General features: G+C 43.9%; 1 protein-coding gene across 2 annotated transcripts; it reads right to left on the bottom strand.

The window, feature by feature from the left end:
• Nucleotides 1-29135: 29135 nt before the first annotated feature.
• On the bottom strand, nucleotides 29136-56603 carry LOC132898097 (cytosolic phospholipase A2 gamma-like). 2 transcript variants are annotated; one of them, XM_060939486.1, is made up of 14 exons: nucleotides 56550-56603; nucleotides 56096-56121; nucleotides 53622-53733; nucleotides 53147-53289; nucleotides 52608-52809; nucleotides 52108-52213; nucleotides 51849-51989; nucleotides 50324-50389; nucleotides 49977-50108; nucleotides 49634-49795; nucleotides 48008-48100; nucleotides 47716-47870; nucleotides 30069-30234; nucleotides 29136-29831 (listed from the first exon to the last, which is right to left on the bottom strand). In XM_060939486.1, exons 2-14 carry the CDS (start codon nucleotides 56119-56121, stop codon nucleotides 29665-29667), a joined length of 1671 nt encoding a protein of 556 aa, XP_060795469.1. In that variant the 5' UTR covers nucleotides 56550-56603; the 3' UTR covers nucleotides 29136-29664. The 2 variants fall into 2 exon arrangements, with proteins under 2 accessions (XP_060795469.1, XP_060795470.1); XM_060939487.1 differs by lacking the exon at nucleotides 56096-56121 and having other exon boundaries at nucleotides 56550-56571.
• Between the last annotated feature and the right edge of the window lie 15486 nt (nucleotides 56604-72089).

Genomic DNA, 72089 nt, shown 5'->3' with positions numbered 1-72089 from the left:
TTGATCGCCTCGTACGAGACCGTCAGTAAGAGACCTGTAAGGTAAGAAATCCTGATTTCTTTGCTTTACATTCCACTAATTCGTTACCTGCATGGTACGGGTAACTTGTGTCCCCGAGGATTGTTGTGGTTTGTGTATTTCTGAGCTACGTGCTTAGCTTAATTTGCCAGTAAGCTTGTTTTTTCAGGTATCCTTTTTGTTTGACATTATATGCGCTAGATTTCCGGGTGATCTGAGTTTGTTACCAATGTGTGCCTAAACCGCTGTTCGCAGCCATGGGCTTAGTGCGAGCCCACTAAGTGCGTTCGCGCGCTGGTGTGGGCAGCTGTAATACCTATGTTCTGTGTTTTTTACTGCTGTTGTCACAGCTGGAAATTGTGTGAGCCTATCAGACTGCTGTTACAGGCCACCTAGCGCTATACTTGTTTGAATTGTTATCATAATGCATTGATTTGTTTGGATTTGTAATATACTCTTACTATTGCGTTGTGCCTTTTTTTGTTGTTGTTGTTCACTGGTGTAGCCTGCTAGGCGCGTTTGCACGCTGTGCAGGCCTTGGCAGTGTTCCCGTGCCACACCCTATACCCCTGTCTGCAGCTGGTGGGGCTAGCATGCGCCCGCTAAGTGCATTCGTGTGCTGGTGCAGGCCATCATAATACTGTGCGCTGTGTTTTTCCTGTTTCCATCAGGTGCATTCAGGTGCAGGCCGCGACAGTGCTCCTCTGCAACGCCCTCCTCTGCCACGCCCTATATCCCTGTTCGCAGCTGGTGGGGCTAGTGTATGCCGGCTAAGTGCATTCGTGTGCTGGTGCGGGCCACCATCGTGATCCTGTGGCATAACCTATACCGCTGTTCGCAGCCGGTGGGGCTAGTGTGTGCCCGCTAAGTGCATTCGTGCGCTGGTGTGGGCCATCATAATACTGTGCGCTGTGCTTTTCCTATTTCCATCAGGTGCATTCAGGTGCAGACTGCGACAGTGCTCCTCTGTGACACCCTCCTCTGCCACGCCCTATACCCCTGTTCACAGCTGGAAATTGTGTGAGCCTATCAGACTGCTGTTACAGGCCACCTAGCACTATACTTGTTTGAATTGTTATCATAATGCATTGATTTGTTTGGATTTGTAATATACTCTTACTATTGTGTTGTGCCTTTTTTTGTTGTTGTTGTTCACTGGTGTAGCCTGCTAGGTGCATTTGCATGCTGTGCAGGCCTCGGCAGTGTTCCTGTACCACACCCTATACCCCTGTCTGCAGCTGGTGGGGCTAGCGTGCGCCCGCTAAGTGCATTTGTGTGCTGGTGCAGGCCATCATAATACTGTGCGCTGTGCTTTTTCTATTTCCATCAGGTGCATTCAGGTGCAGACTGCAACAGTGCTCCTCTGCGACGCCCTCCTTTGCCATGCCCTATACCCCTGTTCACAGCTGGTGGGGCTAGTGTGCGCCCACTAAGTGCATTCATGTGCTGGTGCGGGCCACCATCATGATCCTGTGGCATACCCGATACCGCTGTTCGCAGCTGGTGGGGCTAGTGTGCGCCCACTAAGTGCGTTCATGCGCTGGTAAGGGCCACCATAATACCTTGCTGGACTACTCAAGGAGGACTCCAGACTTCAGACTGCCTAGGCCTCTGTGTGGCTACAATGGCTTCCCACTACTGCAGGATTTGCAGGGCCTCAGTGAGTTCCAGAGATGAGCACAGGGAGTGTCCAATGTGCCTTGGAGCTGCCCACATGCTGGCGGACGTGGACAACCCCTGCAGCACGGCCTGCGACCTCTCCAGGGGGGAAAGACAGCGCCAGGCCAGCCAGGTGGGCGGCCATGTGCACGAGAGCCGGAGAGAGAGGCAATGCTCCCCCGACCAGCCGTCCCTCTCCAGTAAGCATGGGCATAAGCACAAACGCAAGCATTCACATGATCGGCAGCGGGAGTCCCCCCAAAGGCCTGCCCAAAGAGAGGCGCCCAGACCTGCTAAGCGCCCTGCCTCAGCTACGGTGATGGAGAGTGGTAATGCGGAGTCGCTCCAGATCCTCTTGGTTCTCCAGGCTCTGTCACAGAGGATGGACAGGCTGGATGGTCACCAGGGCTCGTCATCTACTTCCCTGCCCCTGGGCCAGGGGGGTACCCTCTCATCCAGGCCTGAGAGCTATGGTGAGGAGGATGGGTGGGGCGATGTGGATGTGCTATCCTTCTACGCTCCCTACACAGCGATGGACAACAAAAAAGGCAGGGACGGTCTCGGGGTAGACCTGCATTCTGGCTCTGCAGAGCCGGCTGACGGCTCCATGGGGACGGAAGAGGCCCCTGCCAGCTCCCTGGTGTCATGGGTGCTAAGCGCTGCCAAGGTCCTGGGCCTGCACCTGCCCCGGCTCCTTTGGGAGGAGTTTGGAAGGGTGTCTCTTGTGCTACCCCACCACCTCCTATACCTGTGGCGGATGATTATGCAGCAATGCTCAAGTCAACATGGGGTAAGTTGTCGCAATGCCCCCGGTTTCATGCAGGCTGCCACCAGCTGGCAACAGCTGGTTACCTGGTTGAGACTGGACTGGGGGACATGCCACCAGTTGAGCCATCAGTGGCCGCATTGACATCCCTGGGCCTTGCCCGCATATCCCCCAATCCACGTTGCCCTTGTAAGGATTGCGCCAAGACGGACCGCCTGGCCACTCACTCTTTTAATGCATTGGCACGAGCGGCCTGAATGGGTAATGCTCTAGCCATCACCCTGGCAGCTCTATGGAAGACACTGAGCCCAGACGATCAGCACACTAGGGCCCTGGTGGATGCAGCTCTTTCTTCCCACTCCCAGCTGACACAAGATGTGGGGGATGCTATGGCCTCTGCGGTGCTGTGCAACAGACAGGTTTGGCTGGTGCAAACCTCCCTGCCGGATGCCATCAAGCAGGAACTGCTGAGCCTCCCCATGGCGCCTGGGCACGTCTTTCACCCAGGATCCCAGGAGGTGCTTGATTGCGCTGAGTGCACTGCAGCATCTAGGGAAGCTGTCCAGCGTGTGTGCCATAAGTCACCAGGCACCTATGGGTAGGTATAAGCTGCAGCAGCCCACCCGGCCTCCACCGGCAGGCAACGACCTGGTGGCCCCACAGGACTGGCGATTTCATGCACCCGACCGAAGTACAGCCCCAAATCCCCAACCCAGGGGAAGAAGAGGACTGCAGCGGGTCACAGGCTGGGGTGCAGGCTGTGGCAGCAGTCCTGCATAGGAGTCTTGGGTCGCCCGTCGAGTGTCCTTCCCAGCTGTCACGGACCTCCTGGAAGGGGATTGCACCAGACCCTTGGGTCGTGGCTACGGTGGCTCGCGGCTACTGATTGCAATTTCAACAGCGAACCCCCTACGTTTTCAGGGGTCAGGGTAACATCCATAAAAGACCCGGCTTTGATGTCCATACTCATCAAGGAGGTTCAAGAGTTACTTCTAAAAGGGGCCATCTCAGAAGTACTGCCCACTGCACAGCTCACTGGGTTCTACTCCAAGTATTTTATTGTTCCCAAAAAAGATGGCGGTCATCGGCCTGTTCTCGACCTCAGGCCCTTGAACCGATATCTCAAGGTGCTGCCTTTCAAGATGGTCCACACAAGAGTGGTGATGCAGTCCATCTGGCAGGGAGAGTGGTTCACATCTCTGGACCGAAAGGATGCGCATTTCCACATCCCAATCTGCCCAGAACACAGGCCCTTCCTGCACTTTGCCTTCCAGGGCAGGGTGTTCCAGTTCCAGGTCCTTCCTTTTGGCCTCTCCCTGGCCCCAAGGGTTTTTACTCGCATGGTGTCAGCCGCGCTGTCCCCCCTCCAGGCTCGAGGTCTGAAAACCCTACCCTACCTGGACGATTGGCTTATCTGCGCACCCTCCCGAGAGCAGGTACTGCACGACACAGATGCAGTTCTGGTCCACATCCAATCCTTGGGCTTCACTGTCAACCACAAGAAGAGCAACCTGCAACCCCGCCAACAGGTGGAATTCCTTGGCATCTTCCTCAACTCAGTCGGCATGACGGCGTCTCTCACTCCACGGAGAGTGGACAGCTTGATTAAAATGCTGAAGTATTTCCACTTGGGCAGTCTTGTTACAGTTCACAGAGTCCAGAAGCTGCTGGGTTTGATGGCCGCGGCAGCAGCAGTAATTCCTCTTGGCCTGCTGAGGGCACACCCCCTGCAGTGCTGGTTCAATGCTTTCCATCTCCATCTGAAAGACGACAGGCAGGTGAGGCTGCGTGTGTCTCAGGCTTGCATCCAAGCTCTACATCCTTGTAGGGACCAGGAGTTCCTGCTCCGAGGTGTCCCACTGGGGGGCCTTCCCCACAGGAGACAGATCATCATGACGGACACGTCCCTGACAGGCTGGGGAGCTGTCTGGGAAGGACGGTCGGTGAGGGGCATGTGGCAACCCCCATGGATGTTGGAGCACATAAACATCCTCGAACTGAAGGCCATCCATCTCACTCTTCGAAGATTCCTGCCGGTGTTGCAATACCAACATGTTCTTGCACGAACAGATAGCACCTTGGCAGTGTATCATGTGAATCACCAAGGGGGCATGAGGTTCCGGCGGTGCCTCCAGGTGGCGGAGGAGTTGCTGACATGGGCATGGCCACGACTCTCTTCACTGAGGGCAGTGCACATCCCGAGTGTGGAGAACAGAGCGGCCGACATTCTCTCCAGGACGGGGCCACTCCCGGGAGAATGGAGACTGAACACAAACATCATCAGCCAGATCTGGATGCGGTATGGTGTTGCACAAGTGGATCTCTTTGCGTCAGCAGAGACAACACACTGCCCGGAATGGTACTCCCTCACGGGGCAGGGGGGCAGTCTGGGCCTGGATGCTCTGTCACAAGAATGGCCAACAAGCTTGTTGTATGCTTTTCCTCCACTCCCTCTCATAGCTCATGTCCTCCGGAGGATCGGAGAGGGCCAACACTCAGTCCTGCTGGTTGCTACATGGTGGCCGTCGAGGCCTTGGTTCCCGGACCTGCTCTGGCTGCTGCAGGGTCAGCCATGGCAGTTGCCATGCAGAGCGGATATTCTGTCACAGGCGGACGTGCGGATCTGGTATCCGAACCCAGGTGCCCTACGTCTATGGGTTTGGCCCCTGCAGAGTCCATCACTGAGCAGCTAGATGAGTCTGTTCAAGAGACACTCGATAACACCAGGGCTCCATCTACTAGAGCTTGCTATGCACTCAGATGGAGGATCTTTTCAGATTGGTGTGCCGGCATGGGTCTTGAGCCAGCAGTGTGCCCTGTGTCATATGTTTTACGCTTCTTGCAGTCCCATTTGGATCAAGGTAAGGCAGTCAGTACAATAAATGTCTATGCTTTGGCCATTTCAACCTTTCACCAGGGTGCAGACAACAGACCCTTGGGTAGGCATCCTTTGATTGGCCAGTTCTTGAAGCGAGCCTGCTGGTTGCATCCAGGTCGCACCTTGCGGGCGCCGAGCTGGGATCTGCCCACAGTCTTAACATCGCTCACTGAAGGTCTGTATGAGCCTATTTCAGATGCAGATTTGTGATCTTTGTCCTTTAAGACTGCTTTTCTCTTGGCACTCTCGTCAGCAAAGCGGGTCGGAGGGCTGGGTGCTCTCTCCATTAGTGACAACTGTCTAAGGTGGCAGGCAGGAGGCACTGGCATGTCGCTTTGGCCAAATCCAGCTTTTCTGCCAAAGGTCCTTAATCAGCAGTCCATCAGCCAGGTTCTGGAAGTGTCCCAATTCCAGCCTTCCTCTGCCTCGCAGGCAGAGCAGGACAAGTTGCTCACTTTGTGCCCAGTCAGGGCCTTGAGAGCTTATCTGGCCTGTACACCGTCCTTGAGGAGAACGCACTCTCAACTTTTTATCTGTTATGGGGCGGCGAAGCGCGGGCTGCCGCTTTCCAAACAGAGGCTGTCTCATTGGCTGGTGGAGGTTATTTCCCACGCTTACAAGGCTCAGGGGATACCGGTCCCTTTGGGTATGAGGGCTCACTCTACCAGAAGTGTAGCTATGTCTTGGGCTGCCCTTAGGGGTGTGGCAGCAGGCGATATCTGTGCAGCGGCTTCATGGGCTACGCCATGCACTTTTACCAGATTTTACAGGGTGGACGTAACTCGCCCAGCTCCAGTCTGCGATGCTGCCCTCATGTCCATGACGGAGCGAGGTTCTAATGATTAATTCTGGGTTCCTCGCGACTCTTTTGGTATGTGTCATCCCTTTTTTAGACCGTACTGATGGTCAGAGCGAGGTCGAAACAGATCGTAAGTTATGAAGGTATCTATGGATCTGTGAGACCGAGGGATGACCATCACTATCCTTGTCACTTGGACCATCCTGAGGTGCTCAAGGTAGGAGACTGAACCGGGAGCAATCTCTGCTATTTATAACACAAGTCGTTCTGCTTCCAGAGGTCATGGACATGACTTTGTTGACATATGGTCTCGGTGATAGGCGGAATGAAGGTGATCATTCCTTTTTTAGACTGTAGTGACGGTCATCCCTCGGTCTCACAGATCCATAGTTACCTTCGTAACTTACGTTTTAGTCCATTGAAATACATGGACAATTAATGGGATAATATATAAGAATAAGTGCAGCACTTTGGAGAGTTAAAACTCATAAAATGTGATCTGTCAAAGTTTTCATAAATCAGTATGGGTTTAAAATGTTTTGAGAAATTCTTGACACTGCTTAAAAAGTGTCTTTTCCACTTTTGGTTTCATAGATTTGTAAGCAAATGACAGACATGCAGTCCTTTGTGAAAATCTTCACAAATTATCTTGGTTAATTAGGGATGGATTTTGAGTCATGGGGAAATCCAATGTTGACAGTAGTGGTGTTTTTTTTTTTCTTTTTTTTTTGTCAGTGTACAGCATTTTTGTAGATTGCAGAATTCTGAAAATCTAACTGCAAACTAACTTTACCAAGCTTACAAAAAGGATATTACACCATAAGTAGCTGTGTAATAAGTGTGATAATATACAGCTACTTACAGCTTTTCTCTCACTCATATATATCCTGTCTCCTGCTGGTTATAATCTGATGTCGTCAGATGCTTTTTTTTCCACAGAAGTTGTCTTTGGAAACTGGCATAAAAAAAAAAAACCTCACAGATGGTGGGATGAACCATCTACTTGTCACCATCTGTCTCGGGCTAACTTTAACCAGGTTCCCCCAAAGGACACCGATTGGTCTGTGGTTCAGCCACAAGCACATAGCGCATCATTGCAAATGGAAAGCATGAAATCCAAACAGAAAAAAAAAGTGTACACTTACCACACTGGGAGTTGGGGGGTGCAACGGCATATTAGGGCCATTATAGGCTAAAAAAAAAAAGCTAAGGGAAAGGGTAATATTCTGACAAAAATACTTATTAAGATTCAGGTAGTACATTTATGAGGAAAAAAATTTGGATATTCTCTGAAATTATGTCATAAATTTGTGAGGGAACCCCCCCCCCCAAGAAATTCCAAGATTAAGAACACACAAATTTATGAGAAAAAACAACAACAACAGAAATTCTGAGATGAAAAAGTCATAAATTTATGAGAGAAAAAAACTTGGAAAAATAGTGTTTTTGTCAAGGAACCAGATTGCTGCACTTTGCAAGGTTGGCTCAACATCACATAAGAGATGCCACGGCTGAGCTGAGAGTTATGTGCACTAGCCACTTTATTAGGTACACCCATGCACCTGCTGTTTTTCTGCAGTTATCAAATCAGCCAATCCACTGACAGCAGCACAATGCATAAAATCATGCAGATACAAATCAAGAGCTTCAGTCAATGTTCACTTCAAACATCAAAATGGGAAAAATTGTGATCCCTCTGGCTTTCACTGTGGCATGGGTGATGGTGCCAGATGGACTGGATTGAGCATTTCAGAAACTGCTGATCTCCTGGTGTTTTCACACACAACAGTCCCAAGAGTTTACACAGAATGTTGGGGGAGGGGGGGACAAAAACAAACAAAACAAACATTGAGTAAGTGACAGTTCTGTGGGTGGAAACATCTTGTTGATGAGAGGTCAGAGGAAAATGGCCAGATTGGTTCCAGCTGGCAGGAAGGATATAGCAACCCATAGCAACTCTTTACAACCATGGTGAGCAGAAAAGCATCTCAGCATGCAACAACAGAAGACCACATTGGGTTCCACTCTTTCCAGCCAAGAACAGGAATCTTAGAACAAATTCTAAATCAAGAACAAATTCCTATTAAAGTTGCCAGTGAGTGAAAGTCCCAGGAACATTTTTTTTTAATAAGATCACTGAGTGTCAAGCATGAAGATTATTTAATTAACCAAAAAGGGTTGTCATCGAGTAATCAAATTAACTAACTTTTGGAAAACCTGGGTGAAGGAAAGCTCCCACAAGTTCCCACAAATAAGGCAATAATCGTGTTTGGGCTTGCCAAATTTTTATTTCTGGCACTGTTGGCACTCACCAAAAGAAACGCAGGAAAAATAGACTCTTGAAGCTGGAGAATGAACAGCACAGGTGAACTGGCAAATTGCATGTGTAGGGGGTCTAGATTAGGGTTGGTTCTGTACCAAAATTTTAGTTTTGGTATGGTATTTGGCAGGGTAGAATGGTAATGGTTTGCCCATGGGAGCACCACTCTTCTCCTCTTCATGTGTCTAATTAATTTGCTCTTCTCACTGAAATGCCCAATCCAGAGCCAAGGCCATGGAACAGAGAAACAGGCTAAACCGATTGTCTGCTAGCTGCCTTGAGTAGTCACTCAGGTTCCATTATATTGTGTCTGTTCTAGGGTTGGTTCGATACCAAAATATTGAGTCCGTTATGGTACCTGTCACGGTTGAATGGTAACAGTACTAGTTTGGTATTAATCGATCAATCAATAGTCATACAAACTGATGAAATGAATAGACAATATGTTGTATTGTTTGGTAAATGAGTGAAAACAGTGACTTCCTACAACCCCAATTCCCAAAAAGTTGGGACGTTGTGTAAACTGTAAATAAAAACAGAATGTGATAATTTGCAAATCATGGAAACCAGATATTTCATTGAAAATAGTACAAAGACAATATATCAAATGTTGAAACTGAGAAATTTGATTGTTTTTTTGTGATTAACATTTTATTCTTTTAACAGCATAACAGAGCATGGTATTACAGTACAGAATGAAAGACTCACAGCATATTTCCACCACAAACGAGCCCCTGTAAACCATCACCACCAAATGCTGATCCTTCTTTGGTTGTTATTTAACATCGCGCTCCTTCATGCATAGCAGACCTGTCTCTAGTAACTACAGCCACACTAGCTGTACCATTAATGAAAATGAAAAAAAAAATTAAATAAATGCAGAGCATAACCCATAATTATATAAATCAGATACCTCTATCAGATACCTCTATCAATACACCTTCATGTACAAATACACATATGCTTGTATACACACACATGTACATACCTAGATGAAATCTATAAGCACAGCATTAAGAGATAATTTACAAAAAAAAGAAAAAAACACACACACAAAAAGAGCATCAGCAGCACAGATATGCAATCCTCCACCCAGAAACTCAGAACTTGCGTCTCTCCCCTGTATTAACCCTTTCAGGAGCCCTTTAAGAAATTTAAGTATTTCCTCCCTTTTCCTTCATATACATCCAGTCTACCCAGTTGTTTATATAACATTTTTTCAAATGCTGCAACTCGTGCCATTTCTGCAGCCCATTCTTGCAAAGAGGGCACCCCCTCTGTCTTCCAACCCCTAATAAGTATCTGTCTACCTATCATAATACTGGTTTGACCCAGCTTTTAATATGTTTATCCTGTCCTGTCAAAACTGAATGATCACCCAAAACAAATAGTCTTGGGTTAAATGGGATTTGTGTCTCTGTAATCTCACACAAATTATCATAAATATTGGTCCAGAATTGTTGGACTTTGCCACAGGACCATAAAACATGAACTAAATGACCTTCCTCAGATTTGCATCACCAACAACTTGATGTGGGTAATAATCCTAGTCTGAACAATCTGGAAGGAGTCCAATAAAACCGATGTATAATCTTGAATTGAATGAGGCGTACCCTTGCATCTCTTGATACTACTTTAACATTTTTACAAATTCTATCCCAACCCTCATCAGTGATTGTCAGGTTCAGATCCCTTTCCCATATATTCTTCAGAGCTAAAATGGGCCCATTACCAAGAGTCTGAATCATCATAGAATAATAGACAGATGCCTCATGTCCTTTTCCATAACTCATTAGAATCTTATCTAGGAATTCTGCATTTTGGGGAACTGATGTACTGGATCCAAAAATCCCTACCAACATATGGCGGAGTTGCAGGTACCTAAAAAAAATGAGACCTAGGAATATTGAATTGTTGCATTAAATCCTCAAACGATTTTAGGGAACTATCACAATACAGATCCCCTAATATGCCCATACCATTCTCCAGCCATACCTTCCAATAAATGGGGAATTTACCAATTTGTAATTTTGGCTTTAACCAGATACTTGAAGAAATATTTAGAAAGGGATCAAATTTAAATATTCGAGCAACCTTAGTCCAAATTAATTTAAGATGAGAGATTATTGGATGCATTTTTGCTTCTTTACTTAATTTAGTAGACAAGATTTGCATGGGTGACAGAGGGGCCACTACAGCTTGTTCCATGCAGTACCACGGAGGGGGCCCTTTCGGGAGGGAGAGACCAATGGGCTAGGTGTCTTAAATTAAAAGCATAGTAGTAAAACAACATCTTTGGCAGCCCCCAGCCTCCTCTATCAGCTGGTCTTTGTAACTTGCTGTGGTGCAGCCGGGGGCATTTATTATTCCAAATAAATATCTTGGATATCCTGTCAAACCTTTTAAAACAATAATGGGGAATTTCTAAAGGGAGGGAGTGAATAAGATAATTAAGTTTGGGGACGCAGTTCATTTTCAGAACGTTAACTTTACCTGCCATAGACAAATTAAGAGTTGACCATCTCTCCACATCGCAGGAAATTTTTTGTAATAATGGGTCAAAATTGACTTTGATCAAATCTTTCAACTGTCTAGGAAACCGGATACCCAGATACATGATACCTTGCTCAGGCCACTGAAAAGCACCTGGATGGAATGCAGTGCAGGGACAATAAGCTGTTAAGGGAAGTGCCTCAGATTTGGACCAGTTGACGCTGTAATCGGAGAATTTTGAGAATGAGTTTATGATTCCAAGAAGACATGGTACAGATTTGCTGGGGTCAGACACCAGTAATAAAATATCATTGCAGCAACTGGGGACTGGACATCAACCACAGACCACATGACATCAACAAGGCGTCTAATATTTTCCGAAGAGCTACGACCACGAATGAACCCTACTTGGTCAGTATGGATCAATGACGCAATTACACTGTCTAATCGGTTTGCTAGAATTTTCGAGATTATTTTCACATCTATCTGCATTAATGAAATAGGACGGTAATTCTTGCATTTATCCAAATCTTTACCTTTCTTAGGAACTAGACTAATAAGGGTCTGTCTTAGAGTTGGTGGCAGTACACCCCTCTCTAGTGCTTCCTTATACACTTCTAGTAAAGGTGAAGCTAACTCTGTTGCAAAGCTCTTAAAAAATTCCCCAGTAAAACCATCTGGCCCAGGTGCTTTGCTTGATGGTAAAGCCTGAATTACCCCTTTAATCTCCTCAATAGTAATATCTGAGTTTAAAAAATCGCTCTGTTCATCTGTCAATTTGGGGAGTTCTAGTGGTTCTATAAACTTATGAATTTCTTCTTCATTAAAGGTAGATATTGAACTATAGAGATTACCATAAAATTATTTAAAAGCCTTATTAATATCTACAGTCGCAGTGAGGAGGTCGCCACCCGGTGACCTAACCGCCGGAATAGTGGAAGCCAACTCCCTCTGTTTTATATAACTGGCAAGTAACTTTCCTGCTTTGTCCCCCGACTCGAAATATGTTTGTCTAGTCTTAAATAAATTAAATTCAACCTTTTGGGATAATATGTTATAATACTGGTATTTTAACTTTGTCAGTTTTCTCATGCCGTGTTGTAACATTTGTTGCTTCAACTCTGTTTCAGCTTGTTTAATTTTATTTTCCAATTCTAGCAACTCTTGTGTTTTAATTTTTTTACAATATGAAATGTGTTGGATAAGACGTCCCCTAATCACAGCCTTTAGGGCCTCCCACACCACGCCCACCGATGATACTGACTGCCAATTAATCTCTAGATAATTCTTTATTTCTGTCCTTAGCCACTCTACATTTACTGGGTCCTGTAAAAGGGATGAGTTAAGACGCCACCTGTAAGACTTTCTTCTCTCACTTTGGGGTAATAGGTCCAAACCAACCCAGGCATGGTCAGAAATGAGAATATTCCCTATTTCACCACCCACAGCAGAAGAAGTGAGTGCTTTAGATATAAAAAAAAAAATCTATTCGGCTATAAATCTTGTGTACTGGTGAAAAATGTGTGTAATCCCTACCAGAAGGGTTCATGATCCTCCAAATGTCTATTAATCCTAAAGATTTGCAAATTCTCTGCAATGTCATAGTGGCCTTCGTCACCTTATGCAACCCTGCCCCATTGTGGTCAAGAGCTGGATCCATTAAAAGATTAAAATCCCCTCCCAGAACAACAGCATATTTCCCAGCAGCTTGAAGCTTCCTTTCAAGATCAATAAAAAAAATTTGATCATCCAAATTAGCTGCGTAAATGTTAGCCAAGATTAATTTTTGAGATTGTATTTCAGCCAGCAAAATAATCATCCTTCCCGAATTATCCTTAATTTTCTTGAGACATTTAAACATGTTTACTTACTAAAATTATGACACCCTTGCTTTTACTAGAGCCTATACTGTAAAATACATGTCCAACCCATCCTACACAGAGCTTCTCAGACTCCTCTGTTGACATGGGTGTTTCTTGGAGAAACACCACATCATACTTTTTACTCTTGAGCATGGTCATGACCTTTTTTCTCTTAACGGGGTTCCCCAATCCATTTACATTCCAGGTGGAGAGACGCATTAAACCTATTTGAGAGGACATGCCTGCCTACACAATGACACACAACCATATATCAAAAACAGTACAGTTAAGCAGTGGTGATGACTAAACACAAACATACCCCTAAAACCAACAAAATAAAGAGTGTGCAACTGAACCTGAACTTTGCACATTACAACCCCTGCGAAAGTCCCCCCAATGGAAATCCGACGGTCAGTGTCTGGTCCGCGAGGCTCCACTCATCGTGACTCCTCCTGCACCGCTACCGTGAAGATAAGTCTACATCAGTGTCTTTAGTTTAACATTCATGTGCATAAGAAGAGGATGGGAACACATCAGGGTACCTTTGACTCGCAGCTGAACCCAGTAAAAAAACACAAAGCATCCTTACTCACTGCATAGCGTCTATGAAAGCCATGGCCCTCCGGGGACAGTCAAAAGCCTTTTCACCCTCGCAGGTCTCAATTCTCAGTTTAGCCGGGTACAGCAACCTGAAGCTCACCCCCCGTTCATGCAGTTTTTTCTTGCACTCCTTGAATTTGTCGTGCTTCATCTGGGTGGCTCTGGAGTAGTCTGGGAAGAGCATTATAATAGTGTTTTCCCAGCTCAGCTTGCCTTTGTTCCTCGGTGCCCGCAACACCGCATCCCGATCTGATGATCTCAAAAAGTTGGCCAGTATTGGTCTGGGTCTGTCTCCAGGTGTGGATCGCTGGCTAGCGACTCTGTGTGCCCGCTCAATCTCTCGTCTCCCCTCGATGTTCAGCAAATTTGGCATCAACTCCTCCAGAAATTTCACCACGTCTCCTCCCTCCTTGCCCTCCAGAAAGCCGACGAATCGAACATTGTTGCGCCGCGAGCGATTCTCCATGTCTTCTAATTTTTCCCAGATCTGTCCGACGTCTGTCTTGCTAGCTGGTGGGTTAGCTTGCCATTCCTTCTCGGTCGTTTCCAAATATTCCACTCACTTCTCAATGTCGTCCATTCTTTTTTTTTTTTAAATCTTTTTTTTTTTTATAGTTAAACACATACATACCAGTATATGCATATGTACATACAATATACCAAAATATATATACATAATATATACATACTTACATACACATGAAAACTTCAATTATATATATAAAAAAAACAAAACAAAAGAACAATGAACAAAAAAAAAACTACCCTACCACCCCCCGCCCCTCCCGTCTCCCACGGCTCGTCCTGACAAAAAAAAAAAAATGATACTGGTTACCGATGCATTCCTGAGTATAACAGACACACTCAGTTGGGCAGTACCTCCAAATTAGTGAAATATGAAATAAAGGGTTGCCATTTGTGAAAAAACTTGTCCGTACATCCTCTCAATGTATACTTAATTTTCTCCAGTTTTAGGAAAAACATGGTGTCTTTAAGCCACCTGAAAATGGAAGGACATTTAGCAGATTTCCAATGCAACAGTAAAGAACGTCTTGCTAGTAAGGATGTATAAGCAATAATATCCTTTTGTATAGAATTCAGTGCAAGTGAGGCATCAGGAATCCCAAAAATGGCAACCAACGGGCAAGCCTGCAGATTTACACCAAGAACAGTGGACATAATGGAAAAATAGCCTGTCCAAAAACTATTCAGCTCAGGGCAAAGAAAAAACATATGGCTGAGGTGACAGGGAGAGCCATGGCACTTATCACATGTATCTTCTACTTCTGGATATATTTCAGAAAGTCTTGACTTGGAAAAATGGACCCTGTGTAAAACTTTGAATTGGATAAGTCCAAGACGAGCACAAGAAGTAGTAGACTGTATCCTACCTACAGCGCGTTCCCAGACCTCTCCAGTTAATTGAATTCCCAGTTCCCTTTCCCATGCATTCTTAATTTTGTCATTTGACTGACTGTTTAATGCCAAAATGAAGTTATATATATTTGAAATCATTCCTCTCTGATGTGGAGAACGTGAGAGCAAGCTTTCCCAAGGTTGCTCTGGAGGTACAGAGGGAAAATTAGGGAAACACTTAGAAACAAAATTACGAATTTGAAAATAGCGAAACAAATGAGTAGCAGGGAGTCCAAAATTAGATGACAAGTTGGCAAAACTATCGAAAACGCCATCTACATATAAGTGTTTAAATTGTTTGATACCCTTGTCATACCACCCTGAGAATGTTGAGTCTAAGAGTGATGAAGGAAATAAGTGGTTGTTGTTTAAAGGACCCAAAGAAGATATGGCTGTGAATTTAAAGTGTCGTCTAAATTGATACCAGACCTTTAGTGTATTCAGAACCACTTGGTTATCAGTGTATAAAGAGAGTTTTGTAGGTAAAGAAGAATAGAGTAAAGCGGCTATGGAGGATCCCCTACAAGATGGTAGTTCTAATTTACACCAGCAGGTTCCAGGAGATTGTAACCAGTAGCAAAGTTTATGAATGTGAGCAGCCCAGTAATAAGATTGAAAACTGGGTAATGCAAGTCCACCGCTAAGTCTGCATCTCTGCAATAAAGATTTACGAACCCTTGGTGATTTCCCAGCCCATATAAAAGAAGAAATTATCTTATCCAGGGAGTCAAAAAAGTTTTTTGGCAGAAAAAGAGGAATTGACTGAAATAAGAAAAGGAATTTTGGTAAAATATTCATTTTGACAACATTAATCCTGCTAATTAACGAAAGGGGTAGGTTACCCCACCTTTGAATATCCGATGTAATCTTTGAAATGAGAGGAGTGAAATTAGCTGCTGCAAGGCCAGATATTGAACGCGTCACATTTATACCTAGGTATTTGAACCCCGCCAAATTAAAATGAAAAGGCAAGTCTGACTGTTGGAGGCAACATGCTGCAGTGTTAATGGGAAAACATTCACTTTTCTCCAAATTCAATTCGTAACCTGAAAACGAACTGAAGTTCTCCAGAATATTCAAAACGGGAGGGACAGAAGTTGCAGGATCAGTTACATACAATAACAAATCATCAGCATACAACGATAATTTATATTCAATCCCATTTCGAACGACTCCTCTAAATAAAGGGGAGGACCTTAGTATAATAGATAAAGGCTCAATAGCGACTGCAAAGAGCAAGGGCGACAAAGGACAGCCTTGGCGACATCCGCGACCCAGGACAAAATAATCAGAGTAGATTAATACTAAGTATCAATCGGGAAGTGGCCTGTCGCCGTAATTGATGTGCCAGTAACCGACTGGCCTTGTCACCATGCTCATAGTATGAGCTACGGCTGTGTAATAACAAGCGCTCTGCCTCTTTAGTTGACATAAGAGCAAATTCTGCCTGTAAATCTAAACGCTGTTTAAGAAGTTCTGGAGAAGGGTTCAGACCGCATCTTTGATCAAGGTCACCAATCGCAGAAGTAAGTACTTTAAGCCTAGCATTAAGCCTTTTATTAGAAAGCGCAGAATAAGAAATAATCTGTCCTCTAATATAAGATTTAAATGTCTCCCATAACAATGAACATGAAGTGGAGTCATTCTGATTGAAAGAAAGGAACTCATCAATAGAATTTGAAATGAAGTCACAAAATTCCTTATCTGACAAAAGAAGAGGGTTAAATCTCCAAAGAGGGGGGCTACGTCTGTAAGTAGATAATTGAATATCTAATAACAAAGGTGCATGGTCAGATATTACGATGCCTAAACAGTCAGAGGAAACTACACATGAATTAAGAGTGCTATCTATAAAAAAATAATCAATCCTTGAATACGATTGATGCACCTGAGAGAAAAAGGAGAATTTTTTAATGGAGAGGTTACGAGATCTCCATGGGTCAACAAGACCGTTCTGCCTCATAAAATCAAAGAATGTTTTAGCCATAGCAGATTGAGCCAGATTACGGAGGTTAGACCGATCCAACTTTGGGTCAAACACGCAATTTAAATCCCCACCGAAAATCAACAGGTGAGTATTTAAAAAGGGGAGGTTGCTTAATAATCTGTTAGCAAATTCAACATCGTCAAAGTTTGGTGCATACACATTTACCAACAAAACCTTTTTTTGCATTAACGTTCCGGCAACTATGAGGTAACGGCCATTCTTATCAGCAATGACATTAGTGGATGTAAACTGTACTTTTTTGCTAAATAAGATGGCGACTCCTCTTGCTTTTGAGTTAAAGTTTGAGTGGAAGACCTGACTCACCCAAGGGCAATGTAGTCTGTGATGGTCCTTTACCTGAAGGTGAGTCTCCTGTAAAAATACTATATCAGAGTTTAAACGTTTCAAGTGTGTAAAAACCTTAGATCTCTTAACAGGATTACCCATGCCTCTAATATTCCAAGTAATAAATCTGAGAGATGTGCCTGATTTATTGTGGTTAACCATTTAAGTAAATAAAGAAAAAAAAAATACAGATAGTCATAACAAGCCGTGGTGGGACACCCTCCCCCCAACACACCCCTAAACACACATACACCCAAAGTCTCCACATAACCCCAGAACAAAGGAGACAGCGGTGTTCCCCAAAGTGACAAAAGGTCGTCCACAACAAAGTGAAAACGACTCGGAGAGTAAGCAGAACAAACAGGAGTAAGAGAAAAAACCAAGAGTACAATAAGAAAAAAAAAAAACCGAAAACTCCTACCGATTTCAAATCAGATTAACAGCATGCGCAAAATGACAATTACAATATATATATAAAAAAAACTCACACGAAGACTTGTTTCGTCCGATAGAAAACATTCCAACAAAATACCAATGATAAACATCCCGTCAAGTTTCCATAGAGATCACGAGAAATACAGGCAGTATGGCAGCAAAGGAAAATATTCTAAATAACAAACCAAGTTATACACAGCACTGCGAAAGTCTCCAAAAAAGTAGTGAAAATACAGTAATTTCCATTGCTCTTTAAATAACCAAAATAGTGTGTATAACTCCTAAGAAAATAAATTATATATATAAATAAATCATTTTTAAAAAACGGCGTATATTACAAACAAACAAAAGCTACACTAACCTAGTTAGTGCATCAAGTCGGAAAAACCCTCATTAATGCAATGACAAATTTGAGATTAAGTGAGTCCACAACTGTAAACAATAGAGCAAAAATCAAGCCTGAGTGCGATAAAGAGTAAAAAAGATCGGCTGTGTAAAAGAGTCATTACAGCTCACCCATCCGTCAACTTTTTGACATAATCTCCGGCTTTCTCCGCTGAAACAAAGTCCTTCTCCACTCCGTTATACGTGATGCGAAGCCGCGCCGGGTAAAACAGCCCATATCGAACACCGTCAATGCCACGAAGTTGCCGCCTGACATCGTTGAATGCAGCCCGAGCCCGGGCTATCTTTGCAGTGTGGTCTGGGAAGACTGAGATGGTCAAACCTTGGACTTTAATTTCACGGAGCTCTCTCGCGCGGCGTAAAATGTCCACACAATCACTATAATAATGAAATCTGCACACAATAGCTCGTGGTCGTTCTCCGGGCTTGGGCTTAGGTTGAAGAGTCCGGTGGGACCGGTCCAAAAGCGGCTCCTTTTCCAACGCGAACGCTTCCTTTAGCATGGCAGCTACAGCAGTGATGGTGCAAGTGTCGGGGCCCTCCGGTACTCCAATTATCCTCACGTTGTTACGTCGTGACCTAGACTCCAAATCCTCACACTTATCTTCCAGCTTGGCTACGCTAGCAGTGAGGTACTCGATGGCGCTTTTCATCTGGACGATGTCGTCGGTACACTCGGAGAGTACATTCTCCATCTCCACAACAGTACCTTTCAGTGTAGCCACATTAGCATCCGTATCAGCTTTATCCTTAGCCAACTGTGCTTTCACGGTTTGCAGGTCGAGCTGGATAGTTGACAAAGCATCCCCAAGAGTCGCCTGTAGCTCCTTCTTAAAAATATCAGTGATGTCAGCCCTCAACGAAGCCAACAACTCGAATTTGAGAGCGGCGACGTCAGGGCCAGCCTGCGACGGGACGGACTCGGCGGGGTTGGGTGGGTCACTCGAGGCTGTGGTCGAAGCTTGCGGGCTAGGCCTCAGTTGCGTCTGAATAGTGTTGCGAGTTTTTACGCTCTTCCCGGCCATTTTACCGTCGTCCAAAATTAACTTTGCAAATAAAAAATGAAACGAAGTGAGACTAGACAAATTTTGTGACCAAAAAGCGCAGATTAATTTCAATTTAACTCGAAATCGGCAGGAGCCCTCAAACTCACGTCCTACTCCATTAACTGCTCAGCAGCGCCCCCCCAATGTCGTCCATTCTTGTAATTAGAGAGGAGAGTTTAGTCTCCACCGATGCAGTGGTACAACATATTTCTGCCAGCCCCTCCAAATCCTCAGAAATCCTTGTTAGTGCCGTGTAAATGTTCCTAATTTCCTGGACTATGCCGTGAACTTGTTGCTGGTCGGGCTCGCCACCACCATCTTGGTCTTGCATCATGGCATCAGCCCCGTGTGATCTTGGATGTCTTTTAATATCTCCACAGGTCGAAGACTTGGAAAGTTTCGACATCTTTTTGCACCCCTGTTAGTTAACAAGTATACTGGATACTAATATCTCTGGTGTAAATGTTTTAAAGGATAAAGGCAGCAAAGCATTGCGGAGCTCCCTACTCCGTGTCTCCTTCTCGCATCGTGTCATGTGACTCCCAATTTGATTGTTTTTTGAAAAATATATACTCATTTTGAATTTGATGTCAGAAACATGTTTCAAAAAAGTTGGGACAGGGGCATGTTTACCACTGTGTCACATCACCTCTACTTTTAACAGCACTCTGTAGCTGTTTGGGAACTGAGGAGACCAATTGCTGTAGTTTTGAAAGAGAACTGTTGTCCCATTCTTGCCTGACATACAATTTCAGTTGCTCAACAGTTTGGGGTCTCCTTTGTCGTATTTTGTGCTTCATAATGTGCCAAATATTTTAAATGGGAGAGGTCTGGACTGCAGGCAGGCCAGTTTAGCACCCAGACTCTTTTACTACAGAGCCATGCAGTTTTATTATGTGCAGAAAGTGGTTTGGCATTGTCTTGCTGAAAGAAGGAAGGCCTTCCCTGAAAAAGATTTTGTCTGGATGGCAGCATATTGCTCTGAAACATGTATATATCATTCAGCATTAATAATGCCTTCCCAGATGTACAAGCTACCCATGTCATATGCACTAATGCCCCCATACCATCACAGAAGCTGGCTTTTGAATTGTACACTGATAACAAGCCAGATAGTCCCTCTCCTCTTTAGCCTGGAGGACATGGTGTCCATGATATCTAAAAAGAATTTCTACTTTTGATTCATCAGACCGGGCGGCATGGTGGTGTAGTGGTTAGCGCTGTCACCTCACAGCAAGAAGGTCCTGGGTTCGAGCCCCGGGGCCGGCGAGGGCCTTTCTGTGTGGAGTTTGCATGTTCTCCCCGTGTCCGCGTGGGTTTCCTCCGGGTGCTCCGGTTTCCCCCACAGTCCAAAGACATGCAGGTTAGGTTAACTGGTGACTCTAAATTGACTGTAGGTGTGAATGTGAGTGTGAATGGTTGTCTGTGTCTATGTGTCAGCCCTGTGATGACCTGGCGACTTGTCCAGGGTGTACCCCGCCTTTCGCCCTTAGTCAGCTGGGATAGGCTCCAGCTTGCCTGCGACCCTGTAGAAGGATAAAGCGGCTAGAGATAATGAGATGAGATGAGATTCATCAGACCTCAGGACAATTTTCTACCTTGCCTCAGTCCATTGTAAAAGAGCTCGGGCCCAGAGAAGGTGGTGGTGTTTCTGGATATTGTTTATATCTGGTTTTAACTTGCATTTGTGGATGCAGTAATGAACTGTTTTCACAGACGATGGTTTTCTGAAGTGTTCCTGAGCCCATACAGTGATTTCCACTACAGACACATGTCTGCTTTTAATGCAGTGTTGCCTGAGGTCCTGAAGATCACAGGCATCCAATGTCAGTTTTCAGCCTTGTCTCTTGCATACAGAGATTTCAAATTCTTTGCAATTTTACATTGAGCAACGTTAAATTGTTGCACTTTTTTCCCACGCAGTCTTTCAGAGCAGTGAACCCCTCTCCATCTTTACTTCTGAGAGACTCTGCCTCTCTGGGATGCTGTTTTTATACCCAATCATGTTACTGACCTGTTGCCAATTAACCAAATTAGTTTTTTTTTTTAGCATTACACAACTTTTTCTGTCTTTTGTTGCCCCGTCCCAACTTTTTTGAAATGTGTTGCTGACATCAAATTCAAAATGAGAATATATTTTTCAAAGAACAATCAAATTTCTCAGTTTCAACATTTGACATGTTGTCTTTGTACTATTTTCAACAAAATATAGGGTTTCCATGATTTGCAAATCTTCACATTCTATTTTTATTTACAATTTCAAAGTGTCCCAACTTTTTTGGAATTGGAGTTGTACTTCTGTTTGTCTGTCTGTGCAGAAAGAAGGATTTATCAGCAGCTAATTTTACAAAAATCTGACTAAGGTTGTTTCTATAACCTTATCATTCTTTCATTCATCAATTCATTCAGGAGTAAACTGCTAGGTAGGTTAAGGCTACATCCACACTACGTTTAGTTTTAGTTTAGCTTTAAAAAGGAAATGATCTACATCCAGGGCAGCACGGTGGCGTAGTGGTTAGCGCTGTCGCCTCACACCAAGAAGGTCCGGGTTCGAGCCCTGTGGCCGGCGAGAGCCTTTCTGTGTGGAGTTTGCATGTTCTCCCCGTGTCCGCGTGGGTTTCCTCTGGGTACTCTAGTTTCCCCCACAGTCCAAAGACATGCAGGTTAGGTTAACTGGTGATTCTAAATTGACCGTAGGTGTGAGTGTGAATGGTTGTCTGTGTCTATGTGTCAGCCCTGTGATGACCTGGCGACTTGTCCAGGGTGTACCTCGCCTTTCGCCCGTAGTCAGCTGGGATAGGATCCAGCTTGCCTGTGACCCTGTAGAACAGGATAAAGCGGCTAGAGATAATGAGATGAGATGAGATGATCTCCATCCAGATGAGCGTTTTGGCTCCATATCAGAAATAACCTCTGTCCATACTCACATGTCTGAAAATGCATATCATGTGACCATTTACATACACTGGGCATGCATGTGTGTGCCAGGATAAACAGCTGATGCTGTTTGTTTTGCTTCAGGAAAGAGTCACGTGAGTCAGCCCTGTGATGACCTGGTGACTTGTCCAGAGTGTACCCTGCCTCTCGCCCCTAGTCAGCTGGGATATGTTCCAGCTTGCCCGCGACCCTGCGCAGGATAAGCGGTTACAGATGGATGGATGGACACACACACACACACACACACACAATTACTTTGGCTTGATAAAATAAATTCCCAGGTGTGCTCCTAGCTCTTATGACATGTTTTTGAAGATCAGATCAGCTGAAAAATAAGTATCTCATACACCATGGGACATGAACTAGACTGTCATTCCAGCTGTGGACACAAAAGGCATAGTCTTGCAGGTTTGTATATATTTGTTAGTATCTGGTGTGGTCCATTGTCTTTGTTGTCTCTCATCTTTTTGATAGATTTTCAATTCTAGACAAGAGAGGCTCAGGATCCAGATCTGCTATGGGATATTGTGGGATCTCATTGTTGCCTACTACACTGTGTTCATTGAAAAGCCTGCTGGGATGCTTTTACCAGTGGACATTTTTAGCAACCTTATTTTTCAAGGTTACTGACCTGTGTTTGGAGTAGACAGTTGAATTGTGTTTGTGGACCATAAAGCATTTGAGCCATCCTTGAAAAATTCATGGATGTCAATGGAGTGTAAAAAAAAAATGTATTTCATGGCATTCCTTCTGTACTAGATGTTTTCAGTTGAACACATACTCGGGCCTCCTGAACATTGCCAAGTGTTTTCAGCGAGATCTTCTCTCAGTTGTTGTTTTGTGTGTGTGTGTGTAGCTGGGTCTAACAGAATGATTATTTTGATTCATTCTCTTTGTGTGGCCATTAATTAGACTTTTGGCCTGGGGCAGCACGGTGGTGTAGTGGTTAGCACTGTCGCCACACAGTAGGTTCTGGGTTTGAGCACAGTGGCCAATGGGGGCCTTTCTGTGTGGAGTTTGCATGTTCTCCCGATGTCTGCGTGGATTTCCTCCGGATGCTCAGGTTTCCCCCACAGTTCAAAGACGTGGTTTGGTTAACCTGGGGCGGCCTTGGGCCGAAGTGCCCTTGAGCAAGACACTTAACCCCCAGCTGCTCCCCAGGCACTGTAACATGGCTGCCCATTGCTCTGGGTATGTGTGTGTGCTCATTGCTCACTTGTGTGTGCATGCATGTGTTCACTGCTTCAAATGGGCTAAATGCAGAGGACGAATTTCACTGTGCTTGACTGTGCATGTCACAAATAAAGTCTTCTACTTCTTCTCATCATGATGCATGTGATGTCAACATGTACATGATATTTTCCTCTTATCGTCACATAGGCTAAGAAGCACCACTGGCCTTGAGTGGAGGTGGTATCAGGAGATCTTAGACCTCTTCCTATGTGATGTTAGGGTGTTAGTTATTGTCACTCTATGCACAGATCAGTAATTAGTAGGAGGTGACTGTTGGAATATGACAAACCAATGCTCTCTTTCCCATTCAGTCTTTTCTACAAGGGGTGATATCTTGCAAGTGTAGTTCGTAAATCCCCGAGAGGAATCATCTTATTTCTTTTTGATATCTAATGGAGAGAGTTGTTGAGTTGGCCATAACAGGTATTCTTCATCAATATTCAGAGTTGAAACCTAGGCGTTGGTTATGGTGGAATGTTGGTGCTTCATACTTTCAAGACAGTGTGTGGCAGCGGGGGCGTGGTCAAGCACCGGTCTGTGACAGGAGGGCGGAGTTGGGGAAGGTAAGTGGCAGAATCGCTTCACCTGAGTGTCATTAACCTGTGTTTTGTGTGTTCTCCCCCCCCAGTAAACCGCCCTATTTAAGGAGGGAGAGCGAGAGCAGAGGGAGAACCGGACGAGACGCTGTGTGTGTGTGTGTGTGTGTGTGTCTCTCTCGCGCTAGTGAAAACAGTGTTGCAACTCTGAAAAGTGTGGCAATAAAGCCGGTTAACAAACCTGATCTCTGTCCTGCCGTCCTCTGTGCTCCACCCACACGCGATTCACTCTACAGTGGTGCCGAAACCCGGGACCGTGGAGCACCTGTCCTGCAGCCCCATGGAATCCTCCCCGTTCGCGGACTTGGTCCACGCCCTCGCCACGGCCCAGCAGAGCCAGCACCAGGCGCTCGTCACACTCCGGAAGGAGCAGGAGCGCCGCTTCGAAGCCCTGGTACTGGCTCAACAGGAAGACCGCGAGGCGTTCCGGCGCCTCCTCGCGTCGGCGAGGTCCACCAGCGCCCCGGCCGCGGGCCCATCTCCCATCACCTTGACTAAGATGGGCCCGCAGGACGACCCCGAGGCGTTCATCGCATTATTCGAACAGGTCGCCGAAGCCTCGGGGTGGCCGATGGAACAGCGCGCGGCGCGCCTCCTCCCCCTCCTGACGGGAGAGGCGCAGTTAGCCGCACTACAGCTCCCCGCCGACCAACGGCTGGCCTACGCCGACCTTCGCCGGGCTGTCCTCCAGCGCGTGGGGCGCACGCCGGAGCAGCAGCGCCAGCGCTTCCGCGCGCTGCGAATGGAGGAAGTCGGCAGCCCGTTTGCGTTCGGCCAGCAGCTCCGGGACGCCTGCTGGCGGTGGCTGAGGGCCGAAGATCGCGACGCCGAGGGGATCATCGACCAGGTGGCGCTGGAGCAGTTCATCGCCCGCCTACCCGCCGGAACCGCGGAGTGGGTCCAGTGCCACCGCCCGGCATCGCTGGATCAGGCCGTAGGACTGGCGGAGGATCATCTGGCGGCTGTCCCGGCGGCAGGACAACGGATGTCTTCTTCTCTCTCCTCTTCTCTCTCTCTCTCTCTTCCCCCTCCTCCCGTGTCCCGTCCTCGCCCCATTCCCCCACCACGGAGGCGGGGGCCGGCCCCACCCCAGCTGGCCCGCCGCACCCGTGGTGCCCTCCCATTTCTCCCTTCTATGTCTGTCTCTCCCCCCCCTCAGGTGAGTGACCCCCAGTCCACAGCTGCAGAGGGGAGGCCCGGGCCGGTTTGCTGGCGCTGCGGGGAACCGGGCCACCTGCAGCAACAGTGTGCCGCGATGGAGGTGGGGGCGGTGGTGCAGATCCCCGACGCGCCAGAGGCTGCCCTCGATCAGGCCGGAGCATATCGCATACCGGTAAGTGTACAAGGGGCGACCTATCAGGCGTTGGTGGATTCGGGTTGCAACCAGACCTCGATCCGCCAAAGCCTGGTGCAAGACGAGGCATTGGGGGGAGCACAAGGGGTGAAGGTGTTGTGTGTGCACGGGGATGTTCACTGCTACCCGTTGGTGTCGGTCCACATACATTTCAGAGGGGACAAATCTATAGTGAAGGCGGCGGTTAATCCTCGCCTTACCCACTCTTTAATCTTGGGGACTGATTGGCCGGGATTCCGGGGGTTGATGGCACACCTAGTAAAGAGTGGGTCCTGCCGGTTAGCCGGGGGGGGTCCCGGTGTCGTTTTGGCTGGAGCTGCGGTCGCAGGGCCGTCTACGTCATCTCCGCGACAGAGTGAGGGGCCCCCGGCTCCTCCTCTTTCTATTGGGGAATCCCTCGCGGATTTCCCACTGGAACAATCGCGAGACGAAACTCTGCGACACGCGTTTGACCAAGTGAGAGTAATCGATGGTCAAACGCTCCAGCCGAATGCCACCCCGACCTTCCCCTATTTTTCCATTTTAAAAGATAGGTTATACCGAGTGACGCAGGACACTCAGACGAAGGAGCGTGTCACCCAGTTGTTAATTCCAAAGAGCCGTCGGGAATTGGTATTCCAGGCGGCTCACTTTAATCCCATGGCGGGACACCTCGGGCAGGATAAAACACTCGCCCGGATAATGGCCCGATTCTATTGGCCGGGGATTCGTGGCGACGTCCGTAAGTGGTGTACGGCGTGCCGCGAATGTCAGTTAGTAAACCCAGCGGCCATTCCAAAAGCGCCCTTGCGCCCCCTACCATTAATCGAGACCCCGTTTGAACGAATTGGGATGGATCTCGTCGGGCCATTAGATCGGTCAACACGAGGGTACCGCTTTATATTGGTTCTGGTGGACTATGCAACGCGATACCCGGAAGCGGTGCCTCTTCGCAATATCTCCGCACGTAGTATTGCAGAGGCTCTCTTCCACGTCATCTCCCGGGTCGGAATCCCGAAAGAGATTCTGACTGATCAAGGCACCTCGTTTATGTCACGAACACTGGCCGAACTGTATGGGCTACTGGGTATTAAGCCGATCCGCACCAGCGTGTATCACCCACAAACGGACGGTTTAGTCGAACGGTTCAACCGCACCCTCAAGAATATTATCAAAAAATTCGTAAGTGAGGACGCACGTAACTGGGATAAGTGGCTCGAACCCTTGTTGTTTGCAGTGCGAGAGGTCCCCCAAGCCTCCACGGGGTTCTCCCCATTTGAATTACTGTATGGGCGTAAGCCGCGCGGCATCTTAGATGTACTGCGGGAAAATTGGGAGGAGGGACCTTCGCAGAGCAAAAATGAAATTCAATACGTTATGGATCTGCGCGCAAAACTCCACACGCTCACCCACTTAACTCAGGAGAATTTGCGGCAGGCCCAGGAACGGCAAACCCGCCTGTACAACAAGGGCACGCGCCTTAGAGAGTTCACTCCGGGAGATAAGGTACTCGTCCTGTTGCCCACGTCGAGCTCCAAATTAATCGCCAAGTGGCAAGGGCCCTTCGAGGTCACACGGCGAGTCGGGGATGTCGACTATGAGGTTAGGCGAACGGACAGGGAGGGGGCGCTACAGATCTACCACCTCAATCTGCTGAAGCTCTGGAATGAGGAGGTCCCCGTGGCGTTGGTGTCGGTAGTTCCGGAGAAGGCGGAGCTGGGGCCGGAGATCCAAAAAGGGTCATTGGCATCTCGCACCTCTCCGGTCCCCTGTGGAGACCACCTCTCCCCGACCCAACTCACGGAGGTCGCCCAGTTGCAGGCCGAGTTTTCGGATGTGTTCTCGCCCCGGCCCGGACGCACCAACCTCATAGAACACCACATAGAGACGCCCCCGGGGGTGGTAGTGCGTAGCCGACCTTATAGATTACCCGAACACAAAAAAAAGGTGGTTCGGGAAGAACTTCAGGCCATGCTCGAAATGGGCATCGTCGAGGAGTCCCACAGTGACTGGAGCAGCCCGGTGGTCTTGGTTCCCAAGGCCGACGGCTCGGTCCGGTTCTGCGTGGACTATAGAAAAGTCAATGCGGTGTCTAAATTCGACGCGTACCCAATGCCTCGTATTGATGAGCTGCTTGATCGACTAGGCACGGCTCGCTTTTACTCGACACTGGATTTGACGAAGGGATATTGGCAGATCCCCTTGACTCCATTATCCCGGGAAAAAACGGCCTTTTCCACACCGTTCGGCTTACACCAGTTCGTCACACTTCCGTTTGGGCTGTTTGGGGCGCCCGCTACGTTTCAGCGGCTGATGGACCGGATCCTCCGGCCCCACGCCACCTATGCGGCCGCTTATTTAGACGACATAATCATTTATAGTAATGACTGGCAGCGGCACCTGCAACACCTGAGGGCCGTCCTTAGGTCGCTGAGGCGGGCGGGGCTCACTGCCAACCCGAAGAAGTGTGCGATTGGGCGGGTGGAAGTACGGTATCTGGGCTTCCACTTGGGTAACGGGCAGGTGCGTCCCCAAATTAATAAGACAGCAGCGATTGCGGCCTGCCCGAGACCCAAGACCAAAAAGGGGGTGAGACAGTTCCTGGGGCTGGCTGGCTATTATCGTAGGTTCATACCTAATTATTCGGACGTCACCAGCCCGCTGACTGACCTCACTAAAAAGGGGGCGCCAGACCCGGTCCAGTGGACGGAGCAGTGCCAGCGGGCTTTCTCTGAGGTAAAGGCTGCACTGTGTGGGGGGCCACTTTTGCACTCCCCTGACTTCTCTCTCCCCTTTTTGTTGCAGACGGATGCGTCGGACAGAGGGCTGGGGGCCGTTTTGTCCCAGCAGGTGGGGGGAGAGGACCGCCCAGTGTTGTACATCAGCCGGAAGCTGTCAGTGCGTGAGGGGCGCTACAGCACTATCGAGAAGGAGTGCCTGGCGATCAAGTGGGCGGTCCTCGCCCTCCGTTACTACCTGCTGGGGCGCTCTTTCACCCTCTGTTCGGACCACGCGCCCCTCCAGTGGCTCCACCGCATGAAGGATGCCAACGCGCGGATCACCCGTTGGTATCTGGCGCTCCAACCTTTCAACTTCAAGGTGGTCCACAGGCCGGGGGCGCAGATGGTCGTGGCGGACTTCCTCTCCCGTCAAGGGGGGGGGGAGTCGGCTGCGGGCCGGACGGGCGCCCGGCCTGAGTCGGGCGGTGGGGGTATGTGGCAGCGGGGGCGTGGTCAAGCACCGGTCTGTGACAGGAGGGCGGAGTTGGGGAAGGTAAGTGGCAGAATCGCTTCACCTGAGTGTCATTAACCTGTGTTTTGTGTGTTCTCCCCAGTAAACCGCCCTATTTAAGGAGGGAGAGCGAGAGCAGAGGGAGAACCGGACGAGACGCTGTGTGTGTGTGTGTGTGTGTGTGTCTCTCTCGCGCTAGTGAAAACAGTGTTGCAACTCTGAAAAGTGTGGCAATAAAGCCGGTTAACAAACCTGATCTCTGTCCTGCCGTCCTCTGTGCTCCACCCACACGCGATTCACTCTACACAGTGTTAATAAATGCTTGTTGAAACTGATGCTGTGTTAGAGCTTGAGCAATCATATTATTGCAAAAACAACACCATGAGTATATGGTTCGTGTGTTGCTTTTCCCTTTCAAAGCTACAGCCCAATGAAGAAACAGACTGAGGAGAAGTGCACTTAATATTTAGGTAGCAAGATTATTAGCCAATCAGCTACAACTAGGCTCTGATTGGCCAAGATCTGGTATAGACAAAGGCCCGACATGTGTGCTGATATCTCCTTACATTTTGGATTTAAAATGCATGTTCTGGTTTCCTGTGTATCAGCATGATTAACTGATTATTTGTTTGAAGGATGTACTTGTAGAAAACATACCCATTTCCTACAACCTTAACATATATTTATGGTTCAAGATTCAAAGTTTTTTTTTTCTTGTCAGTGACTTTAAAGTACAAAGTTGTGAGGTCTTGTTTGAATTCATCTTGGAACAAAAATGAAAATAAATGCATGAACTTTATTGACATTTTTGCAGTAATTTTTAGGAAATAACCAACATACCAGTAGAAAATATCATGTATTACACAAACATGTATATGATGGTTTTAAACACTAAAATAGTTTTCCATGAATATGTGATTAGTGATTATTGAAATAATGTGTCATATTTTTAAGCACTGTCTGATGCCAGCAAGATGATGACTAAGCATCAGCGAAAGATAACTCAAAAATAAAGAATTTAAAGGTTTTTGAGACAGACTATTTCCATGAATATGTATTTATGAAATGAGGTAAAGCAGGTGAAGTTCAAAAATCTAGATCAGGTGCCTGGTCATTACACAAGAGCAAAACATATTGTTGTACTGAGATTGTACTGAGTTGATCAATCAGTAACCCCACAGGCCAGAAAACAATCACTATCTCAGAATCAGATTTATAAAAATAAACATAATGTGGCATGAAGCACTGACATGAATTACTGCAATTTGCTCACCACCCAAGCTTGTAGTTGAAGGCAAACACACTCTATTGTGTTTTACCCTTTTCCTCGGTGACAGACCGTATCACTCTAATGAGTTTTCCCTTGTTGTTTATCACATTCTCGCCTGCTTTCTCAATCAGCTTGATGATCACGTCACCACTGTAGGGCTCATGAAAGGTCGTATATTCTTTCTCCCAGTCCTTAATATGACCTAAAAAAAAGGTTGAAAAGGTAAAGAAGGTTGTCCAAGGAGAGCAGAATATTATGGGTATTTGTGTTTATCTTTGCATCTTGATTTTTTAAATATGATCAACTGACAAACAGTCTGTCAATAGTCAGATTGTCAGTGTTATAGAAAATGCAGTGAAACACAATCCACTCCACTGACCACTGCCCTTGAAAGATATAAACTACAAAATCCTGTGTGAATGTAAATAGGGTCAGTTACCATGACAGTTGACTTTGTTGAAAAGGGGAATGTGGATCACAGTTGGAGCTCCGTTCTTCCCCTCAAAACAATAGAAGTCATCTGGCTCAGAAGACTTTGGTGGTGGTTTTACCTCAGGGAACGGAATCTTCAATTCCTTGCACATTTCAGAAGCTTTAACCACAGTCTGTGAATGAGAACATTTGTTGTGTCATTTCATCCAGAAATAATGGAATACAGTTATTTTAGGTTTAAATGCATGGGTTACTGTCCTCAATTCAGATGACAGGCTTTCAGATCCAGAGACTGAGATGACTTTTTAAATGGGCTAAGATTACCCAACCTGATTTGTGAAAGTCCAAATAAGTAACACCTAAATTTTAACACCTAATTTTGACTTTCACAAATTTGGTTGGTTAATTTAAGTCCATTTAAATACACGTAGAATGAATGGGATAATATGTAAGAATGACTACAGCACTTTGGAGAGTTAAAACTCATAAAATGTGATCTGTCAAAGTTTTCACAAATCAGTATGGGTCTAAAAGGTTTTCAGACATAAAACGTGCCTTTTCCACGTTTGGTTTCACAGACTTGTGAGCAAATGACAGACATGCAGTCATTTGTGAAAAATTTCACAAATTGTTTTGATTAATTTTAAATGAATTTTGAGTCATGGGGAAGTCCAATGTTGACAGTCGTGGTTTTGTCGGTGTAAAACATTTTTTATAGATTGCAGAATTCCAAATGACTAACTGCAAACTAAGTTTATCAAGCTCACAAAAAGAATATCATAAGTAGCTGTGTAATATGTGTGATAAAGTACAGCTGCTTACAGATTTTCTCTCACTCATGTATCTCCTATCTCCTGCTGGTTATAATCAGATTTTGTCAGATTCTTTTTTTCACAGAAGTCATCTTTGGAAACTGGCATTTAAAAAAAAAATAAATAAAATAAAATACTTGACAGGTGATTGGATGACTCATCTATCATAGGCTAAATTCAACCAACTTCCTTTGCACTGTCTTGCTGAAATAAGCAGGGAAGTCGCTGAAAATGATGTGTGATCTGGATGGCAGCATGTGTGGCTCTAAAACCTGTATGTGCCTTTCAGCATTAATGGAGCCTTTACAGATGTGCAAGTTATGCCTGCCATGGGCACAAACACACCCCTATACCATCACAGGTGCTGGCTTTTGAACTTTGTGCTGGTAACAATCCAGACAGTCATTTTCCTCTTTAGCCTGCAGGACACAACATCCATGATTTCCAAAAACAATTTGAAAGGTGGACTCAAAGGCTTTCACTTTGCATGGTAGATGCAGCAACAAACTGTATTTATGAACAACGGTTTTCCAAAGTGTTCCTGAGCCCATGTAGTAATGTCCATTATACAATCATGATGTTTTTAATGCTGTGCCACATGAGGGACTCAAGGTAACAAGTGTTCAATGTTGTTTTTTGGCTTTGCCCCTTATTATAGAAATTTTGCAGGTGCTCTTATCCAGAAAGACATACAACAAACCCAGAACAGCCTGGGGTTAGGTGCCTTGCTCAAGGTCACTTCAACCATTCCTGCTGGTCCAGGGAATTGAACCAGTGACTGTTGGGTCTAAAAGCTACTTCTCTAACCATTTAGCCATAGCTTCCCCCATGGCCTTATGTGCAGAAATCTCTCTGGATTCTCTGAACCTTTTGCTGTTATTATGGATTGTTGATAGTGAAATAATTAAATTCCTTACAATAGTATGCTCAGAAACGTTGTTCTTAAACTGGTGGATTATTTATCCACACAGTTTTTCAAGTCCAGTCAAGTCAAGTCAAGTTTATTTGTATCGTGCTTTTAACAACAGACATTGCCACAAAGCAGCTTTACAGAAAATTAAAGATGTGAAACATGAGCTAATTTTTATTCCTAATTTATCTCCAATGAGCAAGCCTGTGGTGACAGTGGCAAGGAAAAACTCCCTCAGATTACATGAGAAAGAACCCTTGAGAGGAACCAGACTCAAAAGGGAATCCATCCTCATTTGGGTAATAACAGATAGCATGATTATAAATAACTCGCTTCCACAACTGCCATCCACATCAGATCTGCTTTAATATCAACAGATCTTTGATTAAGGTACATGAATCATGGCACACCTTCAGCTTGTTCATTGTGCTGAGTGCAGGATGTTTAGTCATTCTTCCTCCATCAGTAGTGATGGCTTTATTTGTGATAAGTGCAGATTAGTTACAGTAGTTCTCTGATAGAGAAGATTGCAGCTTTGGAGGGGCATATCCAGACTTTAGAGAAGGCTAGTGAGAACGAGAGCAGTATAGTTTCTGCAGGGGAAAGTCTGGATGCCCTAGATGGAGTTAGCAATCCCCTAACTCCAGCATTAGAGCCCTCACCGTGGGGCGAATGGGTGATGACTCGGCGGCATAAATATAGAGCCAAAGCTACCACTGAAGCTCGCCCATAGGTGCACTACTCCTCTCCACTTCACATGTCAAACAGGTTCACTCTCCTCAGTGGTGCACCCGCTGAGAAACCTGAAAGAGCTCTGGTTATAGGAGACTCTATCATATGGCACATGAAATTAGCTTGGCCTTTAGGGGCACCAGCAGCTTTAGTCAGGTGTATACCAGGAGCCAGGGTGCCGGACATAGCAGGTAATCTTAGGGTCCTAGGCAAACACAGGTTCTTAAAGATAGTTATTCATGTAGGAGCTAATGATATATGCCTTCATCAGTCTGAGGTTACTAATAGTAACTTTGTAAAGGTGTTTAAATTAGCGAAGGCGATGTCCAATGCTGTTGTATGCTCTGGCCCCATCCCAATGCAGCGTGGTGATGTAGCTTACAGCAGGTTATGGTCGCTGAACTGCTGGTTGTCCAGCTGGTGCTCCAAAAACAGTGTGGGCTTTATAGATAATTGGACTAATTTTGAGGGCACTGCTGGCCTGTTACAGTGGGACGGTATCCATCCCACTCGGGAAGGTGCTGCTCTCATTTCTTGTAAATTTCTTGCTCATAGTCTCAGAACAGGCCTAGTTAACTTCTGACAATCCAGAGCCAAGGCCAGGGAACAGACGAACAGGCTAAACTGACTGTCCGCTAGCTGCACAGAGTCGTCACTCAGGGTCCACTACATCGAGATTTGTGTTTGTTCCCTAAGCCAAACAAAAAAGTAGAAATACTCAATTTCTTCTCGAAACCTAATTAATATAAAATTGGATCATACTGACTGTATAGCCACTGCCAGCACCTTTAATCTATAGGTAGGGTTATTAAATATTTGATCTCTTACATCTAAAGTGCTAATTGTTAATGAACTTATTACTGATCAGGAGTTTAATGTACTGTGTTTAACAGAAATGTGGATTAAGCCAAATGAATATATAGCATTAAATGAAGCTAGACCTCCTGGATACAATTTTTTACACCAGCCTTGTCTAACTGGCAGAGGAGGAGGCGTCACGGTTATTTATAATGATTATCTAGGCATAACACCAAAACCTGGTTATAAATTTAATATATTTGAAGTTCTTCATACTAACATAATGTATGTAGCCTTAAAAAATAAGCCTACCCAGTCAATTCCGTGACTTATTATTTACAGGCCCCGGGGCCATTTTCTGAATTTCTTTCTGAATTTGCGGATTTAATCTCAGACCTGGTCATTTCCTTAGACAAAGTTTTAGTTGTCGGAGATTTAAATATTCACTTGAATAACCCAGAAGATCCTCTGAAAACAGCATTCCTGTCCATTTTAGATTCAGTAGGGGTTAATCAGAATGTCATAGGACCTACCCACAATGGTGATCACACTCTCAATCTAATACTAACATTTGGGTTAAATATAGAAAAATCTAGTCACACTTCTTAATTCTCACAGATCATTATCTAATATTATTCAAAATATGTCTGAGCAATAATATTAATATTAATAATAATAATAATAATAATAATAATAATAATAATATCTCATCACACGACTGTATTAAACATACATTCATGTCAATCACTGCACAGAGTGTTATAAATAATCTCCCAGAGTTATCAACTTTGATTGGATCACTGTCAGCCCCCACAGAACTTGATCAGGCAACTGAATGCTTTGTCAACGTTCTGCTATACTTTAGAGAATATAGCTCCACTTAAAAGAAAAAATGAATGGAGAGAAAAAAATTAGCACCCTGATATAATGATTACACTTGCACTTTCAAACAAACCACTTGAAAATTAGAATGTAAATGACATCAAACAAAATTGGTAGAGTTCAAATTAGCATGGAAGGAGAGCTTCCTGAAGTATAGAAAAGCTCTTAGTGTTGCTAGATCAATGTATCTCTCCACCCAAATAGAGGATAACAAAAATAATCCCAGATTCCCATTTAATTCTGTTGCAAAATTAACTAGGAAAAAGACCACTATAGACACATGCACACCTGCAATATGCAGTAGCAATGACTTCATTATTTTTTTTCAGTGACAAAATTGAAAATATGACAAAAATTTCAAACTACTAATTTAAGGCCAGGCAATTTCAGTAACCCTGTAGTTAACAATATAACTATCAGATCAGCAATTAGAATGTTTTACTCCCCTTAGAGAAATCAAACTAATTTAATTAATCTATACATCAAAATCCGCAGCTTGTGTATTAGGTCCCTTACCTACACGACTCTTCAAATAGATAATACCAGAAGCAATTGAACTGCTTCTAAAAATAATAAATTCTTCCCTTAGAACTGGCTATGTACCCAAATCCTTTAAACTAGCAATTGCCAAGCCCCTGATTAAAAAAAAACCTGATCTAGATCCCTGTCAGCTGTCCAATTATTGGCCAATATCAAACCTCCCCTTTATCTCCAAGATCCTAGAAAAAGCTGTGGCACAGCAGTTATGCTCATATCTACATAGAAATAACATCCATGAAATGTATCGTCAGGATTTAGACCTCATCAGAACACAGAGACAGCACTGGTTAAAGTAGTACACAATGTACTGTTGGCATCTGATAAGGACTGTCTCCCTGCTTGTATTGCTTAACCTTAGTGCAGCCTTTGACACTACTGATCATTCCATTCTCCTGGATAGACTAAAAATGTTGTGGAAGTTAAGGGAACGGACCTCTCCTGGCTCAGGCATTATTTAACTCATCACTATCAGTATGTTGATGTAAATGGTGATTTTTCGAGACATACTGAGATAAAGTTTGGTGTCCCACAAGGTTCTGTTTTAGGCCCACTGCTTTTTTCTTTATACATGTTACCTTTGGGTGATATTATTCATAAGCATGGTATTAGTTTGCACTGTTATGCTGATGACACACAGTTGTATGTTTCTGCAAAACCAGATGAGAGACACCAGCTTAATAGAATTGAAGAATGTGTAAAGGACATTAGACACTGGATGCTTACTAACTTCCATCTGCTTAAGTCTCACAAGAGAGAAGTACTTGTATTAGGACCACATGCAACTAGAAGTAGGTTTTCTGATTACACAGTAACTTTTGATGGCCTTTTTGTTTCTTTATGTGCAGTAGTAAAAAAAAAAAAATTGGGGTGATTATTGACTGCAGTCTTTCATTTGAAACTCATATCGATAACATTACCCCGGATAGCTTTTTTCATCTCAGAAATATTTTTAAGATAAGAAATATAATGTCACTACATGACGCAGAAAAAGATTAGTTCATACTTTTGTTACCTCTAGGTTGGATTATTGTAATGCCTTACTGTCTGGATGTTCCAATAAGTGCATAAACAAGCTCCAGTTAATTCAAAATACAGCAGCAAGAGTCCTTACAAGAATTAGAAGATATGACCATATCACCCCTGTCTTATCCACACTGCACTGGCTCCCAATCAAATTTCGTATTGATTATAAAATACTACTCTTGAATTTTAAAGCACTGAATGGTCTCGCGCCACAGCACCTGTGCAAACTTCTGGTTCTTTATGACCCACCATGTCGACTTAGATCAAAAGGTGCAGGCTGTCTCCTGGTACCTCCTATAGTGAAGGCTAGATCAGGGGGCAGAGCCTTTTCTTACAAAGCCCCACAGTTATGGAACAGCCTTCCAAGTAGTATTTGCGACTCAGACACAGTCTCAGTGGTTGAAAACATATCTGTTTAGTCAAATCTTTTGTTAATAGTTTTATTAGGTAAAGGAGTTGATCTGGAGGGTCCTCAGGCATAGTGTTTTGGTAATTGTACAGATGCCATAAATGTGAAATTATGATGATTAACTGTTCCGAGAGATTTAAAAAGCTAATTTCTTTCATGTTCATATTTCTTGCAGTGAAGGAGTCCATGCTCTACTGATTCTGGATGGCTTCAATGTTCATAATTTCCAGTTGGGTGTTTGCCTATTACCGTATGTTTAGAGAAAAGTTAAGTCCTGTATGTCCAATTCTGGCAGCACAGTGGTGTAGTGGTTAGCGCTGTCGCCTCACAGCAAGAAGGTCCGGGTTTGAGCCCCGTGGCTGGCAAGGGCCTTTCTGTGCGGAGTTTGCATGTTCTCTGTGTGGGTTTCCTCCGGGTGCTCTGGTTTCCCCCAAAGACATGCAGGTTAGGTTAACTGGTGACTCTAAAGTGAGTGTGAATGGTTGTCTGTGTCTATGTGTCAGCCCTGTGATGACATGGTGACTTGTCCAGGGTGTACCCTGCCTTTCGCCTGTAGTCAGCTGGGATAGGCTTCAGCTTGCCTGCGACCCTGTAGAACAGGATAAAGCTGCTAGAGATAATGAGATGAGATGTCCAATTCTTAAATGGGTAATCATGATTTCTTCTCTCTGACACCTGCTCCCTATCCTTCCCATATTCATCTGCTTTTCAATGTTATATAGATGTCTCCCTGTTTCATTTCCATCCTGCTAGGCTGACTTTGCATAGGACTTGATATAAATCTGAGCCTCTGCCTTACTTATTGGGATTTGCAATTCTTTTTCTTTATTATTTAGCATTCGCTTAGCCAGCTTGTCAACCTGTTCGTTTCCCTCCACACCAATATGAGCAGGTACCCAAAGAAAACTCATGTTGGTGTGGAGGGAAACGAACAGGTTGAAAAGCTGGCTAAGTATTATAACAATATTTTTAATTTTTTTATTAGAGGTTTACAATTTAATATAACAAATTTAGAATTTACTTTTTTGTCTGCACTGAAGCAAAAGAGCATTTTTATAGTTTTACTTAATTTCTGAGTATATTATGTCTGTCCTTTGGGATTTGGCTGATGTCGGTACAGCACATCTCCGCAACTACCTTTCCCATTACTCCCTCAGTTCCTACCCCGAACAATATCTGCTTCATCTCATCTTTCACTGCATCACAATTGGCTTGTCTCATCTTTCACTGCACCACGATTGGGTGGTGTACTGCTGTAGATCGTGACGCAAGCTCGCCTATAAATCGGGTGGTCTGAGCACGTTTTGCGCTCTCTGCCCGACTTCCTGACATGAGCGTCTCACGTCCCGCCATGCGAACGCCTTGCCACAGTCACGGACGTGCGCGACTGCCGATGCCCTGTGCCTCCGTCCTCCCAAAACCAGATGCGCCTCGGCTCGCTCTGACCGACACTCTCCGACCGATTCCCCGTTGGTAAAAAGAGACACTATGGCCTGCAGGCGGAAGCGAAGAAACAAAGGCATAAACATGCATTGCTGTATGGACCACTGACCACTGTTTAAAAAAAAAAAAGTACCTCAGTCGCACTGTTTCGCTTTTGTTGTGTTTGAAACCGGCTACTGTTATTACTACACCGTAATAACGCTAATTAGGAAGATTGGAGGCGAACGATTCCCTCCACGTCTTCTGCCAACAAACTTTTGACCAAGGACCTTCTGGATCAATGAGATCCTGCCCAGGAAGGACTTTTGCAACATAGCAGATCTGCATTAAACTGAATTGAAGCTGTGCTCCACTCTTCAGGAGAATACACCAAAATGGAGGATCACTGATGAACTCCTTCATGCTGCCATGCGAGAGTGGTCCCAAGTAAGGCTGGCATTTGGGCAATGTTAGTCTTAGTTTGATTAATTTATGCGAAAAGTGCTATTTAAACCTAAGGTCAACCTTAGGTCAACAGATGATCAAACTTTTGGTTTGATCTATGTTATTTTATTTCTCAGTGTTACTCTGATCGATAAATTTTGCATTGCCCTATCTCTCTTTACCTCTATTTCTCTTACACTTGCTTACTATTGTAGGTATCATGCCGCCATCTTGTGTCAGAACTACAATTCCCAGGCAACTTCCGTGTGACCTACGTCACGCGTGGGCGGGATCATCTACGTCATCATACAAGGAAACATAAAACAATGGGACAACGCTTCCATCTTTGTCTCTCACGTCTGGCTTCCGATGAATCTGGACGTATAAAGAGGCGCGCTCTCCACCCAGAAAGACGTCTTCTTTCTTGCAAGATCCATCACTCAGCGCGATTTTTCTTTCTTACCCTTGGCAAAGGTAAACTCTAGAGTCGCGCGATCTTTAAACTCAACCTGAGTTACAACCGGTTTACTTGCATTAGAAGTGACGTCACGACTGCAGCCCAGGCAGTTAAAAGTTAAGAAGCGATTGAATCCTTTTTAACTCAAAAGCGCTGTGCATCTTATTCTGATCAGAGACTTTTCCTCACGAACGCTGAGGTTCGGACCAAGAATCCTCTGCTTTCCACGGGAACCACCCAAGTGCTCCGCTGGACCCGAAAGTTCTCTGCGCCTCCATCACGAGCGGCTCACGTGCTCCCACGGCGAGGCCCGAAACTACACCGGCGAATAGTTCTTCATATCTTGCTAAAGGCAGGATTAAGTAAGATTTTGGCATTTGGGCATAATTAGGATAGTCTTAGGAATTTGCTTTTATTTGAAATGGTGTGAATTTAAACCCAGGTTTATCTGTTACACTGTTAGACACGCAGCGTGTTGATTTATTTTGGTTCTATGTTCTCTCAATTGTTTAATAGATAGGCTGCGCATGCTTTTCTCTTTTATTCTTACTAACATTATAATTTCATTATTATACATCTTGATGTCATTAAGATTTCAGTGGATTCAGTATGGTTATGAGCTAGTGGGTTAGCTACAGCTTCCCTTTTGTCTGCTTAGCAACACAAAGCTAATCAAGGCCTACCATGTGCTCAGCAGGCCATCAGGCCTGATAAACCACACCTCAGCTAGAAATCCACAAGCTAGCTTTTAGTTAGCTATGGCTAATACCCTTGTCTTTAGCAACACGTGCTCAGTAGGCCTCATAAGGCCTAACAAACACACTTTAGCTAGGCCATAGGGCCTTTAGCAAACTCACACTAGCAACACAAGGCTAAACACAGAGCTAATCCTTTGTTCTGTTTAGATAACATTCTTTTGTTTAGCTACCAACAAGCTAGGCCTCCACCATGTGTAGTTAGCTACACGAGGCTAAACACATGGTCAAGTCCTTCACACACACACACACACACACACACACACACCTCACTGCTTGTATATATTGATTTATTATTTTATCTTTTATCTTCGTATAATAAATTCATTTATTAAACAAACTGTGTTTATTTGTGAACAACATCTGAAGTCCCCAATCTTCTCAAAGAATTCAAAAAGGGTGCATATAAAAGTTATGTAATATGGTAAGTGATTGTAATAATTTGGAAATATACCATAATCTAGCTGTTTGGTAATTTATCCAGGATTCATGGTATGATTCATTGAACGATTCCCTAAATGATTCATTGAACAATTCCCTAAATGATTCACTAAATGATTCACTGAACGATTCACTTCAAATGAGAGTGATTCTATGGTATGATTCAATTCAAAGGAGTCAAAGTAAACGATTCAATGGGATTGATTCATTTTAATTATTAACCTTCAAAATTTAATGAGACTGATTTAACGAGATTGATCACTTAATATCAATAATTAACTGATTGCACCCACAGTTAAATTGGTGCCTCGTGTGAGGACAGATTGGTTTGTTGACCTCTGGAATATTGTTCAACAAATAAATTATCAGTTGATTCAGCAACTGCTAAGGTATATCCCCAGGTGTGTTAAAACGGTTAACAGTAGTGTGATAACCATATCACAAATACTCATAACCTATTCAACTTAGGATAAGAGAGCATTTCCAAATAAACCTTATTAATTAATTACATAGTTAATTAATAATGATTAAATTAATAATTAACTTGATTAATTATCTAGTATCCGGCCTAAGTAAAATGGCATCCCCTCGTGTCTCAAAAATGGAAGACAATGCTCAAGACATGTCTCTCCTTGAGGTCATCGCAGACCTCATTCACTGCTCTGCCTCCGAAAAGGCAAACATTAAGTACACAAGTGAGAGTGAATGCCAAAACAACTTGGATAACTCAAACAAACATATGAGAGATCCAAAAAGAACAACTATTAGTGTCCAAGCGGCACTAGGTAAGCTATTCCTATCATACTTCCAAAATGCTGATTCAGAAATCAGACGCCTTCGTGGAGAGGTTGAAAGGCTGACCACCAGCAACGCCAAGCTGACAGCCGATAATAATGATTTACATAGGGAGTGTGAGCTCTTGAAGACCTCCCTTGATGATTGCACCAAACAGCTAGAGAAAGCCGAAATGGTTGCTAAGAGGGCTGCCCAGGAGCAGACCCCCCAAGAGCAGCGCGAGGGGCGTGAAAGACCCCCAACAATGCGCCAAAGCTCAGAGCGGGAAGAGGCGTCCGAACCGGACACCGTAAATGATCTGGTCGAGGACCAGACACCCCGCCAAACTCCATCAACTCGCTACACGACTCCATCGTCGTCTAGCCAGGATGGAGCCGCCCTGCGCTCATCCCAAGCCCAGGCCCGTAGCACACCTAGGTCAGTGCGCTTCAGTCTCCCTGATCCATCTTCAAATGAATCAGACCACGAATCTAGTGCGAAACGGGAACAACACCAGAGTAGCTTAGATAGTGAGTGCTCAGAAGAGCCAAGAAGGTCGCACAAGGACGTGCACCAAACCCTTCGCTTACGGCAAATTGACCTACTTGCCAAAGATGTCGAACAATTCGATCCCGACAATCAAAGAACAAACGTAAATAACTATTTACGAGAAATTGATCGATGCCTGATGGACCTGCCGAACGCCACAACACGTGAAAAACTTAGACTAATCTGGAAGACCTCCAGTAGTAGCGTTCGTGCCCTTTTAGAGACACTACCCCCAAACATTCGCGATAGTTATTCGAAACTTCGCAATTACATGAGGGAAGAATATGTGCCATACATGGACGAAACCTCCGCGATATTGTGTGCATTACAAATCAAACAAAAACGGTCTGAGGCGCCTCGTGAATATTACAGACGGCTACGTACTGCCTATTTCCAAGGTAGTAGCGCACCAGGTTTGGAAGAAGATAGAGGTTTCATATCTCTCTTCTTACATAACCTCCACCCAAGCGTGCGGACCCATGTCACACTGACGTGTCGACAAGGTCGCTATTCGATGAGGGAAACTAGGCGACTAGCCCAAATGACCTGGGAGACCATTGTCAAAACCGCAAACGGAAATGATGATGAACCCAGAGTCCTTAGTCTCCAGGGTGAGGACAAGCCCCCGCTAACCTTAGAAGGAGGTGAAGCACCGAAAGGGGGACCCACCTGGAAAAATTCCGGTCCAGCCCGATCCTTGCCGAGCCATCACAAGAGTGAGTGGAAAAATCGACAAGGTAAGGCCAGGAGGGACCGAGGGCGAGTCCACAGTGACTATGGCAATCGCCCATCAAATGAAAAGGGTCGTAGGGAACAAAACGGTTGGCAGCAAAACCGTCATCCCCGCTCTGACCAGAAACGGCAGAAGCGTTCCGACCGTAGCTCTAAACGCAAGGGTAGAGACGACCAACACAGTGACTCAGACCAACCTGGTGAGTTCCACTCAGAGCTGGACTCTTTAAAAGCCCAGTTGGCTGAGATTAAAGAACTGTTACAGGAGACGTCAGACCCCTCAACAGAGAAAATAAAAGAGCCCAAGAAAAATGGCAAAAAGCTATTTGCTGGCATGACTAGGCCAGGAACCACGGGTATATTTCGTAAAAGGGGGAAGAAGATCCCTCTGAAACAGCAGGCGAGGGTCAGGATGTAGGGCCCCCCCCCGGTGGTGAAGGCAAACACAAAACGCACCTCTCATGTGCGCTAAAGTCTTCACCACCATTTCTCAGACACACGGCTCTCACAAGGCAACCCAATCCCAACCAAGCCCTGCGACATAAACTTAGTCAGCTTTACACAAAACAAAACCCCACAGTCGTTGGATCCCACAAAACATGCACAAACTAGTTGCGATAAGATTAGTGCGAACACTGATCAAACAAGCGCCACGCGAGATCAAATTTCGTATGAACCTCAGTTCATGTCTTTGCACACCGAGTTCGATGTCGAAACACCCGACATTGCGACTCCCCCTAGTGGCAAAAATCTCCCTCTATCCATCGACTCAGACACCCATTTCACTGCTGGTGTAATGGCTGCGCTGTGGAACATGTTAGGCGTCGAGGCGAAATTCCATATCGCGTACCACCCTCAATTCTCTGGTCAGGCTGAACGAGCCATTCAAGCCATTGTGAACATGCTGCGAAAGTATATCACAAACCATGGTAAAATTTGGGACGTGAAACTTCCCTTGGTGCTAAGGGCCATTTGGTCCACCCCTCATTGCGCCACTGAAGTCACACCCTTTGGGATGATGACTGGGCGAGAGTCGGTTCTTCCCCCGCATCTCCTATACAAACCAGAGGCCATGAGCGTCGCGATTGCATACACCGCACGTCAACATGTCGCCGACCTATGACGCCACCTACAGTCAACCTTTACAGGTGCCCAAAAGAATCTCGATTCGAGAGTAGAAGGACACAAAGCCTACTACGCCCGAATCTCAGAGAAGTTCCTACCACCCTGGTCGAGACCTTTCGATCGTGGGAAAACCGTTCCCCGTCGTGTATCACATTAGGACATCTAGGCCTAATCAAACGCTTTCATATCGATTTAATCGAATCAAACCTCGTTGAACAGTCCTCACTCCAAAAGGGGGTGGACGACAGCTAGGCCCATCATGTCCACCTAGGTTGTACGCATCACTCAACCATAAGTGTACACTAACATTCCCGGTCAGACTTCACCAACCCAATGAAGTAATAACCCTTCAGTATAACATGGTAGATAAAATACTAAAATCCGCTATTATTACTAGTGTGTATTCATCGCAAATACACCTGGCATATAGTCTTGGCAGTGCTATCCTCACTTTTGTGAATCCACAAAACTTAGGGATGTGCACCTTCACGAAAGACATCCACTGGGTCTGCCCAGGCAACCCATACATAACACTACACACCTAGCTAGATAAGATGGTCTGTGTCCCCAACAGCTAGCCGCAGTAGCGCACGCTTTCTAGCCAGACCACCCACTGCTATCACCTTCCCAGAAGATTAGGTTTGCCAACCCAAACACTAATACTTCTTTCCTTCCCTCATTTCTTCTCTTTTTCTTGTTTTTATGCATAGGAAATTAAACGCTACATGTTTCATGTTCAATGTTTAATTTTTTTTATTTTTTTATGTGGTTTTGATCTAGTTAGTTAGTGATTATATGCCCAAAATGCCCATAGTGATTATATGCCCAAAATGCCTTTGTCTCCAACTGCCTTACTGGAACTCACAAGTTTACCCAGTCTCCGCAGGACACCATGGACTGCACAGGACAAGTCTACCTCAAGGACTATGGACACGGCCATGATACGATACGGTGCTCTCAGTGCTACGACTCCGTCATACCCCTGAGACCAAAAGGGGGACTGTAGGTATCATGCCGCCATCTTGTGTCAGAACTACAATTCCCAGGCAACTTCCGTGTGACCTACGTCACGCGTGGGCGGGATCATCTACGTCATCATACAAGGAAACATAAAACAATGGGACAACGCTTCCATCTTTGTCTCTCACGTCTGGCTTCCGATGAATCTGGACGTATAAAGAGGCGCGCTCTCCACCCAGAAAGACATCTTCTTTCTTGCAAGATCCATCACTCAGCGCGATTTTTCTTTCTTACCCTTGGCAAAGGTAAACTCTAGAGTTGCGCGATCTTTAAACTCAACCTGAGTTACAACCGGTTTACTTGCATTAGAAGTGACGTCACGACTGCAGCCCAGGCAGTTAAAAGTTAAGAAGCGATTGAATCCTTTTTAACTCAAAAGCGCTGTGCATCTTATTCTGATCAGAGACTTTTCCTCACGAACGCTGAGGTTCGGACCAAGAATCCTCTGCTTTCCACGGGAACCACCCAAGTGCTCCGCTGGACCCGAAAGTTCTCTGCGCCTCCATCACGAGCGGCTCACGTGCTCCCACGGCGAGGCCCGAAACTACACCGGCGAATAGTTCTTCATATCTTGCTAAAGGCAGGATTAAGTAAGATTTTGGCATTTGGGCATAATTAGGATAGTCTTAGGAATTTGCTTTTATTTGAAATGGTGTGAATTTAAACCCAGGTTTATCTGTTACACTGTTAGACACGCAGCGTGTTGATTTATTTTGGTTCTATGTTCTCTCAATTGTTTAATAGATAGGCTGCGCATGCTTTTCTCTTTTATTCTTACTAACATTATAATTTCATTATTATACATCTTGATGTCATTAAGATTTCAGTGGATTCAGTATGGTTATGAGCTAGTGGGTTAGCTACAGCTTCCCTTTTGTCTGCTTAGCAACACAAAGCTAATCAAGGCCTACCATGTGCTCAGCAGGCCATCAGGCCTGATAAACCACACCTCAGCTAGAAATCCACAAGCTAGCTTTTAGTTAGCTACGGCTAATACCCTTGTCTTTAGCAACACGTGCTCAGTAGGCCTCATAAGGCCTAACAAACACACTTTAGCTAGGCCATAGGGCCTTTAGCAAACTCACACTAGCAACACAAGGCTAAACACAGAGCTAATCCTTTGTTCTGTTTAGATAACATTCTTTTGTTTAGCTACCAACAAGCTAGGCCTCCACCATGTGTAGTTAGCTACACGAGGCTAAACACATGGTCAAGTCCTTCACACACACACACACACACACCTCACTGCTTGTATATATTGATTTATTATTTTATCTTTTATCTTCGTATAATAAATTCATTTATTAAACAAACTGTGTTTATTTGTGAACAACATCTGAAGTCCCCAATCTTCTCAAAGAATTCAAAAAGGGTGCATATAAAAGTTATGTAATATGGTAAGTGATTGTAATAATTTGGAAATATACCATAATCTAGCTGTTTGGTAATTTATCCAGGATTCATGGTATGATTCATTGAACGATTCCCTAAATGATTCATTGAACAATTCCCTAAATGATTCACTAAATGATTCATTGAACGATTCACTGAACGATTCACTTCAAATGAGAGTGATTCTATGGTATGATTCAATTCAAAGGAGTCAAAGTAAACGATTCAATGGGATTGATTCATTTTAATTATTAACCTTCAAAATTTAATGAGACTGATTTAACGAGATTGATCACTTAATATCAATAATTAACTGATTGCACCCACACTATGCACCATTTTTACACATCTGAGCATTCAGATATAACTAAACTAAGGGCCAGTTAACTCGGCTGGTTAGAGTATGGTGCTGATAATACCAAGATTGTGGGTTTGAGCCCTGTGTGGGCCAATGATTATTTATGTGGCTTTTGTTAAAATCCTTTGTCTAATCAGTCACACAGAGTGCCTACGGTCCCCTCCCGCACCTTTTTCGCACAATTTCACTTACCTGCAAACATACACACACAATATTACGACTTAATATCATCATTTTGTGCCTTGATTGTTAAGAAGAAGAAGAAACCTTTGTCACATGCACACTTCAAGCACAGTGAAATTCATCCTCTGCATTTAACCCATCTGAAGCAGTGAACACACACACACACTCAGAGCAGTGGGCAGCCACACCAGAGCACCCGGGGAGCAGTCAGGGGTCAGGTACCTTGCTCAAGGGCACCTCAGCCCAAGGCAGCCCCACGTCGACCTAACTACATGTCTTTGGATTGTGGGGGAAACCGGAGCTCCTGGAGGAAACCCATGCAGACATGGGGAGAACATGCAAACTCCACACAGAAAGACTCTCGTAGCCTGCAGGGAATCGGCTGTCAGACATTCTGTTGCATGTCCCAGACCCGGTGAAATGTAACTGAATTGTCTTGGCCAGCCCTAAGGGTCCCATCTGCATCCCATCATTGCTGAGGAGTGTGCTCCCATCACCCAATCAAGCATCCAGCCAGAGCAGGTCATGATATTTTTTAACCATTTTAACATGCCATTGTTGTGTACCGTATTATGCCTCATGTCAAGACTCTCGTCTCTCCGAGCCTACCACACAGAATTAATAGTTGTGTCATTTTTAGGGCATACCTAACAACAACCTGTGTTTCCCCCCCTCCCCCCCCAAATCTGTCCCTCTGAGTTACATGTCGGTCCTGGGATCGAGATGCTGACCTCTTCTGCTCCTCGGACCTGCTTGATCCATTCTGGTGCCCTGTGTCTAGTTGGAGTCTCATCGCATCGCTCCTGTGGAGGATGGCCCCATGAGGACAGTTGAAAGTTACACCTGGAGGATGCTCTGGACTCTTACAGTAATGCTTTTATGGCTGAGGACTACAGTTGACTTGCTAACTTTAGGACTGCAGTTGTCATGAACAGTTTTGCACTCAAGTTTCCATCAATGAAGAGTTACAACATCAACGAAACTGTCTTCATGTTAAAACTGTTAATATTATAGTCATGCTGTCTGTTGTTGCCCAAATGAGGATGGGTTCCCTTTTGAGTCTGGTTCCTCTCAAGGTTTCTTCCTCGTGTCGTCTGAGGGAGTTTTTCCTTGCCACCGTTGCCACAGGCTTGCTTATTGGGGATAGAATTAGCTCATGTTTTAAGTCATTCAAATTCTGTAAAGCTGCTTTGTGAAAATGTTTATTGTTAAAAGCACTAAACAAATAAACTTGATTTGACTCTTGACAGGTTTGAACCCGGAACCTTCTTGCTGTGAGGCGACTGTACTAACCACTACACCACCATGCCGCCCTCCTAAAGTCGGAATCTGCTAAGGAGTGTGTAACAACTCACCTGCCAAATCAACTAGCCCTGAAAATGGATGGCGCTGGAGCATCGGGCCCATACCCGGCCGTCGCCCGCAGGCTGTTTTATCCGGTAAAGCTAATGATTGTTAAATTGCTGTTAGTATTATTGAATGTACCTGATCAGTATTATCCTCACTTGGTTTTGTCATTTTAAAACATTAAATATTTTATAAGAAACTGTGTCTTGTCTGTTTTGCTGCAGTATTTCTTGAAGCCATCCTCTGCCATCAAAGAATTCACATTGCTTTCACTAATCTAGTGTATCATTAGAGTAATTAATTCATTAATTTAATAATTAATAGAAATACTGATTAGTAAAATTAATGAACTGATATTTTATGAGACCGATTTAATAGTGCAATTGCACCTACATACTTTTATGAGAGTGATTTAATAACGCAATTGCGTCTACATAATTTTGGTGCCCCGTGTGAGGACCTACACTGTATACATGGTCACTCATTTAGACCATGCAAATGTGTATGTGCTCAAACGTATGCTTGTATGCTCATTTCTGTTTGCATTACCTCCATGGGGTCTCCAGAACTGAAATCAAGGGAGATAAAGAGATCGATGTGTCTCTCTTTTCTCAGCATTGGGAAATAAGGAGAGTTGTTCAGCAGCCCAGCATCCATATAATTTCTCTCCTCCTCACTCAGAACAGAGGGGTCCACATCTTCCACTGATATTAACAATCACAGGAAATAACAAATAACATCTTTATATGGTCAAGGCAAAGGCTATTCAGTTACATCAAAATTTGTTTTCTACACTTACTGTCAATGGGTTCGCCCATTGCAGTTAAGCCTTTGTGCCTACCTTTCATTTGGTGGAGGAAATTGTGTGTTGTTCCCCATGTCCAGTTTGTAAGAAGCTCAAAGATCTTTGGTATAATCCACGAGATCCGTGCCTCTTTAAAAGTAAATTTACAGTTATTCAGTTTGAACACAGTCTAATAAAAATGTGAAAATGTAATGGATATTTAAATGAGCAATATGCAATACATCAACCTTTGATGCACTGACAGTAGCATAAAAATATGTGCAAGTTGTATGAATAACTTCCTGAAATTGATGAATACCAAAATAAAACTTTTGCTAATTTAAGGTTTCACTGTGTTTTTTTTTTCTTCTCTTATCTCCACCTTCCTCTCATTCAGCTGGTCAATAGGTACAAGGGAGGTTCAGAATTGTTTAGACTTTAAACTATTTTCTTCATCCCACCACTAGCTGATGCAACATCTTATGTTAAAATATGGTAACATTTCTTCACCAAACTGACATTTTTCTCTTCCACTTCTCAAAGTTGCTGTTTAAGTGCTTAAAGTTTTCACAGTATTTCAACCTCTCACTACAAGTCCATCATCTGTACAACAACTTCCATCTTCATCAGCTCGATAGACACAGTTGGTTTGAGTCCCCACAGCACTAAGAGAAGGTACATCTAAAATTATTCTATAAAAAGGAAGTACTGTTCCGATGTCTTGGTCTGAAAAGTGCTAAAAAGCTGCCATTCTACTGGAAGTCCAGGACCTCTACCATCTCTTACAGCTCCTCGCTGCCCTGTGTTAACCATACTGTGGGCTACCTAGCTCAAGCTACATCAGCATCTCCAACTGTCTCTTTTTTTCTTGAGTATGTGAACAGTTATTTTCCCCTGTCCTGCTCAGGTTTCCTTTCCGGCCCCTTGTCTCATCTCATCATCTCTAGCCGCTTTATCCTGTTCTACAGGGTCGCAGGCAAGCCAGAGCCTATCCCAGCTGACTACAGGCGAAAGGCGGGGTACACCCAGGACAAGTCACCAGGTCATCACAGGGCTGACACAGACAACCATTCACACCTATGGTCAATTTAGAGTCACCAGTTAACCTAACCTGCATGTCTTTGGACTGTGGAGGAAACCGGAACACCTGGAGGAAACCCACACGGACAACATGCAAACTCCACACAGAAAGGCCCTCACCAGCCACAGGGCTCGAACCCGGACCTTCTTGCTGTGAGGCAACAGCGCTAACCACTACGCCACCGTGCCGCGGCCCCTTGTCCAGTTTGCAATATTACATCTCAACACCCTCTAATGATATCTCATGATCCCTAAAGTAATATTTAGGGATCCTTGATTGTCCGGTTTCTGGTTCTGGTTTGGCAGTGCACAGGATGCAGTCATTTTTGTGACTCCCAGTATAGTGCTATTCTATCCTATTCTATTAATTTATGATAAATTATGATACAAAGAAATCTCCATCTCATCTCATTATCTCTAGCCGCTTTATCCTTCTACAGGGTCGCAGGCAAGCTGGAGCCTATCCCAGCTGACTACGGGCGAAAGGCGGGGTACACCCTGGACAAGTCGCCAGGTCATCACAGGGCTGACACATAGACACAGACAACCATTCACACTCACATTCACACCTACGGTCAATTTAGAGTTACCAGTTAACCTAACCTGCATGTCTTTGGACTGTGGGGGAAACCGGAGCGTCCTCAAACCAATCTTGGAAATTTTTACATATCATCAGTGTGTATTTCTTCAGTATCTGATGATCCCGGTCATGTAGTAACTCTTTTTTAGAGATGAACATTGCTCTCCCATGTTTATCCAGCTTTCCTGTGGTGGAAAACATATCTTAGTAAAGAAGCATTTACCAAGTTGTATGATAAACTTACAGACTTCTCTCATGCACCATTCATTCATGACTTTATTTCTGAATGTTTTTGTGATCTAAATTAACTCTTCGAGAGAACAGAAATGTATTTTTAACAGTATAGAACATTTCTGAGCAGCGTACCTTCTAGCTGCACAGTCATTTCTGTGATTAGACTTGTGGGGTCTTCCTTGTTCAGAACACATACGTTCAGCTCCATGAGAGTTAAGAGCACCTTTTGGCCCCGGAGTGAGTATTGCGCAAATGGAAGTAAGTCTGTGTGTGTGTGTGTGTGTGTGTGTGTGTGTGTGTGTGTGTGTGTGTGTAAAAGAGAGAGAGAGAAATTCAAAACATATACATTAAACTGAGCACTTACAGCAGTTAATTTTGCAATATTACAGATTGAAGATGTCTAGTTGTCCAGACGGACTCATTAAATGGAAAAATAAATAAAACAGGTGAGTGAAATATTAATGAAAAGGCATTAATACTTTTGATATGTTCCCATAACCATATCAGTATCTCTTGTCCATCAGCGAGGGCACTGCCACAGAGTCCTGTGTAAAAATATCAGAAGGATAAACAGTTAGTGGTTTTTGGTTAATTTTGATCATTTATTTACTTGGCTGTATGTAACATTTCTGTGTTTAACATGCTCATATAATGCCCATCCATCCATTATCTGTAGCTGCTTATCCTGTTCTACAGGGTTGTAGGCAAGCTGGAGCCTGTCCCAGCTGACTATGGGCAAGAGGCGGGGTACACCCTGGACAAGTCGCCAGATCATCGCAGGGCTGACACATAGAGACAAACAACCATTCACACCTACGGTCAATTTAGAGCCACCAATTAACCTAACCTGCATGTCTTTGGACTGTGGGGGAAACCGAAGCACCCGGAGGAAACCCACACAGACACATGCAAACTCCACACAGAAAGGCCCTTGTCGGCCGCTGGGCTCGAACCCAGGACCTTCTTGCCGTGAGGCGACAGTGCTAATCACTACACCACCGTGCTGCCCCCTCATAGAATGCATATTACTCAATAATTTGTTGACATGCATTACTGGTCAAATTATTTTTTAAGAACCTTGAGAACCTGCACATGACCTTATGAAGAACCTGAAGAAAACAGAGAACCTTCATAGACATGATTTTATTACCTTTTTTTTTTTTTTGGTCAAAAACTGACAACAGGCTAAAAAAAATTTTATTTTCTATTCAGTTCTCTCTTTTCAGTGTGTGCAAGTTTACATCAGCCTCTGTGCTGTTGGTTCTCTTTAGATTTGAGGGGAAATGGACATGGGAGTGCATTAAGAGTTGACCGGGCATTTATGAATATTAATGTGAGTAAAAGCAACTGGAAGAAGAGATAATGCTCAGTAGCACAGCTCTGTAGTTTACTCGAGAGGAATTTTTTTTTTACTTGTTTGGTATTTTTCATGTGTTGTGTGTGTGTCTTCATGTCTGAATTTAGTCTGTTCCAAATATACAGAGAGAAACACTGGCAAAAACATTTCAACAAAAAAGTACTGATTTTTGCACACCATAATGAGCAGATCACCACTGCAAATGTCATCCACTGCATTTAACCCATGCTGTAGTGAGCAAGGAGCAGTGGACAGCAATAACACCCAGGGAGCAGTTAATAGTAAATAATACTAAGTATTATTAAATAATACTATCATCATCCTCAAACAGGATGTTTCCTGCTGGTCCAGGGAATCAATCCAGCATCCTTTCAGTCACAGTTCTATGTCTCTAAACTTTCGGCCAGAGGCTTCACTTATGTGTTAACTTAAAACTCCTTTTCTGTGACTCTAAAATACATTTCACTGTATCAAACCAGTGAGTGGATTAGAGTCAAATAAAAAAGAAAAAAAATCTACGCTAGATTTTAAGGTATTTGGAGGCAAATTACTACTGAGAAATAATCATTCTGAGGATATAGTATATCGTGTTGTGATAACAATGGACTCTGTTATTGGGGTCTCTGTTGTCTGGAAGTGACAGATACCTTGCAGATACAGCATGTCAATCTCAGGTTGTTTTTTCACTAAACGTCCTTCTTCAAACTGACTCCCAAAATAGGCATAGTCCACAAACGCACCAGTGAGGGAGTAGCCAGCTTCATGAGGCGCAACCTCAAACCAGACATCTGCACAGAAAATGCTGTCAGAATTTCAGCCTTATACTTACTAATTACTTTATAAGCACACACAAACAGGCCTGACATTACCCCCATATACAGGTACACACATGGACACAGAACAAACCTCGGTTCAGTTCCTTCTTTTTGCACTGCTTGTCAATCACAGTGTAGATGGGATATGGGTCTTTGCTGTGATTCTCTCTCTGACCGCTTATAGTGTTTTCATCAATCTACACATTAAAATATGCACAATTTATATTGACTCACAGATGAATTTTATTTGTGAATATTAATTATCATTTCACAGAAAATCTGGGCACAGTATCATTTGTAGTGTGTTTTCAAACCAGTGTCATAAGTGTGAAGCATATACTGTACTTAATAAAAGTACAGGCTGGTATTTTCATGGAGTATTTACTTTGTGCCTTCTTGTAGTGCAGTTTTCTAATGTGATATCTGGTTTTACTTCTCAGTTTATTTCAGAAAGCTGCAGGATAATGCTTATTTGTCTGTATAAGGCCAAATATATACATTAAATAAACACTACAGAAACAATGGCAGACGGATTGTGGTTTCTTCAGTCTGTGAACTTGACTCTCTGACCTCACTACTGAACACACTTACCTCTTTCATGATCATAGTGACAAACATTACAGCCCAGACGTCTGTCAGGGAGAAGTTGTCATTCTGGTCATAGTATTTGTTCAGTTTTTTCCAAGCATCCGACCAGCTGACTTCAGGCCCATCAAGCCTTTTAATGATATTCTCCTTCACAGCGTCCAGATTGGTGGACCAGTCTGACTCTTTATATAAGGATGCCATGCACCTGTACACCACACACACACACACACACACACACACACACACACAAAAGAGTCAGTTATTGTTCAAATATTCATATTCAAAGTCAAATATTAACTCATTTATATAAGTCACAAATCCATTTATCTATTTCTAATAATACTAATTTATTCTATTGTGTGATACTTGGAATACCTGTATAAACATATTCTCTGTAGAGTGCATCAGTACACAGCCTATGAAGTACACTTAGCATAGATTTTCAGCATACTGTATGTATTTCACTGATTTACAGATGTGAGACACACTGATTGATGTCCACCAGTTTATATTGTTCATGTCTATTTGTGTGTGGATAGTACCATGTGGATCCTGAGACTCCACTCAGGTACATTATGCTGTCCAGGAGATCACAGTTCTTTAGTTGAACCAGTGATCCCAGTAACCCCAGCATGGCTCGCTCACCTCCCCCAGAGCCCAGCAGTGCAATGTTGGGCATTGTATCCTATGAGGAAACATTTGTGACATGCAAGGATTCTACTGAGTTAACTTAGTGTACTTTATTCCTCAAATGATACACAAATGGAAAAATCATTAGTTTGTGATTTCTTGCAAAATAAGGTGGTTTAAGTGATTTGAATACAAGCAACTCAATGTGAAATCTGCATATTAAAAATGTATACATCATGCTTTTTCAGTCCGTCTCCTCTGTATGCAAGTGATGATTAAGTGAAAGGAACATTAGGCTGAGCCACAGAATGGCACCAGTATGGTTGTTTATATAATATTCATCCATGTAAAACATTTAATGACTAAAGGGAAAAATAGAGTCCATACCTGACTGCAGCTGATGCCATGTCTCTTTAAGCACTGCAGAACAGTCTCTCTCCTCCTGGAAACATGGTCCTGCTCTCCTTCATTCAGAGAATGACCAATCCTGACTTCGGTACTATGACAATAATGCAAGCACAAACAGTAAAACAGTAAAATAAACACACACACACACACACATATATATATACTGTATACACACACACTTCATGGAAATGAACATAAAACATGAACATAAAACAAGAGCGCTCTCAGAGCACAATATCCCCTGCTGGTAAAATGAGACTGAATTGAACGAAATTGCAATATGCGTAGTACTGTCATATAACAAAGAATCCTGTCAAGTTTCATGAAATTTCTCCAAAAATTGTGAGAGGAGTTGATTTCAGAATGTGAGTACCCTTCCCGGGACGGACGGACAGACAGACATCGCCACAACATAATCCCCCTTCGGGCCTTTTGGCCAGTGGGGGATAAAAAATTTGTCACAGTCTGGTCCGGTCCATCCATGCCTGAGTTTGTGGAACTCCCATGCCGGCTCCAGGCTGGATAAGGGACAGAAATTCAGTCCTGCCTTGCTGAAAGCCAATTTCCAGAAAACACCTGCTACCACTCCTCTCCCATCAGCCAGGGCCTTTTTAAGAACTGTTTGGAGCTACTCCTGTTGCCAGACTGTCTCCTGTAGACTTTCCTCGCCTCGCTATAGCCTTTTGATATTGTGACCTCCAGATTCCCCCTGCCGGTATTGTTCCTTGTTTTTTCTCGTCTAGTTTCCTGTCCAGTTTTTTGCCCCTGTTGTACCTGCCCATTCTTTTGGACTGTGTTTTTTGTTTCCTCTGCCTGGGTTTCCCTTGTCCCTATTTTCTTCAGTTTTTGTGAAGATTTTTCTGTCCTGTTTTTGTCCCTGACCGTGCCTGCCTGCTCTTCTGTGTTTTGACCTCTTGGTCCGTTCTTTGACCGCCAATTTTTGCCTGAGCCCTATTGTACCTCTGCCTGTACTTCATTAAAGAAGTTTCCTTATGTACACTGCCTGTCTTGAGTCTGCTCTTGGGTCCTCACGTCACCTCTGTTCGCCATTTCTGATAAAATTGTGAGAGAAGTTGATTTCAGAAAGCAAGCACAGCTTGATGAAATTGCCAAAGTACAAGTTTGTTCATAATAAAGGGCATAATGATGGTAAAATATGTCCAACTTAAACAAAATTTCAATATGCGTGTAACTGTCATATAACAAAGCCTTTTGCCAATTTTGGTGAAATTCTTCCACAAATTGTGAGAGTTCATTTCAGAAAAACGTACACCCTCATGAAATTGTCAAAATAGAAGTTATTTAATCAAGAGTCAAAACTCTGGTAAAATTTTCACAAACAAAATTAAATTGCAATATGTATATTACTGTCATATAACAAGGCCTTTTGCCAAGCGTCGAGAAATGCGTCCAAAAATTGAGAGCAGTTGATGTCAGAAGGCAAGCACACCCGCATGAAATTGTGAAAGTACAAGGTTGTTAATCACGGGCCACAACTCTGGTAAAATGCGACCAAATTGAACAAATTCACAGTGTGCATACTACCGACATATAACAATGCCTCTTGTCAGGTTTCGTGAAATTCCTCCACAAATTGTGAGAGGAGTGGATTTCGGACGGAAAACACAGTCTCATGGAATTGTCAAATTATATTTTCTTTTAATCAAGGGCTGTAACTCTGGTAAAATGTGACCGAATTCGACGAAATTACAATATGCATACTATCGACATACACCAATGCCTTTTACCAGGTTTCATGAAATTCCTCCACAAATTGTGAGAGGATTTGATTTCAGAATGAAAACATACTCTCATTCGCCCATAGTCAGCTGGGATAGGCTCCAGCTTGGCTGCGACCCTGTAGAACAGGATAAAGTGGTTAGAGATAATGAGATGAAATGAGATGAGATGAATATACTCTCATGAAATTGTCAAAGTATAATTTTGTTAATCAAGGGCTGTAACTCTGGTAAAATATGACTGAATTGAACGAAATTACAATATGCATACTACCAACATATAACAATGCCTCTTGTCAAGTTTTGTGAAATTCCTCCAAAAATTGTGAGAGAAGTTGATTTCAGAAGGAAAACACACTCATGAAACTGTGAAGTTATAATTTTGTTAATCAGGGGCTGTAACCCTGGTAAAATATGACTGAATTTAACAAAATTACAATATGCATAGTACTGACATATAACAAAGAATCCTGTCAAGTTTCATGAAATTCCTCCAAAAATTATGAGAGGACTTGATTTCAGAAGGTGAGCACCCTTCCCGGAATGGATGGACGGATGGACATCGCCACGACATAATCCTCCTTCGGGCCTTTCGGCCAGTTGGGGATAACAAAAGATAGATACACGTAACAAAAATGATTTAAAAAAAAAGGTCACCAGAATATATTCTCATTTGTGAACACATAAAAAGAGATAGAACATTAGAGCATTTACCGTTGGATAGGTTTGCTCTGAGACATCTGTAAAGGTAGAAATATAGCCATAAATGATCAATACAAGACACACAAGTGCAAACATATAACTCTAAAGTGTCTTTAGTTGTGTATAGTCTAGCATATGGACATGTGGACACATTATGAATAAGATACAGACATTCCTCTTTTAAATATGCTGCACAAATCTAGTCCAACTATGCAGTTCTACTCAACTGTCCATACTATGACTTATGGACAGCTTCTTTTTTAGGATGCCAGTCAAACTTAATGGGATAATTCATGGTAAAATAAAGGTTTAAAAATGAAAATAATGTCACTGTTGTGCACACACAACTATAAAATATGGTAACAGTTTGTATATGGCTTAGCTGATGGTCTTTCCATTGTTTACATGTAAGAAATCAACTATTCAGTAATTATCTTTAATCATTAAACAAATTAGTTATATTCACCTTTTCCTCTAGTTGCTGAAGTCCACTCACAAGGTTGTGAATGTGGTTTGGAATGCAAGATTTTTTATAGTGTGGGGATATGGGAGGAGCTCTGAAGCTAAGGGGTATGGCTAACATTATGAGCATGTATTCTTCATTTTTTGAAGGTCAGAGTTTCAGTTTTCTTTATTTTATATATAATTAACAGTAACATCCCAATATACATCACAGATGTGTTAAAAAGCCCTTAACAAGAATAGGGCTGTAGAACTTTGCACGGGTGGGTGGAGCACAGAAGTATGGCAGGCCAGAACTGAGTTTCCAAAAACTCTTTATTTGCACTTTTCAGTCGCAAACACACTCTCCCAGCCACACGCATACACACACACGCAAGTCATCTGGTGCGGGAGAGAGCTCTCTTCCTCTGCTCTCTCTCTCCTTATATCGCGCATGGTCGCTGGGAAGACACACAAACACAGGTTAATTGACATCAGGTGTAGTGATTCTGCCACTTACCTTCCCTGACTCTGCCCTCCGGTCACAGACCGATGCTTGACCACGCCCCCGCTGCCTCAAGGGCCATAGTATCAGATATCAGATTTATACGATTTGATAAAAATGAGTGGAGATAATGGAAATAAGAACACCACTTTTTTTTACTCTGTAAACTGTAATAAAACATAAATGCATTTTTAAAGAGCCTGTGAGGAGTACGGTCAGTTGTATACATCATAGAAACGAGTAGTACAGTGGAATCTTTGAGTTATCAGTCAATAGGCATGGGTCACTGTCACCACAAGAAGGTTCTGGGAAGGTTCTGGGTTCAAACTTGGCAGCCAGCTGGGGCCTTTCTGTGTGGAGTTTGCATGTTCTCTTCGTACCTGTGTGAGCTTCCTCCAGGCGCTCCGGTTAACAAAATAAAACAAAGAAAACATACACTCTAAAAAGAAATGTTTAGGCTCAAAAAAAAAAAAATCTACGCAACAGTTTGCATTAGTCTTTTTGAGTTATGACAACATTGTTTGAAATTACATTGAACCAACAAACTTTATAACTTTGTGGGAATTAGCTTTTTCCCTTCAGTCAAAGATTATTTTGATTACTCTTTACTTAATAGCTGTTAGACTAAAGGCAAGTTTTTAAGTTGATAACTCATAAAAATTATGTTGCTACAACTAGCTTTACCATATTATTTTAAAGTAATTTTACCTGTTGTCTAGTTAATAACTAAAATAATGTACAAAACTTTTTAAGTAGCAACCATTTAAAAAAATTGAGTTGCTCCAATTAGAATTTCTTCAGTTTTTTGTAGGTTCTTCTTGCTTGTGTTCATGTTGTAGCTTTTAAGAAAGACACGTTCAACCACTGATTATAATTAACCTTTTTTTTTTATTTTGACCTGCAGCTGAGTATTTAAAGACATTATAATTAGGCCAACACAAAAAGCAACTCAACTCAGAAACTCAAATTTTGACTGCTTTTCAAGTTACAAATAAACTGGCCATACTCCCTTGAGAAATTATGGTAAGTGTTAAGCATAATAAATTATGCCATTCCAGGCAAGTCTGGCAGGCCTTTAAAAAACAGACAAATGCATTATATATGTAAGACCTTTGTAAACATTCTTTATGTGTATTGAAAAGTGCAATACAACAGATTTTGAAGACCTGCAAATGCATCTTGAAGAAGTGTGACCACCTCAAAATCTAAATCTCCATAGACATAACAGCGAAAGCCATGGAACTTTGTAACATACTAAGCTGCATGAGTAAGCCCACAGTATTAATTTCCAAAACATAAAAAATACATTCTCTTTGGGCTAAAATATGTTGTAGCAGTTTGTAGGGGTGGAGCACAGAAAAGACGGCAGGCCAGAATTAAGTTCCACCAGAAACTCTTTATTTGGTACTTTTCAGTAACTATATTCACTCTCAGCCACACATACACACGAGTCGTCAGGTCAGGGAGAGAGCTTCCTTCCTCTGCTCTCTCTACCCTTATATAGGGCGCAGTCGCAAACACACAAACATCAATTAACCAACATCAGGTGCAGTGATTCTGCCACTTACCTTCCCTGACTCCGCCCTCCGGTCACAGACCGATGCTTGACCACGCCCCCGTTGCCACATATGTATTTGCTTAAACAACATCTTTGTTTGGTTAACTGTCAAGACAAGATTTGTTGGACATAAAGCATAACAAAATTAACCTGAAAGAGAAACATTCACAACTGTTTTCATTGTCTCTTCAGTTGTCTTCTAAATACAAAACAGTGTAATCTGAGGAAAATGTAATAGTGTTCTGAAACAGGTGGAATCTTTAGAAAATATTGTTCTTGAGACTCATCACTTTTGCGCTGGCTTTCTGTCCATCAAGGTCGAGGAACAACCTCTGAAAAACTTCAAAAGTGCATTTAAGTTTCTTGCAGTAGCTCAGGTTGAGCGCATATACTGTATAATGGCCATCAGCAAAGCACAGAACCTTGGGATGTCCTTTTCCTCCAGGACTTTTGTTCCCTCCACCACAATGGTTGCCATCCAGTGGTCAGATGCAGAAAGGTCACCAACGATGGCAATTTTTATAACCTGATTTTCCAGGCTGGCCTCGAACTCTTCATTGTCCTTGTATTAAAAAAAAGGTGATAAATCATAATGGTAAGATACATACAGTACACACGTTTCTCTTTTATCACACAACTAAACATGTTTGATGACCAACTTGGCCTGTCTTAAGTACATTTCTGTCAAGGTTTTCAATTGCTCAGCATGAGGTTCATTGTTTCAAATAGAGATTCTTGTTTGTATTCAAGGAATACAGTAGTACAGTAGCAGGCTTCTGCCATTGCATTTACACTATGCTTAGTAAGGATTTAATTTTCTTTCAAAATATGAAAGTACTTACCCCAAACTCCTTGAACAGGCCCTCTTCCTTCTCTCCAAGGTATACAACAAGGCAGTGGATGGCTACTTCTCTGCGCATTTCAATTGTATTGTTCTATGAGGAAAAGGGTGGGGGTGGGGGGTCAGGATGAAGGATCTAAAGTATAATTTGTATGGGTGACTGTCCATATAGAGTGCATTTCAAATATACGCAAAGTCTAAATAATTCACATACCACAAGAAGCATGTCCTTCAGCTGCCGGAGTCTTAATCCTGAAGCTCCTCCCCTTGATGACACCATATCCATCACTTTCTGGGTGCAATGGTCAAGTTTGGCCATGAATGTCCCTTCATGACTTCACACTTCATGACTTCACATCCCTTTTCATGACTTCACACAAGAGCTCCATTCTCTCCTTCTCCAAACTTTCACTGGTTTCACCTTGTGGATGAAGAGGTAGGTAATTTACCTCAGCCTTTTTTAGCTTTTTAACATTTTTAGCAGGAGCCTGCTCATGTGACGGTTTTCTCTTGAGTGAGTTCACCACAATTTCTGGGCAGCCAATCTCATGAAGTTTGGATCTGAAGTCGTTCATTTTATATTTGAGGCACTGGATCCATCCATAACACCCATTGAAGGACCCGGGTTCTTTGAGGCAGGGATGTTTTTTGACAAAGGCCTCTGCTACTTGACTTAGTTGGGCACTTGATGGATAAGCAGCATACTCAAAAATGGTCTCAGCTAAATTTCCAAGAATGTCTGGAAGTAGCAAGATGAGATCTTTGGTACCAAACAGAGTCCCAGAACAATTAAATGTTTCATTGCCTGACTGAAGCAGAATTTCTGTACTGGCAGAGAAACGAGGGATTGGAAATTCCACAGCCATCCCTTTGACTGCTGGGTGGGACTTTCAGTGATTGATGTCGGTGAAACAGGTAAAGTGTCATGGGAGGATGCAGATGAGCAGACATCATCAGAAGGCAGAGGTGAACTATCAGTAACATCTGTAAAGGTAAGAGTTACTGTTGGAGATTCCTCAACATACACAACTTTGATAGTGCCCTTGTCCATGATGTGAGTTGTTGAAAGCAAGGAGAAAAATTAATTATCAAAATCAGCATCCTTGAAATGCAAACAGAAATTCCTCGAAATCCCAAATGTATCCTGAACAAGTGAATGAAGCTCTCCAACTGTTTCTGGGATTCCAGATGGTAATGTCAGTTTCTTAATATCATGGTCTGAAAGTATCACTTGGAGATGGGCTGGTTGTGACATTGCCTGTAATACACAAAATGTTTGAAATGTTTCAGTAAGTACCATAACAACAAAGCTCAATAATAATAATAAAAAAACCGCATAAGCAAATTACAAATGCCACATAGCCAGTAATGGAGGGATCAACACTCTGTCCCTGGATTAGAGAGGAAAAAATACATCTTAATGTAAATTCAGGCTGACAGGATCAATACTCATCATCAAAAGGTGATATTTATTGGTTATTAGAGAACCCTGTAAATTTATCTCAAAAGCTGTTGCTGTCTTTTTGTTTCAGCTATGACTTCTGTATTTGACAAGCAAAGGACATGTTATGAATCTATGGAACATAAATGTACTGTTTCAGGGTTACTATGCTTTTCCCACCAAGCACATAAGGTGTTAAAGGGAACATGTCAGACAGCGGGGCGGCATGGTGGTGTAGTGGTTAGCGCTGTCGCCTCACAGCAAGAAGGTCCGGGTTCGAGCCCCGTGGCCGGCGAGGGCCTTTCTGTGCAGAGTTTGCATGTTCTCCCCGTGTCCGCGTGGGTTTCCTCCGGGTGCTCCGGTTTCCCCCACAGTCCAAAGACATGCAGGTTAGGTTAACTGGTGACTCTAAATTGACCGTAGGTGTGAATGTGAGTGTGAATGGTTGTCTGTGTCTATGTGTCAGCCCTGTGATGACCTGGCGACTTGTCCAGGGTGTACCCCGCCTTTCACCCGTAGTCAGCTGGGATAGGCTCCAGCTTGCCTGTGACCCTGTAGAAGGATAAAGCGGCTAGAGATAATGAGATGAGATGTCAGACAGCTCTGTAGGCTCTAACACTTTCACAGTGCATGTTTTCTCAAGGACAAAACTCCTGAGATGCTCAACTGACCAAGCCATCAAGCATTTCACAATGAATAGAAGTGTGCCCTTCACAACAACTATTTGGATCAACTCTGCAAAATCTGTGAGTCCACCTGTTGAGCCATTAGCCAGAGTCATTCCAACTGCAGACTTTGTGCCACTGTACAACACACTGTTGGCTATCTGGATACGTATCTCACTGGAGAATTTGACTTGTAGAGCTTTCTGGATGTCTTCTCTTAGCACAGTGACATCTACAGTTGACAGTTGTGTGGCCTGCAACACAGGTCTCACAACACTGGGATCATGTTGGTTGTATGCAATCATCAGCTGATGCTTCAAAGCCAGTGAGAGCAGAATATTTCCAAAGCTATGAGTGTGCCTTACAATATGCTTAAAAAGGCTGTGTTTGGCCTCAAAACTCATGATCCACAGCAACACAAGTGGACCATATGCCCTGATCAGCTGAGGATAATGTTCCAGGTAGAGGTCTGCGCGGGTCGGATTTTTCAGTCCCGCTCCCACCCGCGCCCGCATTGTGCAGTCCCACTCGTGCCCGCAAAGAATTATGATTTTCAGTCCCGCTCCCGCCCGCGCCCACAAAAAATTATGATTTTCAGTCCCGCTCCCGCCCGCGCCTGCTATATTTTGTCCCGCTCCCGCCCGCAAATCCCGCATGATGCAGACGTTCGCGTTATTTCTCAGGAAAGTTCTTGTCTTGACACAGCGTGATGGTGCCCCGCCCCCTACTTTGAGTGGATTTGAGCATAAATATCTACAGCTCACTTTTGTTATTATTTACCTTGTTTCTGAATTCAGCATGTAGTATCTCTAATAATAATAATTAGTGCTGTCAAATGATATAAAATATTTAATTGCAAATCACACATTTTTATCACATGAGAAACCATTGTAATTCTCTGATCAGCATAAAAAAGTCAATGTGCTTCCTTTGTACCAATGTTTTTTTTTTTTTATTTATTGCAAAACAAAGCTAGTAAAAGAAATGAATTGATTTACTGCTTGCATTAGTCTACAACTTTAATCAGAGAGACATGTTACACAGTGACGGTAGGCTTGACTCAATGCTATCCCAGAAATCCTTCCTGTAATATGCAAATTTGGCTGCCTCTGATTGGACAGCCAAATTTGCATATTACAGGAAGGATTTCTGGGATAGCATTGAGTCAAGCCTACCGTCACTGTGTAACCTGTCTCTCTGATTAAAGTTGTAGACTAACGCAACAAGTAAATCAATTCACTCATAGTTCTCTTGCTAGCTGGGTGTGAACTGTGAGTCATTAGAGTGATCAAAGAATTTCCCCTTAAGGTGATCAATGGCAAGTTTAAGATACCACTTCTCACTCAATCTAGCAATCTGACTTTCTCTGCAAATTTAGGCATCTTAAAATGTTTTTATTAATGCCAAATAAAATATCCAGCACAAATTATATATGATAGACATAAATTAATAATTTATAAATTTTATTTCAAGCACGTTTTTAGTTAGCGGGACTGTAGCTTATCACCGCTCCCACCTGCGCCGCATATGTGCACTCCTGCCCGCGCGCGCCCACATTGAGCTTTCAAAATTTGTCCTGCGCCGCACTGCTTTGCGGCGGGTCCCGCGGGACACCCGCGGGAGTGCAGGGCTCTAGTTCCAGGTAGTGATGTTTGGGGATGAGTTTTTCCTGTGGGAAGACCTGCAGAAACCTGTGTCTGTGTTCAGAGATCTTACTGTCTAGGTAACATATACTCTCTTCTGTGTAAACATGACTTACAACAAGCTCGACTATGTCTTTGAGCACTAGAAGAATTTCCTAAGCTGGTTCAGCCTCAGGGATTTTTGATCCAATTATGAGGGTTAGGAATCGCAGCAATGGCCAGTTCTCATGGGCATTCCCTCCAACACTTTTTTTTGCTGCAAAATTTAGAGGGACCTGCTGTGGAGCATCTGTCTTATCCGACCATTTGTAGGGGAATGTTTTTATGCTTTTGTTGAGCTCATCAAGAGTGAAGTATTTACTCTTGATGAACACCTGAAGACACAAAGCCAGTTCCCGAGGGACTATGCCCTCAAAGAGATCATGCAACACATCAGGTGGGTAACCTGACAAAACACTGAAGTACTTCAGATTCTCTGTTAGTACACACTGCCTTTTGACTCCACAGACATGTGTCACAGCAGGATTCTCCTGCACAGTCTGGACATGGATTTGATGTTGTTCTTTTGTTCTGAGTTGAAATGCTCCTGTTCTCACTTCTTCCACCTGAAATTCTGACAGTTTACCCAGACAAAATCTGCACACATAAGAACCTGAGAAGTTTTCAACAAACCCTCCCATGGAATGGGCCCCAAGATTATCTGCCACAACACTAAAGACTGTTCCTTTGACTCTTCTGCCTAATGCTGGGATATACAGACCATCCTCTTCCAAGCTCACAAGATCCTTAAGCAGTGGCCCCAACACAGTACTATGACCAAATCTTTTCACATCGTCAGCCTTGCAGAGAATTGCTAAGAAGATGGAGGTCAGTGAAGATCTGAGCAGTGCAGGAACACCAGCTAACACCCAGTACACAGCAGTGACTTTGTGTTTTTTCCTTGATGTGCCCAGAGGATTGCATATCTCAAAGTCATCCACATAGAGAATGATAGCAATGGTAGGATATTCGCTAGAAAACAACTCATTTGTTTTATAATAACTGCCATCAGAAAATGCCCTGTATTGAGTGTCATTGTTAGCGTGAGCTTCATCATCATGGAAGATAAAATCCTGGATCTGTTTCTGGGTCAAAACCTGAAGCAATGACTTGAGAATAGGGACATACTGGAAGCTCCTGTTTTCTTCCTTACTGAGTACATACTCCACTGGTTCAACCACACTGAATTGGCCCTTAAAAAATTCCCTGCTCTTGTAGGCAGAAGAAAGTGGACTACCACTACTCAGGGTAGAGGTAAAGGGGTTGGCATCATAGAGCTCTGTGACCATGTCTGACACAACAGCATCATCAATCTCACAATTGTGCTTCCTCAAACAGGACTGCAAAATGTCTTTGATGATGGGACCTGATGCTGAATGGGAGATGAAGTGTAACTCTTCAATAACTTGATCAATACACCTGTTTGATACATTAAATATGCTCTCCAGTTTTAGAAACAACAATGCTAACCTTCTTTCAATGAGGTTTGGTAGATCTCTCACATCCTCATCATCATTACCATCATCAGTAATTGAAAATTCCACATCTTGAACACCCATATCACTGCAGTCATCTGCATCTGCATACCTCCTTAGCAGGTCTTCTTTAAAGTCTTGCAGTGTGTGTGGTGTATGCTTCCAGCTTCTGTGGGAGGCAAATGTACCATAAATATTAGTGCTGAAATTGCAGTTCTTAAAAACACATGTCACAGTCTTGTGTTTTTTTCAAATGTCGACCAAGGTGTTCAAAAAACTCTCTCTCTGTGGATATTGCACTAGTGCAACACTGGCAAATGAACGAGAGACTTTCTGCAGATCTTACTGTTTCCTGAGTTTCATGAGAGTGCTTTCTTGACAGATGTGATCTTAGGCTACCCCATGTTTTAAAGAAAAAAACAGTCTTGGCGAATACATGGCAGACGTTCCCCACCATGACCATGGTGTAACCTGTAATGTTTTAGCAACACTGTTTGTGTAGAGGATTCAAATTTACACAGTTTGCACTCACAGCCCATCTTTAAAACAATATCAGCAAACTTAACAAAACACGAATCTGTTTTTTTGGTCAGTATCTATGTAATAACTATAGATGCAAAATCTTAAGTATGTACAAGTCACGTACGCATGTGTGATACTGTCAGAATGATATTAGCACCAGTTTACACAAAAAAAAATCCTTTTATACCAGTAAAAATACTGACTTTAAAGCGTATCATAATAGTGGCTAAAACTAGCAAAAGTACAAACCTAACTAAAATCTAATAAGTGACTGAGGCTGTGAGTCAGATGCAGTGATTTATTTTCATGTGACAGTGAAGAAACATTTACATCCTGCTCTGAAAACCAGGGCGTATCATATTGGTGTAGCGCAGTCACGTGATGACCGTGCCACCACTTGCCAAAATCTCATTATGATCAGAAGGAGCTAGTTCATAATTACGGCCGTGATCAGAGGAGGTGTGTGGGGTTATCAGCTACGAACTCTCTGATACTTAGCTAAACACGAATTGAGCAAAGATTGTGTGGTCCCGTGACTTTGGAGCAGGGTGAAACAATATCAGGGTTCACTTCACTTTGCCCACGTGTAATTCATTTGCAGTGTGTTCTCTCTGCTGCCCAATGCTACTGTGAGCTGACCATCTGTCAGTGCTTTAGGATAGTGGAGGGACTCACTGCAGCACCCGCTGCTCACTGGGGACAGTAACTGATGAACAATTTGTGCTTTCACGTGCACTCTCCAAAAGTCTCAAGTAACACCGGGAAAAGTCATTAATTGCTTTTTTGAAAAAAAGTCGCTAGAGGGGTCTGAAAACTCGCTAAATATAGTGACAAAGTCGCTAAGTTGGCAACACTGCAACTTGCCTACAGTTTAACTATACAGCCTTCTATGTGAACGAACAAAAGATATTTAAAAATTGTGGCTGCGACATAATTTAGGTAACATTATGTGGCTTGTGGTCACACGGTGAAACAAGCTAAATTTGAATAATGCTTTTCCCGGCAGCTCTCTCTTGCTGAGCACATATATCTCAGTGAAACTCATCAAAACAACAGTAAATTCTTTACCTTAGTAGAACTAGTAGATGTGAATTAAATGTTAGTCACCATAAAATGTTGTAAATGTGGAGTTTGCTCGAGAACAACTTTGCAAATGCCATCTTGGCATCAGAACATGTCCAGGTGCGTCATGTGGGTGGGAGGGGTAATTTGAAATCCAGAAGTCAATGTGGAGGAAAATAAAGTTATCATGCCAACTTTGTCAAGTTATGACAACTTGAATTTTGTTTTACATCCATTAACAATGAAATTTGAGTTTAAATTACGTGCAAAATTAAGTTGATGTAATTACCAACATTATTATTTCATCACAACTCATAAAAATAAAGTTTGCAACTTGGAAGGTTTATCTAAATTAATTAATTATATTTTTTTAACTTGCATCCATATATTAAATCAAGTGGTGGTAACAGACCTCTGAGTTACTTTTTAGAGTGTAGTATATAGTGGGGCAAAAAAGTATTTCATCAGTCACCAATTGTGCAAGTTCTCCCACTTAAAAAGATGAGAGAGGCCTGTCATTTTCATCATAGGTATACCTCAACTATGAGAGACAAAATGAGAAAAAAAAATCCAGAAAATCACATTGTCTGATTTAAAAAAAAAAATTATTTGCAAATTATGGTGGAAAATAAGTATTTGGTCAATAACAAAAGTTCATCTCAATACTTTGTTATATACCCTTTGTTGGCAATGACAGAGGTCAAATGTTTTCTGTAAGTCTTCATAAGGTTTTCACACACTGTTGCTGGTATTTTGGCCCATTCCTCCATGCAGAGCTCCTCTAGAGCAGTGATGTTTTGGGGCTGTCGCTGGGCAACATGGACTTTCAACTCCCTCCAAAGATTTTCTATGGGGTTGAGATCTGGAGACTGGCTAGACCACTCCAGGACCTTGAAATGCTTCTTACGAAACCACTCCTTCGTTGCCTGGGCGGTATGTTTGGGATTATTGTCATGCTGAAAGACCCAGCCACGTTTCATCTTCAATGCCCTTGCTGATGGAAGAAGGTTTTCACTCAAAATTTCATGATACATGGCCCCATTCATTCTTTCCTTTACACAGATCAGTTTTCCTGGTCCCTTTGCAGAAAAACAGCCCCAAAGCATGATGTTTCCACCCCCATGCTTCACAGTAGGTATGGTGTTCTTTGGATGCAACTCAGTATTCTTTCTCCTTCAAACACGGCAAGTTGAGTTTTTACCAAAAAGTTCTATTTTGGTTTCATCTGACCATATGACATTCTCCCAATCCTCTTCTGGATCATCCAAATGCTCTCTAGCAGACTTCAGATGGGCCTGGACATGTACTGGCTTAAGCAGGGGGACACGTCTGGCACTGCAGGATTTGAGTCCCTGGCGGCGTTGTGTGTTACTGATGGTAGCCTTTGTTACTTTGGTCCCAGCTCTCTGCAGGTCATTCACTAGGTCCCCCCGTGTGGTTCTGGGATTTTTGCTCACTGTTCTTGTGATCATTTTGACCCCATGGGGTGAGATCTTGTGTGGAGCCCCAGATCGAGAGAGATTATAAGTGGTCTTGTATGTCTTCCATTTTCTAATAATTGCTCCCACAGTTGATTTCTTTGCACCAAGCTGCTTACCTATTGCAGATTCAGTCTTCCCAGCCTGGTGCAGGTCTACAATTTTGTTTCTGGGGTCCTTTGACAGCTCTTTGGTCTTGGCCATAGTGGAGTTTGGAGTGTGACTGTTTGAGGTTGTGGACAGGTGTCTTTTATACTGATAACGAGTTCAAACAGGTGCCATTAATGCAGGTAACGAGTGGAGGACAGAGGAGCCTCTTAAAGAAGAAGTTACAGGTCTGTGAGAGCCAGAAATCTTGCTTGTTTGTAGGTGACCAAATACTTATTTTACCGAGGAATTTACCAATTAATTCATTAAAAATCCTACAAAGTAATTTCCTGGATTCTTTCCCCCCATTCTGTCTCTCATAGTTGAAGTGTACCTATGATGAAAATTACAGGCCTCTCTCATGTTTTTTTAAGTGGGAGAACTTGCACAATTGGTGGCTGACTAAATACTTTTTTGCCCCACTGTACAACTATGTCTTGCTTTTTTCTGTGAAAATTAATAGAACACAAAAAGAGGAAGTTTTGTGATGTATTGGAATATTGATATTTTTTTACCACCCCTACTGTGGTCCAAACAAAATATCTGTGGCAGCGGGGGCATGGTCAAGCGTTGGTCTGTGAACAGAGGGCGGAGTCAGGGAAGGTAAGTGGCAGAATCACTACACCTGATGTTAGTTAACCTGTGTTTGTGTGTCTTCCCCAGTGACCACACCCTATAAAAGGAGAGAGAGAGCAGAGGAAGGGAGCTCTCTCCCCAACCAGACGACTTGTGTGTGTGCACATGGCTAGGAGAGTGTACTGCAACTGAAAAGTGCAAAATAAAAGAGTTTTGGAACTCAGTTCTGGCCTGCCGTACTTCTGTGCTCCACCGACCTGCTCTCATTGCTACAGTGGTGCCGAAACCCAGGACCGGAGCACAGAGGAGAACAGCCCTATGGAGTCCTCCCCCTTCGCAGACCTGATCCACGCCCTCACCATGGCCCAACAGAGCCAGCACCAGGTGCTAGTCGCCCTCTGAAAGGAGTAAGAGCAATGGTTCGAGGCCCTGGTGCTGGCGCAACAGGAAGAGCATCAGGCATTCCGGCACCTTCTCGTGTCGGCGGGGTCCACCACCTCCACCACCGTGGGCCCTCCCCACCTCACCCTAATGAAAATGGGCCCACACGATGACCCCGAGGCCTTCCTCGCGCTCTTTGAGCAAGCAGCAGAGGCCTGGGGCTGGCCGGTGGAACAGCGCACGGAGCGCCTCCTCCCTCTGCTAACGGGCGAGGCGCAGCTGGCCATGCTACAGCTCCCTGCCGACAGTCAGCTGGTCTACGCAGACCTGTGCTGGGCCGTCCTTCAGCGTGTGGGGCGCACCCCAGAACAACACTGCCAGCACTTCTGTGCTCTGCGCCTAGAGGAGGTCGGCCGGCCATTCGCGTTTGGCCAGCAACTCTGGGACGCCTGCCGGCAGTGGCTGAGGGCTGACAACTGCGATGCCGAGGGAATCGTAGATCTGGTGGTACTGGAACAGTTCATCGCCTGACTGCCCGAGGGGACCGTGGAGAGGGTCCAGTGCTATTGCCCGGCGTTGCTGGATCAGGCCATTGAGCTGGTGGAGGACCATTTGGTGGCTGTTCTGACGGCAGGACAGCATATCTCTTCTCCCCTCTCCTCTATCTCTCTCTCCCCCTCCCCTTCTGTGTCTCGTCCTCGCCCTATTCCCCCACCGTGGAGGCAGGGGCCGGCTCCACCCCAGCCGGCCCGCCGCACCTGTGGTGCCCTTCCGTTTCCCACTTCCGTGTCTGTCTCTCCCCCCCTCAGGTGAGTGAGCCCCAGAGCACCGGTGCAGAGAGAGAGCTCGGGCCGGTTTGCTGGCGCTGCAGGGAGCTGGGGCACCTCCAACATCAGTGCTCGGTAATGGAGGTGGGCGCGGTGGTCCAGATCCCCGATGCGCCAAGGACCGCTCTCGATTGGACCGGAGCATATCGCATACTGGTGAGTATCCAAGGGGATATGTATCAGGCTTTGGTGGACTCCGGCTGTAATCAGACCTCAATCCACCAAAGCCTGGTGCAAGATGAGGCATTGGGGAGAGCACAATTGGTGAAGGTGTTGTGTGTGCACGGGGATGTTTACAACTACCCGTTATTGTCGGTCCACATTCTATTTCGAGGGGAGAAATTTAGTGTAAAGGTGGCGGTTAATCCTCGCCTTACCCACTCGAACTTGAGCTTATCACCAGTAACTGCCACTTCCCATGTTGTGCCCCTGTGATAGGGCTGGAGTGTCTTCCCCAGAGTGCATGCCTGGGCAGAAAATAGGAGACAGAGCATTGTCCATGCATCTAAGTCTCCCTTTAGGCCTTGCTGGTGGAGTCCAAAGGTCTGCAGAGGCAGCACATTTGGCATCAGTTTGGCTGTAGGAGCTGCCAGAAAGGTGATCGATTTTGCTGGGATTTTCCTATCGCAAATGACTCCCAAAATCCTTCTCCAACTGCTCCACCCTGCCTGCACTCTCTTTCTCACCTCACTATCGCAGCCTGTATCCATACTCTAGAAGGCAGTGATCTTCCTTATTAGTAACTGCAACCTTGTCTCGATTCATATCACTTAAGAATTTCCAATATGCATCACTAAATCCAATAGGTGCAGGGTCAGCAAAAGCAAACAGTGCCTGGACTCTTGTTTTACTTTGTTTTGATGTGTTCTCCTGAGGCTTGAATTCGCAGACCTGAAAATGTCACCACAACACTTTTTGTGAACAATCCATAGCAGTACATACAATACATAAATTTACATCCTTCAGTATTTTCCTTCGGTTGCTTCCATGGGATGAGTTTGCCTTTTTTGCTCTGCAACACTTCAATGTTGTACTCAAAGTTCCCCTTATTTCAGATATAATCTAATTGCAGTCACTTTTCTTTTGAATTCCTTGGCAAAGTAAACACTTCTGCAACATCAACCTGATTGCAGTGTTTACGCAACAAAGTGTCTTGACATTTTCTGAACTACTTATCCACAATATAAGCAGTGCTGTTTCTTGTTATATCTTCTTGAATGAGCCTCCTTCTTCAATTCTGGATTAACAAAGACAGACTGCTGCTCTTCAAGGGACAGTGAAACACTTGCCTCCTCATTAGTATATGTTTGCATTATTTTCTCTTCATTCACATCAGGTTTGCCATCAGGAAATCTTTGTGTGGAATCATGCCTTGCTTCAAATCTGCTCTGACTGGAAGACTTACTCTGACTGGAAGGCTTGCTTCTGTTCTGACAAGTAGATGCAATTGTTTTCATTTTTATTACTGAGGGATAGTTCAATGCTGCAGTCACCATCTGTGCTTTCCTCACTGGGATTTGGAATATACTCATCTTCACTATCTATACTCGAGTCATCTGATCCTATAAGACTCTCCTGGATCTTTTAAAGAAAAGAAAAAACTAGTTAATACCTCAACCTCCAAATTGTGTCAAGTATGATGAATTGACCACACTCTTAACTGTTTAAGGCATTTTAGGATGAAGTACATTCTACAGGAGGGCTGAGTGAAATTCTGAGTACTATCAGTCCAAGTGAATTTACAGATTAGAAAGACATTGTTAAGTTAGAATAAGGGACTAAAACAACTGAGGTTTGCTAAAGACTGAGGTTTGCTAAAGACCATAAAGATTGAACAGTAGAGGACTGGAGTAAGGTCATCTTCTCAGCTGAATCCAATTTTCAGCTTTTCCCATCAGCTGGTTATCTAATGGTGAGATGGAGACCTGGAGAGGCCTACAAGCCACACTATCTTGCACCCATTGTGCAATTGTGCCAATGTAAAGAAAATATAAAATCTAGCACTGTCATCAATATCAACATCATTGTCAGGGTGCAGGCACTTATGGATGTATGTTCAGCGGAGAGCAGGATGCAAACTGTGACAAAGCCAAAACGTGAGACAGAAATCAAAGTCAGGAAATGAGCGAGGGTCAAGCGATGGGCAAACAACGTAGTAGAGGAAAGACAAGAGCATAAATATGAAAAGGAAAAGCAAGAGTCAGAAAACGAGAGACAGTCAGAAAGTACAAGGTTTGGTATGAACTGGAAAGACCAGAATGATACTTCGCACTGGAGTTGAGTGAGTGAGGCTTAAGTAGGGAGAGAGGTGATTAGGAAGATGAGAGACAGCTGTAATCAATAGTCAGGAGACAGAGAGTGGTGTGATTCTTGGGGAGTGTAGTTCAAAGTGTCCATGTTTGTAG

The sequence above is a fragment of the Neoarius graeffei genome, chromosome 14 (assembly GCF_027579695.1).
Source record: "Neoarius graeffei isolate fNeoGra1 chromosome 14, fNeoGra1.pri, whole genome shotgun sequence".
NCBI lineage: Eukaryota > Metazoa > Chordata > Actinopteri > Siluriformes > Ariidae > Neoarius > Neoarius graeffei.
This window is presented reverse-complemented; position numbering and strand designations above follow the sequence as displayed.

What these genes read in the sequence shown, in the direction of transcription:
- LOC132898097 (XM_060939486.1), bottom strand. Translation starts at nt 56,121, where the DNA reads ATGTCTCAGAGCAAACCTATCCAACG. An exon ending in TCACTATGATCATGAAAGAG is followed by an intron (nt 52,214 to 52,607) that starts GTAAGTGTGTTC and finishes TTTAATGTGTAG; the next exon opens with ATTGATGAAAACACTATAAG. An exon ending in TGACATGCTGTATCTGCAAG is followed by an intron (nt 50,390 to 51,848) that starts GTATCTGTCACT and finishes ATTTTTACACAG; the next exon opens with GACTCTGTGGCAGTGCCCTC.